Source organism: Salvelinus namaycush, chromosome 32 (assembly GCF_016432855.1).
Source record: "Salvelinus namaycush isolate Seneca chromosome 32, SaNama_1.0, whole genome shotgun sequence".
NCBI lineage: Eukaryota > Metazoa > Chordata > Actinopteri > Salmoniformes > Salmonidae > Salvelinus > Salvelinus namaycush.
Window position 1 is genome coordinate 36,693,295 of NC_052338.1, and position 72,089 is coordinate 36,765,383.

General features: G+C 44.3%; 1 protein-coding gene across 2 annotated transcripts; it reads right to left on the reverse strand.

Moving 5' to 3' along the window:
* Positions 1 to 11,852: 11,852 nt before the first annotated feature.
* Positions 11,853 to 26,256, reverse strand: psmg2 (proteasome (prosome, macropain) assembly chaperone 2). Of its 2 annotated transcripts, XM_038972029.1 has the most exons (7): positions 26,094 to 26,256; positions 25,783 to 25,954; positions 23,610 to 23,668; positions 21,484 to 21,602; positions 21,106 to 21,279; positions 17,993 to 18,113; positions 11,853 to 12,213 (listed from the first exon to the last, which is right to left on the reverse strand). In XM_038972029.1, the coding sequence occupies exons 1-7, from the start codon at positions 26,151 to 26,153 to the stop codon at positions 12,133 to 12,135; spliced, it is 786 nt and encodes a 261-aa protein (XP_038827957.1). In that variant the 5' UTR covers positions 26,154 to 26,256; the 3' UTR covers positions 11,853 to 12,132. The 2 variants fall into 2 exon arrangements, with proteins under 2 accessions (XP_038827957.1, XP_038827958.1); XM_038972030.1 differs by lacking the exons at positions 11,853 to 12,213; positions 17,993 to 18,113 and adding an exon at positions 19,412 to 20,489.
* Between the last annotated feature and the right edge of the window lie 45,833 nt (positions 26,257 to 72,089).

Sequence of the window (72,089 nt, forward strand, 5' to 3'; positions counted from 1 at the left end):
TGACTGGTAGTAGAGACGGGCTGACTGGTAGTAGAGACGGGCTGTCTGGTAGTAGAGACAGGCTGACTGGTAGTAGAGACGGGCTGACTGGTAGTAGGGGGATGTAGTAGAGACGGGCTGACTGGTAGTAGAGACGGGCTGACTGGTAGTAGAGACGGGCTGACTGGTAGTAGGGGGATGTAGTAGAGACGGGCTGACTGGTAGTAGAGACGGGCTGACTGGTAGTAGAGACGGGCTGACTGGTAGTAGAGACGGGCTGACTGGTAGTAGAGACGGGCTGACTGGTAGTAGAGACGGGCTGACTGGTAGTAGGGGGATGTAGTAGAGACGGGCTGACTGGTAGTAGGGGGATGTAGTAGAGACGGGCTGACTGGTAGTAGGGGATGTAGTAGAGACGGGCTGACTGGTAGTAGGGGGATGTAGTAGAGACGGGCTGTCTGGTAGTAGAGACGGGCTGACTGGTAGTAGAGACGGGCTGACTGGTAGTAGAGACGGGCTGACTGGTAGTAGAGACGGGCTGACTGGTAGTAGAGACGGGCTGACTGGTAGTAGGGGGATGTACGGGCTGACTGAGGGATTAAGAGACGACAGATACCTTTTCATTGTCAGTTCAAATGGCCCCATATTCCCTAATATACCAGGTCAAAAGGGCCCCATATTCCCTATAGACCAGGTCAAAAGGGCCCCATATTCCCTGATAGGACCAGGTTCAAAAGAACCCCATACCTCCTATTTCAGACCAGGTCAATGGCCCCATACTCCCTATAGACCAGGTCAAATGGCCCCATCATTCCCTATAGACCAGGTCAAATGGCCCCATATTCCCTCTAGACCCAGGTCAAATGGTCCCATACTTCCTATAGAGCCAGGTCAAAGGCCCCATAATTTCCCTATATGACCACGGGTCCAAATAAGGCCCCATATTCCCTATAGACCAGGTCAAAAGGTCCCATATATCCCATATAGTTCACAATGGCCCCATCATTCCCTATAGGACCAGGTCAAAAGGCCCCATATTCCCTATATGTACCCTGTGTCAAAAGGCCCCATATTCCCTATAGACCAGGGTCAACATGGTCCCACATATTCCCTATAGGTCAAAAGGCCCCATATTCCCTGTAGACCAGGTCAAATGGCCCCGTATTCCCTATAGACCAGGTCAAATGGCCCCGTATTCCCTATAGACCAGGTCAAAAGGTCCCATATTCCCTATAGGTCAAATGGCCCCATATTCCCTATAGGTCAAATGGCCCCATATTCCCTATAGACCAGGTCAAATGGCCCCATATTCCCTATAGACCAGGTCAAAAGTTCCCATATTCCCTATAGACCAGGTCAAAAGGCCCCATATTCCCTATAGACCAGGTCAAAAGGCCCCATATTCCCTATAGACCAGGTCAAATGGCCCCATATTCCCTATAGGTCAAAAGGCCCCATATTCCCTATAGACCAGGTCAAATGGCCCCATATTCCCTATAGACCAGGTCAAATGGCCCCATATTCCCTATAGACCAGGTCAAAAGGCCCCATATTCCCTATAGACCAGGTCAAAAGGCCCCATATTCCCTATAGACCAGGTCAAATGGCCCCATATTCCCTATAGACCAGGTCAAAAGGTCCCATATTCCCTATAGACCAGGTCAAAAGGCCCCATATTCCCTATAGGTCAAATGGCCCTTTATTCCCTATAGGTCAAATGGCCCCATATTCCCTATAGACCAGGTCAAATGGCCCCATATTCCCTATAGACCAGGTCAAATGGCCCCATATTAGCCTGGTTCCTCTCTAGGTTTCTTCCTAGGGTTTGGCCTTTCTAGGGAGTTTTTCCTAGCCACCGTGCTTCTACACCTGCATTGCTTGCTGTTTGGGGTTTTAGGCTGGGTTTCTGTACAGGACTTCGAGATATTAGCTGATGTACGAAGGGCTATATAAAATAAACTTGAAACTTGATTGATATTCCCTATAGACCAGGTCAAATGGCCCCATATTCCCTATAGGTCAAATGGCCCCATATTCCCTATAGAGCAGGTCAAAAGACCCCATATTCCCTATAGACCAGGTCAAATGGCCCCATACTCCCTATAGACCAGGTCAAATGGCCTCATATTCCCTATAGACCAGGTCAAATGGTCCCATATCCCCTATAGACCAGGTCAAAAGGCCCCATATTCTCTATAGACCAGGTCAAAAAGCCCCATATTCCCTATAGACCAGGTCAAATGGCCCCATATTCCCTATAGACCAGGTCAAAAGGTCCCATATTCCCTATAGGTCAAATGGCCCTTTATTCCCTATAGGTCAAATGGCCCTTTATTCCCTATAGACCAGGTCAAAAGCTCCCATATTCCCTATAGGTCAAATGGCCCCATATTACCTATAGGTCAAATGGCCCCATATTCCCTATAGACCAGGTCAAATGGCCCCATATTCCCTATAGACCAGGTCAAATGGCCCCATATTCCCTATAGACCAGGTCAAAAGGCCCCATATTCCCTATAGACCAGGTCAAAAGGCCCCATATTCCCTATAGACCAGGTCAAAAGGTCCCATATTCCCTATAGACCAGGTCAAAAGGCCCCATATTCCCTATAGACCAGGTCAAATGGCCCCATATTCCCTATAGACCAGGTCAAATGGCCCGATATTAGCCTGGTTCCTCTCTAGGTTTCTTCCTAGGGTTTGGCCTTTCTAGGGAGTTTTTCCTAGCCACCGTGCTTCTACACCTGCATTGCTTGCTGTTTGGGGTTTTAGGCTGGGTTTCTGTACAGCACTTCGAGATATTAGCTGATGTACGAAGGGCTATATTAAATAAACTTGAAACTTGATTGATATTCCCTATAGACCAGGTCAAATGGCCCCATATTCCCTATATACCAGGTCAAAAGGCCCCATATTCCCTATAGACCAGGTCAAAAGGCCCCATACTCCCTATAGACCAGGTCAAAAGGCCCCATACTCCCTATAGACCAGGTCAAATGGCCCCATATTCCCTATAGACCAGGTCAAATGGCCCCATATTCCCTATAGACCAGGTCAAATGGTCCCATATTTCCTATAGACCAGGTCAAAAGGCCCCATATTCCCTATAGACCAGGTCAAAAGGCCCCATATTCCCTATAGACCAGGTCAAATGGCCCCATATTCCCTATAGACCAGGTCAAAAGGTCCCATATTCCATATAGGTCAAATGGCCCCATATTCCCTATAGACCAGGTCAAAAGGCCCCATATTCCCTATAGACCAGGTCAAAAGGCCCCATATTCCCTATAGACCAGGTCAAAAGGCCCCATATTCCCTATAGACCAGGTCAAAAGGCCCCATATTCCCTATAGACCAGGTCAAAAGGCCCCATATTCCCTATAGACCAGGTCAAAAGGCACCATATTCCCTATAGACCAGGTCAAAAGGCCACATATTAGCCGGGTTCCTCTCTAGGTTTCTTCCTAGGGTTTGGCCTTTCTAGGGAGTTTTTCCTAGCCACCGTGCTTCTACACCTGCATTGCTTGCTGTTTGGGGTTATAGGCTGGGTTTCTGTACAGCACTTCGAGATATTAGCTGATGTACGAAGGGCTATATAAAATAAACTTGAAACTTGATTGATATTCCCTACAGACCAGGGCAAATGGCCCCATATTCCCTATATACCAGGTCAAAAGGCCCCATATTCCCTATAGACCAGGTCAAAAGGCCCCATATTCCCTATAGACCAGGTCAAAAGGCCCCATACTCCCTATAGACCAGGTCAAATGGCCCCATACTCCCTATAGACCAGGTCAAATGGCCCCATATTCCCTATAGACCAGGTCAAATGGTCCCATATTCCCTATAGACCAGGTCAAATGGTCCCATATTCCCTATAGACCAGGTCAAAAGGCCCCAAATTCCCTATAGACCAGGTCAAAAGGCCCCATATTCCCTATAGACCAGGTCAAAAGGCCCCATATTCCCTATAGACCAGGTCAAAAGGTCCCATATTCCATATAGGTCAAATGACCCCATATTCCCTATAGACCAGGTCAAAAGGCCCCATATTCCCTATAGACCAGGTCAAAAGGCCCCATATTCCCTATAGACCAGGTCAAATGGCCCCATATTCCCTATAGGTCAAAAGGCCCCATATTCCCTATAGACCAGGTCAAAAGTTCCCATATTCCCTATAGGTCAAATGGCCCCATATTCCCTATAGACCAGGTCAAATGGCCCCATATTCCCTATAGACCAGGTCAAATGGCCCCATATTCCCTATAGACCAGGTCAAAAGGCCCCACATTCCCTATAGACCAGGTCAAAAGGCCCCATATTCCCTATAGACCAGGTCAAAAGGCCCCACATTCCCTATAGACCAGGTCAAAAGGCCCCATATTCCCTATAGACCAGGTCAAAAGGCACCATATTCCCTATAGACCAGGTCAAAAGGCCACATATTAGCCGGGTTCCTCTCTAGGTTTCTTCCTAGGGTTTGGCCTTTCTAGGGAGTTTTTCCTAGCCACCGTGCTTCTACACCTGCATTACTTGCTGTTTGGGGTTATAGGCTGGGTTTCTGTACAGCACTTCGAGATATTAGCTGATGTACGAAGGGCTATATAAAATAAACTTGAAACTTGATTGATATTCCCTACAGACCAGGGCAAATGGCCCCATATTCCCTATAGGTCAAATGGCCCCATATTCCCTATAGACCAGGTCAAAAGGCCCCATATTCCCTATAGACCAGGTCAAAAGGCCCCATACTCCCTATAGACCAGGTCAAATGGCCCCATACTCCCTATAGACCAGGTCAAATGGCCCCATATTCCCTATAGACCAGGTCAAATGGTCCCATATTCCCTATAGACCAGGTCAAATGGTCCCATATTCCCTATAGACCAGGTCAAAAGGCCCCAAATTCCCTATAGACCAGGTCAAAAGGCCCCATATTCCCTATAGACCAGGTCAAAAGGCCCCATATTCCCTATAGACCAGGTCAAAAGGTCCCATATTCCATATAGGTCAAATGACCCCATATTCCCTATAGACCAGGTCAAAAGGCCCCATATTCCCTATAGACCAGGTCAAAAGGCCCCATATTCCCTATAGACCAGGTCAAATGGCCCCATATTCCCTATAGGTCAAAAGGCCCCATATTCCCTATAGACCAGGTCAAAAGTTCCCATATTCCCTATAGGTCAAATGGCCCCATATTCCCTATAGACCAGGTCAAATGGCCCCATATTCCCTATAGACCAGGTCAAATGGCCCCATATTCCCTATAGACCAGGTCAAAAGGCCCCACATTCCCTATAGACCAGGTCAAAAGGCCCCATATTCCCTATAGACCAGGTCAAAAGGCCCCACATTCCCTATAGACCAGGTCAAAAGGCCCCATATTCCCTATAGACCAGGTCAAAAGGCACCATATTCCCTATAGACCAGGTCAAAAGGCCACATATTAGCCGGGTTCCTCTCTAGGTTTCTTCCTAGGGTTTGGCCTTTCTAGGGAGTTTTTCCTAGCCACCGTGCTTCTACACCTGCATTACTTGCTGTTTGGGGTTATAGGCTGGGTTTCTGTACAGCACTTCGAGATATTAGCTGATGTACGAAGGGCTATATAAAATAAACTTGAAACTTGATTGATATTCCCTACAGACCAGGGCAAATGGCCCCATATTCCCTATAGGTCAAATGGCCCCATATTCCCTATAGACCAGGTCAAATGGCCCCATATTCCCTATAGACCAGGTCAAATGGCCCCATATTAGCCTGGTTCCTCTCTAGGTTTCTTCCTAGGGTTTGGCCTTTCTAGGGAGTTTTTCCTAGCCACCGTGCTTCTACACCTGCATTGCTTGCTGTTTGGGGTTTTAGGCTGGGTTTCTGTACAGGACTTCGAGATATTAGCTGATGTACGAAGGGCTATATAAAATAAACTTGAAACTTGATTGATATTCCCTATAGACCAGGTCAAATGGCCCCATATTCCCTATAGGTCAAATGGCCCCATATTCCCTATAGAGCAGGTCAAAAGACCCCATATTCCCTATAGACCAGGTCAAATGGCCCCATACTCCCTATAGACCAGGTCAAAAGGCCCCATATTCCCTATAGACCAGGTCAAATGGCCCCATATTCCCTATAGGTCAAAAGGCCCCATATTCCCTATAGACCAGGTCAAAAGTTCCCATATTCCCTATAGGTCAAATGGCCCCATATTCCCTATAGACCAGGTCAAATGGCCCCATATTCCCTATAGACCAGGTCAAATGGCCCCATATTCCCTATAGACCAGGTCAAAAGGCCCCACATTCCCTATAGACCAGGTCAAAAGGCCCCATATTCCCTATAGACCAGGTCAAAAGGCCCCACATTCCCTATAGACCAGGTCAAAAGGCCCCATATTCCCTATAGACCAGGTCAAAAGGCACCATATTCCCTATAGACCAGGTCAAAAGGCCACATATTAGCCGGGTTCCTCTCTAGGTTTCTTCCTAGGGTTTGGCCTTTCTAGGGAGTTTTTCCTAGCCACCGTGCTTCTACACCTGCATTACTTGCTGTTTGGGGTTATAGGCTGGGTTTCTGTACAGCACTTCGAGATATTAGCTGATGTACGAAGGGCTATATAAAATAAACTTGAAACTTGATTGATATTCCCTACAGACCAGGGCAAATGGCCCCATATTCCCTATAGGTCAAATGGCCCCATATTCCCTATAGACCAGGTCAAATGGCCCCATATTCCCTATAGACCAGGTCAAATGGCCCCATATTAGCCTGGTTCCTCTCTAGGTTTCTTCCTAGGGTTTGGCCTTTCTAGGGAGTTTTTCCTAGCCACCGTGCTTCTACACCTGCATTGCTTGCTGTTTGGGGTTTTAGGCTGGGTTTCTGTACAGGACTTCGAGATATTAGCTGATGTACGAAGGGCTATATAAAATAAACTTGAAACTTGATTGATATTCCCTATAGACCAGGTCAAATGGCCCCATATTCCCTATAGGTCAAATGGCCCCATATTCCCTATAGAGCAGGTCAAAAGACCCCATATTCCCTATAGACCAGGTCAAATGGCCCCATACTCCCTATAGACCAGGTCAAATGGCCTCATATTCCCTATAGACCAGGTCAAATGGTCCCATATCCCCTATAGACCAGGTCAAAAGGCCCCATATTCTCTATAGACCAGGTCAAAAAGCCCCATATTCCCTATAGACCAGGTCAAATGGCCCCATATTCCCTATAGACCAGGTCAACAGGTCCCATATTCCCTATAGGTCAAATGGCCCCATATTCCCTATAGGTCAAAAGGCCCCATATTCCCTATAGACCAGGTCAAATGGCCCCATATTCCCTATAGGTCAAATGGCCCCATATTCCCTATAGAGCAGGTCAAAAGACCCCATATTCCCTATAGACCAGGTCAAATTGCCCCATATTCCCTATAGACCAGGTCAAAAGGCCCCATACTCCCTATAGACCAGGTCAAATGGCCCCATACTCCCTATAGACCAGGTCAAATGGTCCCATATTCCCTATAGACCAGGTCAAATGGTCCCATATTTCCTATAGACCAGGTCAAAAGGCCCCATATTCCCTATAGACCAGGTCAAAAGGCCCCATATTCCCTATAGACCAGGTCAAATGGCCCCATATTCCCTATAGACCAGGTCAAAAGGTCCCATATTCCATATAGGTCAAATGGCCCCATATTCCCTATAGACCAGGTCAAAAGGCCCCATATTCCCTATAGACCAGGTCAAAAGGCCCCATATTCCCTATAGACCAGGTCAAAAGGCCCCATATTCCCTATAGACCAGGTCAAAAGGCCCCATATTCCCTATAGACCAGGTCAAAAGGCCCCATATTCCCTATAGACCAGGTCAAAGGGCACCATATTCCCTATAGACCAGGTCAAAAGGCCACATATTAGCCGGGTTCCTCTCTAGGTTTCTTCCTAGGGTTTGGCCTTTCTAGGGAGTTTTTCCTAGCCACCGTGCTTCTACACCTGCATTGCTTGCTGTTTGGGGTTATAGGCTGGGTTTCTGTACAGCACTTCGAGATATTAGCTGATGTACGAAGGGCTATATAAAATAAACTTGAAACTTGATTGATATTCCCTACAGACCAGGGCAAATGGCCCCATATTCCCTATATACCAGGTCAAAAGGCCCCATATTCCCTATAGACCAGGTCAAAAGGCCCCATATTCCCTATAGACCAGGTCAAAAGGCCCCATACTCCCTATAGACCAGGTCAAATGGCCCCATACTCCCTATAGACCAGGTCAAATGGCCCCATATTCCCTATAGACCAGGTCAAATGGTCCCATATTCCCTATAGACCAGGTCAAATGGTCCCATATTCCCTATAGACCAGGTCAAAAGGCCCCATATTCCCTATAGACCAGGTCAAAAGGCCCCATATTCCCTATAGACCAGGTCAAAAGGTCCCATATTCCATATAGGTCAAATGGCCCCATATTCCCTATAGACCAGGTCAAAAGGCCCCATATTCCCTATAGACCAGGTCAAAAGGCCCCATATTCCCTATAGACCAGGTCAAATGGCCCCATATTCCCTATAGGTCAAAAGGCCCCATATTCCCTATAGACCAGGTCAAAAGTTCCCATATTCCCTATAGGTCAAATGGCCCCATATTCCCTATAGACCAGGTCAAATGGCCCCATATTCCCTATAGACCAGGTCAAATGGCCCCATATTCCCTATAGACCAGGTCAAAAGGCCCCATATTCCCTATAGACCAGGTCAAAAGGCCCCATATTCCCTATAGACCAGGTCAAAAGGCACCATATTCCCTATAGACCAGGTCAAAAGGCCACATATTAGCCGGGTTCCTCTCTAGGTTTCTTCCTAGGGTTTGGCCTTTCTAGGGAGTTTTTCCTAGCCACCGTGCTTCTACACCTGCATTACTTGCTGTTTGGGGTTATAGGCTGGGTTTCTGTACAGCACTTCGAGATATTAGCTGATGTACGAAGGGCTATATAAAATAAACTTGAAACTTGATTGATATTCCCTACAGACCAGGGCAAATGGCCCCATATTCCCTATATACCAGGTCAAAAGGCCCCATATTCCCTATAGACCAGGTCAAAAAGCCCCATATTCCCTATAGACCAGGTCAAAAGGCCCCATATTCCCTATAGACCAGGTCAAATGGCCCCATACTCCCTATAGACCAGGTCAAATGGCCCCATACTCCCTATAGACCAGGTCAAATGGCCCCATATTCCCTATAGACCAGGTCAAATGGTCCCATATTCCCTATAGACCAGGTCAAATGGTCCCATATTCCCTATAGACCAGGTCAAAAGGCCCCAAATTCCCTATAGACCAGGTCAAAAGGCCCCATATTCCCTATAGACCAGGTCAAAAGGCCCCATATTCCCTATAGACCAGGTCAAAAGGTCCCATATTCCATATAGGTCAAATGACCCCATATTCCCTATAGACCAGGTCAAAAGGCCCCATATTCCCTATAGACCAGGTCAAAAGGCCCCATATTCCCTATAGACCAGGTCAAATGGCCCCATATTCCCTATAGGTCAAAAGGCCCCATATTCCCTATAGACCAGGTCAAAAGTTCCCATATTCCCTATAGGTCAAATGGCCCCATATTCCCTATAGACCAGGTCAAATGGCCCCATATTCCCTATAGACCAGGTCAAATGGCCCCATATTCCCTATAGACCAGGTCAAAAGGCCCCACATTCCCTATAGACCAGGTCAAAAGGCCCCATATTCCCTATAGACCAGGTCAAAAGGCCCCATATTCCCTATAGACCAGGTCAAAAGGCCCCATATTCCCTATAGACCAGGTCAAATGGCCCCATATTCCCTATAGACCAGGTCAAAAGGCCCCATATTCCCTATAGACCAGGTCAAAAGGCCCCATATTCCCTATAGACCAGGTCAAAAGGCCCCATACTCCCTATAGACCAGGTCAAATGGCCCCATACTCCCTATAGACCAGGTCAAATGGCCCCATATTCCCTATAGACCAGGTCAAATGGCCCCATATTCCCTATAGACCAGGTCAAATGGTCCCATATTCCCTATAGACCAGGTCAAATGGTCCCATATTCCCTATAGACCAGGTCAAATGGCCCCATATTCCCTATAGACCAGGTCAAAATGTCCCATATTCCCTATAGGTCAAATGGCCCCATATTCCCTATAGACCAGGTCAAAAGGCCCCATATTCCCTATAGACCAGGTCAAAAGGCCCCATATTCCCTATAGACCAGGTCAAATGGCCCCATATTCCCTATAGGTCAAAAGGCCCCATATTCCCTATAGACCAGGTCAAAAGTTCCCATATTCCCTATAGGTCAAATGGCCCCATATTACCTATAGGTCAAATGGCCCCATATTCCCTATAGACCAGGTCAAATGGCCCCATATTCCCTATAGACCAGGTCAAATGGCCCCATATTCCCTATAGACCAGGTCAAAAGGCCCCACATTCCCTATAGACCAGGTCAAAAGGCCCCATATTCCCTATAGACCAGGTCAAAAGGCCCCATATTCCCTATAGACCAGGTCAAAAGGCCCCATATTCCCTATAGACCAGGTCAAAAGGCCCCATATTCCCTATAGACCAGGTCAAAAGGCCCCATACTCCCTATAGACCAGGTCAAATGGCCCCATACTCCCTATAGACCAGGTCAAATGGCCCCATACTCCCTATAGACCAGGTCAAATGGCCCCATATTCCCTATAGACCAGGTCAAAAGGCCCCATATTCCCTATAGACCAGGTCAAATGGCCCCATATTCCCTATAGGTCAAAAGGCCCCATATTCCCTATAGACCAGGTCAAAAGGACCCATATTAGCCTGGTTCCTCTCTAGGTTTCTTCCTAGGGTTTGGCCTTTCTAGGGAGTTTTTCCTAGCCACCGTGCTTCTACACCTGCATTGCTTGCTGTTTGGGGTTATAGGCTGGGTTTCTGTACAGCACTTCGAGATATTAGCTGATGTACGAAGGGCTATATAAAATAAACTTGAAACTTGATTGATATTCCCTACAGACCAGGGCAAATGGCCCCATATTCCCTATATACCAGGTCAAAAGGCCCCATATTCCCTATAGACCAGGTCAAAAGGCCCCATATTCCCTATAGACCAGGTCAAAAGGCCCCATACTCCCTATAGACCAGGTCAAATGGCCCCATACTCCCTATAGACCAGGTCAAATGGCCCCATATTCCCTATAGACCAGGTCAAATGGCCCCATATTCCCTATAGACCAGGTCAAATGGTCCCATATTCCCTATAGACCAGGTCAAATGGTCCCATATTCCCTATAGACCAGGTCAAATGGTCCCATATTTCCTATAGACCAGGTCAAAAGGCCCCAAATTCCCTATAGACCAGGTCAAAAGGCCCCATATTCCCTATAGACCAGGTCAAAAGGCCCCATATTCCCTATAGACCAGGTCAAAAGGTCCCATATTCCATATAGGTCAAATGACCCCATATTCCCTATAGGTCAAATGGCCCCATATTCCCTATAGGTCAAATGGCCCCATATTCCCTATAGACCAGGTCAAAAGGCCCCATATTCCCTATAGACCAGGTCAAAAGGCCCCATATTCCCTATAGACCAGGTCAAAAGGCCCCATATTCCCTATAGACCAGGTCAAAAGGCCCCATATTCCCTATAGACCAGGTCAAAAGGCCCCATATTCCCTATAGACCAGGTCAAAAGGCCCCATATTCCCTATAGACCAGGTCAAAAGGCCCCATATTCCCTATAGACCAGGTCAAATGGCCCCATATTCCCTATAGACCAGGTCAAAAGTAGTGCCCTACATAGGGGCGCACACATTCTCTACAAAGACTGCATTAACTGACACTGGACACCAGAGATGATTTAATACTTTTAATAACCATACAGTAAATATTGATTCTCATCACCAGTGTAGGTAATGACAACCACTAGGCACACTTCAGGTCTATAAACCTGGACTCATAACACCAAAGATGGTGTTATCCATTTTCTAAGCATTCAGACCAATCTATATTCTGGGTCGAGTCACCAATCTCTGGAGAGAGGGGGGGGGCACAGATTTAGAAAAGAGATGGGGGGAATTGAAGAGAGGGGGGGGATTTAGGAGATAGTTGGGGGGGGGATACCACTGGGTGATTTAGAAGAGTGCAGGGGGGATGCCACTGCCAAAGAGCAGCCTCCATGATGCTGGTATCCTCCACTTTGGCTGCGTCTGGGCCTATGAAGGATGGAAAAGGCATGTATAAACGGAACATGAATAACTAATATCCTGTGTTTCAGAGTCGTTGCTGAACAACGACAAGGATAATATACAGTTAGCCGTTTTTTCTGTGCCTCGGCAAGACAGAACAACAGCCTGTGGTAAGATCAGGGTGTGTGTGTCTCTGTCAACAGCTGGTGCACAATCTCTAATATAAAAAGGAAGTCTCAAGGTTTTGCTCACCTGAGGTAGAGTACCTCATGATAAACTGTAGACAACACTATTTACCAACAGAGTTTATCTATATTCTTCGTAGCTGTCTATTTACCACCAACGAGCTGTATAAGGACATAAGCAAACAAGAAAATGCTCACCCAGATGTGGCGCTCCTAGAGGCCGGGGATTTTAATTCAGGGAAACTGAAATTTGTTATACGTAATTTCTACCAGCATGTCACGTGCAACTAGAGAAAAAAAATAATTAATAATCGGTCACCTTTACTCCACACACAGAGAAACGTACAAAGCTCTCCCTCACCCACCATTTGGCAAATCTGACCATAACTATCCTCCTGATTCCTGCTTACAAGCAAAAACTTAAAGTACCAGTGATGCGCTCAATGCGGAAGTGGTTCGAAGGCGGAGTTCACCACATCACCGGCTTCATTAATCAGTGCGTCGACGACCTCGTCCCCACAGTGACTGTACGTACATATTCCAACCAGAAGCCATGGATTACAGGCAACATCCGCACGGAGCTAAAAGCTGCCACTTTCAAGTAGCGGGACACTAATCCGGACGCTTAAAAGAAATCCCGCTATGCCATCCGACGAACCATCAAACAGGCAAAGCATCAATACAGGACTAAGATCAAATTGTACTACACCGACTGACGCTCGCCGGATGTGACAGGGCTTGCAAACTATCATGGATTACAAAGGGAAGAGCTGCCCAGTGAAGCAAGCCTAACAACAAAGAGCTGCCCAGTGAAGCAAGCCTAACAGACGCTAAATGCTTTCATGCTCGCGTCGAGGTAAGCAACACAGAACCATGCGTGAGAGCACCAGCTGTTCCGGACGACTGTTTGATCACACCCTCTGTAGCCAATGGGAGTAAGACCTTTAAAACAAGTTAACATTCAGAAGGTCGCAGGGCCAGATGATCAGATTACCAGGACGTGTACTCAGAGCATGCGCTGACCAGCTGGCAAGTGTCTTCACTAACATTTTCACCCTCCCCTGTCCGAGTCTGTAATACCTACATGTTTCAAGCAGACCAACATAGTGCCTGTGCCCAAGAACGCCAAGGTCACCTGTCTAAATGACTATTGCACGGTAGGACTCACATCTGTAGCCCTGAAATGCTTTGAAAGGATGTGAGCCATGACCAGCAACACCATCATCCCAGACACCCTGGACCCACTCCAATTCGCGTACCGCCCCAACAGAGCCATAGATGACACAATCTCTATTGCACATCATACTGCCCTTTCCCACCTCGAAAAAGGAACACCTACGAGGGAATGCTGTTCATTGACTACAGCTCAGCGTTCAACACCATAGTGCCCTCAAAGCTCATCACTAAGCTAAGGACCCTTGGACTGAACACCTCCCTCTGCAACTGGATCCTGGACTTCCTGATGGGCCAACCACAGGTGGTGAGGGTAGGCAACAACACATCCACCACACTGACCCTCAACACAAGGGCCTCAGGGATGCATGCTTAGTCCCCCCCTGTACCTCCCACCGCATGGCCACGCAAGACTCCAACACCATCATTAAGTTCGCTGACAACACGACGGTGGTAGGCCTGATAACTGACAACGATGAGACAGCCTATAGGGAGGAGGTCAGAGACCTGGCAATGTGATGCCAGGACAACAATCTCTCCCTCAACATGAGAAAGACAAAGGAGCTGATCGTGGATTACAGGAAAAGGAGGGCACGCCCCCATTCACGTCGACGGGGCTGTAGTGGAGTGGAGCGGGTCGAAAGCTTCAAGTTCCTTGGTGTCCACATCACCAACAAACTATCATGATCCAAACACACCAAGGCAGCCGTGAGGAAGGCACGACCACACCTATTCCCCCTCAGGAGGCTGAAAAGATTTGGCATGGGTCCTCAGATCTTCAAAAAGTTCTTAAGCGGCACCATCGAGAGCATCCTGACTGGTTGCTTCACCACCTGGTGTGGCAACTGCTCGGCATCACACCGCAAGGCGCTACAGAGGGTAGTGCTAACGGCCCAGTACATCACTGGGGCCAAGCTTCCTGCCATCCAGGACCTCTATACCAGGCAGTGTCAGAGGAAGGCCCTAAAAAAAAATTGTAAAAGACTCCAGCCACCCTAGTCATAGACTGTTCTCTCTGCTACCGCACGGCAAGCGGTACCTAAGCGCCAAGTCTGGGACCAAAAGGCTCCTAAACAGCTTCTACCCCCAAGCCATTAGGCTCCTGAACAGCTTCTACCCCCAAGCCATAAGACTCCTGAACAGCTTCTACCCCCAAGCCATAAGACTCCTAAACAGCTTCTACCCCCAAGCCATCAGACTCCTAAACAGCTTCTACCCCCAAGCCATCAGACTCCTGAACAGCTTCTACCCCCAAGCCATTAGACTCCTGAACAGCTTCTACCCCCAAGCCATAAGACTCCTGAACAGCTTCTACCCCCAAGTCATTAGACTGCTGAACAGCTTCTACCCCCAAGCCATCAGACTGCTGAACAGCTTCTACCCCCAAGCCATAAGACTCCTGAACAGCTTCTACCCCCAAGCCATAAGACTCCTCAACAGCTTCTACCCCCAAGCCATAAGACTCCTCAACAGCTTCTACCCCCAAGCCATAAGACTCCTCAACAGCTTCTACCCCCAAGCCATCAGACTGCTGAACAGCTTCTACCCCCAAGCCATAAGACTCCTGAACAGCTTCTACCCCCAAGCCATAAGACTCCTCAACAGCTTCTACCCCCAAGCCATAAGACTGCTTAACAGCTTTTACCCCCAAGCCATAAGACCCCTGAACAGTTGATCAAACGGCCACCAGACTATTTACATTGACCCCCTTATTTTATTCTGATTATTCACTGGACTAACCACTACACTGATACTCCAGCACACGGGCATACTGACGCCACACATACATACCATACATTGACATACACTGCTGCTAGTCTGTTTATTATCTATGCATAGTCACTTTACCGCTACCTACATGTACATATTACCTCGACTAACCTGTACATTGACTCGGTAACGGTATATAGCCTCGTTATTGTATTGTGTTATTATTTTTACTTTAGTTTATTTAGCAGATGTTTCTTACTTTTTTTTTTTACTCTGCATTGTTGGTTTAGGGCTTATAAGTAAGCATTTCACAGTAATGTCTACACCGGTTATATTCGGCATGTCACAGTAATGTCTACACCGGTTATATTCGGCATGTCACAGTAATGTCTACACCGGTTATATTCAGCATGTCACAGTAATGTCTACACCGGTTATATTCAGCATGTCACAGTAATGTCTACACCGGTTATATTCGGCATGTCACAGTAATGTCTACACCGGTTATATTCGGCATGTCACAGTAATGTCTACACCGGTTATATTCGGCATGTCACAGTAATGTCTACACCGGTTATATTCAGCATGTCACAGTAATGTCTACACCGGTTATATTCAGCATGTCACAGTAATGTCTACACCGGTTATATTCAGCATGTCACAGTAATGTCTACACCGGTTATATTCAGCATGTCACAGTAATGTCTACACCGGTTATATTCAGCATGTCACAGTAATGTCTACACCGGTTATATTCAGCATGTCACAGTAATGTCTACACCGGTTATATTCGGCATGTCACAGTAATGTCTACACCGGTTATATTCAGCATGTCACAGTAATGTCTACACCGGTTATATTCAGCATTTCACAGTAATGTCTACACCGGTTATATTCAGCATGTCACAGTAATGTCTACACCGGTTATATTCAGCATGTCACAGTAATGTCTACACCGGTTATATTCAGCATGTCACAGTAATGTCTACACCGGTTATATTCAGCATGTCACAGTAATGTCTACACCGGTTATATTCAGCATGTCACAGTAATGTCTACACCGGTTATATTCAGCATTTCACAGTAATGTCTACACCGGTTATAGTCGGCATTTCACATGTCGACAGCGGTTATATTCGGCATTTCACAGTAATCCCTACACCGGTTATATTCAGCATTTCACATGTCTACACCGGTTATATTCAGCATTTCACAGTCATGTCTACACCGGTTATATTCAGCATTTCACAGTCATGTCTACACCGGTTATATTCAGCATTTCACAGTCATGTCTACACCGGTTATATTCAGCATTTCACAGTAATGTCTACACCGGTTATATTCAGCATTTCACATGTCTACACCGGTTATATTCGGCATTTCACATGTCTACACCGGTTATATTCAGCATTTCACATGTCTACACCGGTTATATTCAGCATTTCACATGTCTACACCGGTTATATTCAGCATTTCACATGTCTACACCGGTTATATTCGGCACATGTGACAAATAAAATGATATTTTTGTTTGTTTTTTATTCTGCTGATGGTGACTATTTCAAAGGGTGTAGCAGCCCCCTATCCACATTGACGGGACAGTAGTGGAGAGTTTTAAGTTCCTCGGCGTACACATCCCGGACAAACTGAATTGGTCCACCCACACAGACAGCGTTGTGAAGAAGGCGCAGCAGCGCCTCTTCAACCTCAGGAGGCTGAAGAAATTCGGCTTGTCACCAAAAACACTCAAACTTTTACAGATGCACAATTGAGAGCCTCCTGTCGGGCTGTATCACCGCCTGGTACGGCAACTGCTCCGCCCACAACCGCAGGGTTCTCCAGAGGGTAGTGAGGTCTGCACAACGCATCACCGGGGGCAAACTACCTGCCCTCCAGGACACCTACACCACCCGATGTCACAGGAAGGCCATAAAGATCATCAAGGACAACAACCACCCGAGCCACTGCCTGTTCACCCTGCTACCATCCGGAAGGCGAGGTCAGTACAGGTGCATCAAAGCTGGGACCGAGAGACTGAAAAACAGCTTCTATCTCAAGGCCATCAGACTGTTAAACAGCCACCACAAACATTGAGTGGCTGCTGCCAACATACTGACTCAACTCTCTAGACACTTTAATAATGGAACAATGTATGTAATCAATGTATCACTAGCCACTTAATATAATGTTTACATACCCTACATTACTCATCTCATATGTATATACCGTCTCTATACCACCTACTGCATCTTGATGTAATGTATCACTAGTCACTTTAACTATGCCACTTTATGTTTATATACCCTACATTACTCATCTCATATGTATATACTGTACTCTATACCATCTACTGCATCTTGCCTATGCCGTTCTGTACCACCACTCATTCATATATCTTTATGTACATATTCTTTATCCCTTTACACTTGTGTGTATAAGGTAGTAGTTGGGGAATTGTTAGGTTAGATTACTTGTTGGTTATTACTGCATTGTCGGAACTAGAAGCACAAGCATTTCGCTACACTCGCATTAACATCTGCTAACCATGTGTATGTGACAAATATATTTAATTTCATTTGTACTTGCAATGAATGTGACATGTACTTGTTTTTCCCTACTTAACTTAGTTGAATGTACTGACTAAGTTGCTCTGGATATGAGTGTCTTCTAAATAACTCAAATGTAAAAACACAAGCGACCATAACATCATATGGCTGTACTCATTCGGTAGCACTTACAGGAGCGTCCACTAGGTGGAGCCAGGTGTTGAGGTGGTTCAGGAGAGTGAAGGCGTCTGGGATGTTGTCTCCTTCAGAGCAGAAGATCAGCACCACCACCAGAGGAATGTCCTCAGCACAGCTGGAACACAGAGACAACACCATGGAGAGGAATGTCCTCAGCACAGCTGGAACACAGAGACAACACCATGGAGAGGAATGTCCTCAGCACAGCTGGAACACAGAGACAACACCATGGAGAGGAATGTCCTCAGCACAGCTGGAACACAGAGACAACACCATGGAGAGGAATGTCCTCAGCACAGCTGGAACACAGAGACAACATGGAGAGGAATGTCCTCAGCACAGCTGGAACACAGAGACAACATGGAGAGGAATGTCCTCAGCACAGCTGGAACACAGAGACAACATGGAGAGGAATGTCCTCAGCACAGCTGGAACACAGAGACAACATGGAGAGGAATGTCCTCAGCACAGCTGGAACACAGAGACAACATGGAGAGGAATGTCCTCAGCACAGCTGGAACACAGAGACAACATGGAGAGGAATGTCCTCAGCACAGCTGGAACACAGAGACAACATGGAGAGGAATGTCCTCAGCACAGCTGGAACACAGAGACAACATGGAGAGGAATGTCCTCAGCACAGCTGGAACACAGAGACAACATGGAGAGGAATGTCCTCAGCACAGCTGGAACACAGAGACAACATGGAGAGGAATGTCCTCAGCACAGCTGGAACACAGAGACAACATGGAGAGGAATGTCCTCAGCACAGCTGGAACACAGAGACAACATGGAGAGGAATGTCCTCAGCACAGCTGGAACACAGAGACAACATGGAGAGGAATGTCCTCAGCACAGCTGGAACACAGAGACAACATGGAGAGGAATGTCCTCAGCACAGCTGGAACACAGAGACAACATGGAGAGGAATGTTCTCAGCACAGCTGGAACACAGAGACAACATGGAGAGGAATGTCCTCAGCACAGCTGGAACACAGAGACAACATGGAGAGGAATGTCCTCAGCACAGCTGGAACACAGAGACAACATGGAGAGGAATGTCCTCAGCACAGCTGGAACAGAGACAACATGGAGAGGAATGTCCTCAGCACAGCTGGAACAGAGACAACATGGAGAGGAATGTCCTCAGCACAGCTGGAACAGAGACAACATGGAGAGGAATGTCCTCAGCACAGCTGGAACAGAGAGACAACATGGAGAGGAATGTCCTCAGCACAGCTGGAACACAGAGACAACATGGAGAGGAATGTCCTCAGCACAGCTGGAACACAGAGACAACATGGAGAGGAATGTCCTCAGCACAGCTGGAACAGAGACAACATGGAGAGGAATGTCCTCAGCACAGCCGGAACACAGAGACAACATGGAGAGGAATGTCCTCAGCACAGCCGGAACACAGAGACAACACCATGGAGAGGAATGTCCTCAGCACAGCTGGAACAGAGAGACAACATGGAGAGGAATGTCCTCAGCACAGCTGGAACACAGAGACAACATGGAGAGGAATGTCCTCAGCACAGCTGGAACACAGAGACAACATGGAGAGGAATGTCCTCAGCACAGCTGGAACACAGAGACAACATGGAGAGGAATGTTCTCAGCACAGCTGGAACACAGAGACAACATGGAGAGGAATGTCCTCAGCACAGCTGGAACACAGAGACAACATGGAGAGGAATGTCCTCAGCACAGCTGGAACACAGAGACAACATGGAGAGGAATGTCCTCAGCACAGCTGGAACAGAGACAACATGGAGAGGAATGTCCTCAGCACAGCCGGAACACAGAGACAACATGGAGAGGAATGTCCTCAGCACAGCTGGAACAGAGACAACATGGAGAGGAATGTCCTCAGCACAGCTGGAACAGAGACAACATGGAGAGGAATGTCCTCAGCACAGCTGGAACAGAGACAACATGGAGAGGAATGTCCTCAGCACAGCTGGAACAGAGAGACAACATGGAGAGGAATGTCCTCAGCACAGCTGGAACACAGAGACAACATGGAGAGGAATGTCCTCAGCACAGCTGGAACACAGAGACAACATGGAGAGGAATGTCCTCAGCACAGCTGGAACACAGAGACAACATGGAGAGGAATGTCCTCAGCACAGCTGGAACACAGAGACAACATGGAGAGGAATGTCCTCAGCACAGCTGGAACACAGAGACAACATGGAGAGGAATGTCCTCAGCACAGCTGGAACACAGAGACAACATGGAGAGGAATGTCCTCAGCACAGCTGGAACACAGAGACAACACCATGGAGAGGAATGTCCTCAGCACAGCTGGAACACAGAGACAACACCATGGAGAGGAATGTCCTCAGCACAGCTGGAACACAGAGACAACATGGAGAGGAATGTCCTCAGCACAGCTGGAACACAGAGACAACACCATGGAGAGGAATGTCCTCAGCACAGCTGGAACACAGAGACAACACCATGGAGAGGAATGTCCTCAGCACAGCTGGAACACAGAGACAACATGGAGAAAACCTTAGTCTCAATATGTAACTTTATGGGCGACCAAATCCACATGTGAGTATTACATTTGTCATTCTCATTGAAAGCCAGTCTAAGACGCGGTAGATATTTCTTAAAATGTCGTTTTTGCATCTTTTACTTTCTGTTTGGTACACCAGCCTCAAACATCTGAAAATACAATATGGTTATGGAAAAGCAATTTCACGGCGGTTTAGATGGTACAATGATTCTCTAAAAACTATACTCTCTTGTTTTGACACAAACTGAAATTATGAGAACTATTAGAATTTTAGCAACCAGGAAATGGCGATTTCTGCATAGTGCACCTAAGTGAACTTTTTGTGCAAGGTAAGCATATTCCTCTTTATCAGATGTAGTGTTCAGCGTTCCACACTGCACGTGTGAGGATGATATAGCCAGTAATGTCTACGACCACCCACTAACCCATTCCCTGTGGTAGAAGAGAAGTCGTCCCCGTAACCAGACCTAGAATCACCCTTCGCCCCACTCCTAACCATCACATGGGTAAAAACAAATATGATCCTGTATCAGTGTTCAGAGGTGACTTCTACCTACATCCCCGTCAGTCTGTCCTGTACCTGTCAGTGAAGAGGCCTTTAGTGGCGCCCCCTCCAGGTATATAGAGGCGCTGCTCTGAGTCGGTAACTCCAGGGAAGGTAGATACTGTCTCCATCTCCTTCCACTCCATCTCCTTCAGCCGGTCACCAGTCACCTTCTGCATGGAGGGAGTCTGCAGGTAACGCAGGGGAGTGCTGCAAGGAAGGGGTTCATCCATCATCATGTTCATTGGTGGAATATTGGAACATGGACAATGATACCGAAATAAAATATATAAAAAGTATGTAGGATTTGTCAGTCAGAGCTCTCTGCCATGCACTCAATATATTCATGTGACAAATGGAAAGGAAAAAAAGTCTAGTTGAATATAGTAATTTTGGTAGCTAGCAGTTCTGTACCCCAGTAGCTGTTGGTCATCCCTCTGGTAAGCATGGCTGCTGGACAGCACTACAGTTCTGGAGAAACCACTGGCTTTGATCCAAGACACCATCAGCTTACAGAACTTCTTGGACTTTGTCTGCAACAGAAAGGACCTATATGATAGCTCTCCTCTCCCAAAAACCATACGTTGGACAGCATAACCCTACGTTGGACAGCATAACCCTACGATGGACAGCATAACCCTACGATGGACAGCATAACCCTACGATGGACAGCATAACCCTACGATGGACAGCATCACCATACGATGGACAGCATCACCATACGATGGACAGCATCACCATACGATGGACAGCATCACCATATCCATGTGAAACCAATGTCAGTGAGCAGCTTCTCGTCCTCCACTCTTCCCTTAAGGCTGCTACACACAGCATTGTTATTTACCTACTTTGGAACGGACTGTATACGACGCTCCGTTGCTCTGTTTGCATAGGACCCTTGACTGAGCTCCAACCAGTGGTTGTCTAATCACAAACACACATGACCACCCTCCTTGACAACTTACCAACCAGAACAAACATAGGATGTAGGATGGCCTGCTGCCATGCCTGACACAAAGCTCCAGAGGTCAGGGAAATAGTTTAAAATGTGTAGTGTATTTGTATCGGACCGGAACATTAATCCACTTCATTTTGGCCAACGTCACTCAGCTACTTGACTACTAACGTTATTCGCCTAGCCTTACTTCAGACTAATAACCGCTAGCCTTACTTTACTTCAGACTACTAACCGCTAGCCCAGCTAGCCTTACTTTACTAACCGCTAGCCTAGCTAGCCTTACTTTACTTCAGACTACTAACCGCTAGCCTTACTTTACTTCAGATTACTAACCGCTAGCCTAGCTAGCCTTACTTTACTTCAGACTACTAACCGCTAGCTTAGCTAGCCTTAATTTACTTCAGACTACTAACCGCTAGCCTTACTTTACTTCAGATTACTAACCGCTAGCCTAGCTAGCCTTACTTTACTTCAGACTAATAACCGCTATCCCAGCTAGCCTTACTTTACTTCAGACTACTAACCGCTAGCTTAGCTAGCCTTAATTTACTTCAGACTACTAACTGCTAGCTAGCCTTACTTTACTTCAGACTACTAACCGCTAGCCTTACTTTACTTCAGACTACTAACCGCTAGCCTTACTTTACTTCAGACTACTAACCGCTAGCCTTACTTTACTTCAGATTACTAACCGCTAGCCTAGCTAGCCTTACTTTACTTCAGACTAATAACCGCTAGCCTTACTTTACTTCAGACTACTAACCGCTAGCCTAGCTAGCCTTACTTTACTTCAGACTACTAACCGCTAGCCCAGCTAGCCTTACTTTACTTCAGACTACTAACCGCTAGCCTAGCTAGCCTTACTTCAGACTAATAACCTCTAGCCTAGCTAGCCTTACTTTACTTCAGACTACTAACAGCTAGCCTTACTTCAGACTAATAACCGCTAGCCTAACTTTACTTCAGACTACTAACCGCTAGCCTTACTTTACTTCAGACTACTAACCGCTAGCCCAGCTAGCCTTACTTTACTTCAGACTAATAACCGCTAGCCTAGCTAGCCTTACTTCAGACTAATAACAGCTAGCCTAGCATCTTTGTTAACTTCCTTTCGTTCTGATTTCCTTTCTTGAAGACCAATAGTAAGACGGTCCTTCGTCCCACCTCCTATAATTATCCATTTTAGAACCATGAAGAGTTTTTACCAGATTACAGATTTTTATGGAAGACTTTTGCGCACAAAATAGGACTGTTTAAAAAAAATATTTTTTACATTATAACACATTTATTTGGCAATTCAATGCTGAGACACCAATCGTTATTTATGTAACAATAAATACACCGTATTCAAAGCATTTTAGGTGATTTTAGAAATTCAGCATGTTGATATAAAAATACAGAAATCTAAATACTCAAAACAATGAACCTAAAAACAGTCTGGGGTACTGACAAACAGCCAGGCAAGTGTTATAAAGGGACCAGAAGTGTTTTTGGGTGAGCTTCCCCTTTAAAGGCTTATGGTACATTCTTAACTCTGTTACAAATAGAATGGGTTAAATGAAGCCAACCTCTGTTACATTACCTGGACAACTGGGGTTCTGATCTGAAGAACTGCCAACCTCAACTCTGGAGAAGAGTACACTGTTCAAGAGAGGAGAGAATCTCATTCCATGTCAATGTGACTGAAGCAATGACTATTGTATATTATGATCATTAACAGTACAGTGTTACATAGACAACTACCCTATTACACTACAAGACCAAAAGTATGTGGACACCTGCTTGTCGAACAAAATCATGGGCATTAACTTTTTATTTTAACTAGGCAAGTCAGTTAAGAACAAATTCTTATTTATAATGACGGCCTACCCCGGCCAAACCCGGCCAACGCTGGCCCAATTGTGCGCTGCCCTATGGGACTCCCGATCACAGCCAGTTGTGATACAGCCTGAAATCGAACCAGGATCTGTAGTGATGCCTCTAACACTGTGATGCAGTGCCTTAGACCGCTGCGCCACTCGGGATCCCCAATATAGAGTTGGTCCACCATTTGCGTCTAAAACAGTCTCCACTCTTCTGGGAAGGCTTTCTGCTAGACTTTGGAATATTGCTGCGGGGACTTACTCTCACTCAGCCACAAGAGCATTAGTGAGGTCGGGCACTGATGTTGGGCAATTAGGCCTGGCTCGCAGACAGCATTCCAAGTCATCCCAAAGATGTTTGATGGGGTTGAGGTCAGGGCTATCTGCAGGCCAGTCAAGTTCTTCCACACCGATCTTGACAAACAATTTCTGTATGGACCTCGCTTTGTGCAAGGGACATTGTCACGCTGAAACAGGAAAGGTCCTTCTCCAAATTGTTGCCACAAAGTTGGAAGAGCCGAATCACCTACAATGTAAATTGATGCTGTAGCGTTAAGATTTCCCTTCACTGGAACTAACGGGCCCTACCCATGAAAAACAGCCCCAGACCAGTATTTCCACCTTTACAGTTGGCACTATGCTTCGGGACAGGTAGCGTTCTCCTGGCATCCGCCAAACCCAGATTTGTCCGTCGGACTGCCAGATGGTGAAGTGTGATTCATCACTCCAGAGAACATGTTTCCACTGCTCCAGAGTCCAATGGCGGCGAGCTTTACACCCCTCCAGCCGACGCTTGGCATTCCGCATGGTGATCTTAGGCTTGTGTGCAGCTGCTTGGCCATGGAAACCCATTTCAATAACTTTTCCTGATGAAGAGTTATTGTGCTGCCGTTGCTTTCAGAGGCAGTTTGGAACTTGGTAGGGAGGTTTGCAACCGATGACAGACAATTTTTACACGCTTCACCCCACGGTGGAAGTTGTGGCCTACCACGTCGCCACTGAGCCGTTGTTGCTCCTAGACATTTCCACTTCACAATAACAGCACTTTTTATTCATTTAACCCTTATTTTACCAGGTAAATTGACTGAGAACACATTTTCATTTACAGCAACGACCTGGGGAATAGTTACAGGGGAGAGGAGAGGGGATGAATGAGTCAATTGTAAACTGGGGATGATTAGGTGGTCATGATGGTATGAGGGCCAGATTGGGAATTTAGCCAGGACACCGGGCTCTTACGATAAGTGCTAAGGGATCTTTAGTGACCACAGAGAGTCAGGATAGCCGTTTAACATACCATCCGAAAGACAGCACCCTACACAGGGCAATGTCCCCAATCACTGCCCTGGGGCATTGGGATATTTTTAGACCAGAGGAAAGAGTGCCTCCTACTGGCCCTCCAACACCAATTCCAGCAGCATCTGGTCTCCCATCCAGGGACTGACCAGGACCAACCCTGCTTAGCTTCAGAAGCAAGCCAGCAGTGGGATGCAGTTGACCAGGGCAGAAATGTGATGAACTGACTTGTTGGAAAGGTGGCATCCTATGACGGTGCCACATTGAAAGTCACTGAGCTCTTCAGTGAGGCCAGTTTACTGCCAATGTTTGTCTATGGAGATTGCATGGCTCTGTGCCCAATTTTATAGTGCCTGAAATAGCCAAATCTACAATTTGAAGGGGTATCCACATATTTTTGTATCAGCGGAGGCTGGTGGGAGGAGATATAGGAGGCAAAGCTCATTGTTATGGCTGGAATGGAATCAATGGAACAGAGTCAAACATGTGGCTTCCATGTTTGATATCTTTCCATTTATTCCATTCCAGCCATAACAATGAGCCTGTCCTCCTATATCTCCTCCCACCAGCCTCCACTGTTTTGTATATGTAGTGTACCTTCTGCATTGGTACTGAGGTCGTTGGCGTTCTCAGCGAATGTAGCATAAGGGTTGTTCCCTGCCATAGGGATGAGACAGTCAGTGTGAATGTATCCGACTCGACACATGTTGAGCGTAGAAACAATCAGGTCCACTGCCAGCTGCCCCACATTTCCAACAGAGATTGCTGGCTGTAGACAGACAATGTGACATCTGGTTAGATCCAATACAGTAGAATAGACACTGTAGTAGAAGCGTGTAGCACACGTTGAAACCAATTAGACACAATGATAGAGCATAAATAAAGAGGACGCATGTCAGTTAACTCACCATAATCAGGGTAAAGTCTTTAAAAGACGTTGGGGTGCATTCTGCCGCGACAAACATCATGTGTGTTGAGAATTAAACAACTTAATTAATGTTCCACTTTCAGAGTATTTTGGTTGTAATAATTTCCCATTTACTTTCGCTTCTTGCAAGCTGGAAATGGACCTTTAAGAACAAAGATGGCGTCGATGTTGATGCGTTATCAGATGCCTGAATAAAAATATTGTTGTACTGCAATAGAAGTCAACATTTTAAATATATTTATACGATTTGACAAAAAAACACTTCCATATTTAAATGTACCTTAATTAAAAGTTCCAATAGACGTCTTAAAATAAAAGAATGAGGGAGATATTTTTGTGTCTGAAAGGGGACTCTAGCGGTCGCCTATTTTTAGCCGCGACGCTAAGATGAACCTTTTTGCCAAAATAGATACACAACTCCCGCCAAGTACCGTCTTTAAAGTGTTATCAGTATCCTCCTCTCTTTGTAGTTTGCCATTATGCTTGGAAGAAAGTTTTGTAATGTTTTAAAATGTTGCCCATCAACACACAACATGTCTTTAGCTTTCAGACGTTACACTGCACGGGTACAGTAATATATACTTGAATAATGTGTATTTTATTTGATAAACGTGTATATGTCCTATGCTATACCATCAGACAGTCGTGAGAAAAGTACGCAATTGTCGTACTTGAGTAAAAGTATAGATACCTTAATTAATAGAAAGTTACTCAAATAAAAGTGAAAGTCAGCCAGTAAAATACTACTTGAGTAAAAGTCTAAAAGTATTTGGTTTTAAATATACTTAAGTATCAAAAGTAAATGTAATTGCTAAAAGATACTTTTAAGTATCAAAAGTAAAAGAATAAATAATTTAAAATATCTTATATTAAGCAAAGTAGATGGCACCATTTTCTTGTTTTAAAAATTTGAGTAGAGGGTTAGGTTTAAGGCTGATGAGTAGAAGGTTTAGTTTAAGGCTGATGAGTAGAGGGTTAGGTTTAAGGCTGATGAGTAGAGGGTTAGGTTTAAGGCTGATGAGTAGAAGGTTTAGTTTAAGGCTGATGAGTAGAGGGTTAGGTTTAAGGCTGATGAGTAGAGGGTTAGGTTTAAGGCTGAAGAGTAGATGGTTAGGTTTAAGGCTGATGAGTAGAGGGTTAGGTTTAAGGCTGATGAGTAGAGGGTTAGGTTTAAGGCTGATGAGTAGAGGGTTAGGTTTAAGGCTGATGAGTAGAGGGTTAGGTTTAAGGCTGATGAGTAGAGGGTTAGGTTTAAGGCTGAAGAGTAGATGGTTAGGTTTAAGGCTGATGAGTAGAGGGTTAGGTTTAAGGCTGATGAGTAGAGGGTTAGGTTTAAGGCTGATGAGTAGAGGGTTAGGTTTAAGGCTGAAGAGTAGAGGGTTAGGTTTAAGTGAGATGTAATCTTCAGTTGGGTTTCATTGGTACACTGAGCACACACACACACACACACACACACACACACACACACACACACACACACACACACACACACACACACACACACACACACACACACACACACACACACACACACACACACAGCAAAGGAGCTGGTCGTGGACTGCAGGAAAGGCAGGCCCCCATTAACATTGACTGGGCTGTAGTGGAGCGGGTCCAGAGTTTAAAGTTCCATTGGTGTCCACATCACCAACGAACTATCATGGTCCAAACATACCAAGACAGTCGTGAAGAGGGCACGACAAAACCTATTCCCCCTCAGGAGACTGAAAAGATTCGTCATGCGTCCCCAGATCCTCAAAAGGTTCTACAGCTGCACCATCGAGAGCATCCTGACCGGCTGCATCACCACCTGGTGTGGCAACTGCTCGGCATCTGACTGTAAGGCGCTACAGAGGGTAGTGCGAACGGCCCAGTACATCACTGGGGCCAAGCTTCCTGCCATCCAGGACCTATATAATAGGCGGTCAGAGGAAAGCCCATAAAGTTGTCAGAGACTCCGGTCACCCAAGTTATAGACTGTTTTCTCTGCTACCGCAGGGTAAGTGGTACCGGAGCGCCAAGTCTAGGACCAAAAGGCTCCTCAACAGCTTCTACCCCCAAGCCATTAGACTGCTGAACAATTAATAAAATCACCACCGGACAATTTACATTGACCCCCTCCTCCCCTCCCTTTTGTACACTGCTGCTACTGTCTGTTTATTATCTATGCATAGTCACTTCACCCCCACCTACATGTACAAATTACCTCAACAAAACTGTACCCCTGCACACTGACTTGGTACCGGTGCCCCCTGTATAAAGCCTCGTTATTCTTATTGTGTTACTTTTTATTATTACTTTTTACTTTAGTCTACTTGGTAAATATTTTCTTAACTCTTCTTGAACTGCGCTGTTGGTTAAGGGCTTGTCAGTCAGCATTTCACGGTAAAGTCTACACTTGTATTCGGCGCATGTAACAAATAAAGTTTGATTTGATTTGATATCATGACCGTCCCTTCAAAATGAAAAAAATGTAATAAAGACAAGAAAAATAAAAGTGGGAGGGGGGGGGTTACTGTAACAAAACAGCCATATATTAAAAATGTTTATTCAAAAAATATATAAAATAAAAGCTCCAATTAAACTTATCATGTGGGAAAGGGGACTGGATCTCCCTAGGGGTTAGGGTTAGGCATGAGAACCGAGGAGGTTAGGGTTAGGCATGAGAACCAAGGAGGTTAGGGTGAGGCATGAGAACCAATGAGGTTAGGACTCAGGCCTCAGGAATGAGTAGGGTTCGGTATAGTTGCCAGGAAGGTTAAGGTTAGGACTCAGGCCTCAGGAGTGGTTAGGGTTCGGTATAGTTGCCAGGAAGGTTAAGGTTAGGACTCAGGCCTCAGGAGTGGTTAGGGTTTGGTATAGTTGCCAGGAAGGTTAAGGTTAGGACTCAGGCCTCAGGAGTGGTTAGGGTTAGAATAGTATCAGACAACAGTCCATCAAAAGGAGAGTTCTATCTACTAGGCAGGTGATAGCTACAGACCTATATATATTTAGAAACACACCAGCATATATTAAATAAGAATGAAGAATCAGAAGTGCTTTCAATCCCTAAAAGAGGGAGGAACATTTCAATTCCTATAAATATTCACATTTAAACTAAAAAAGGTATATAAAGAATGGTTTCCATCACACCATTTATAACACATAATTATACAAGGATCCAGCTCATTAATAATGAAGATAATAATCATCTAGACTAGATCTGCAGCTTTATCCGAAACCAATTCAGAAATCCCAGACTCCACGTGTCTAAAACAACCACAAGATGGAGACAAATTACTGGATGGCTTATTATTTCCCATGAAGGCCTAGAGAGGATTAATGGTTCCTACTGTTCTAATCCTTTGTCTCTCAGGCATCTGTCTTTGAGTTTTCCACCACCCCATATTGGTCTCCAGGCCAAAAGTGATAAGGTTCTTCTCTGTATGAGGCCAAAAGTGGACATACAACATAGTGGATCTATCACCCTTCTGAATGTGGTATAAATGTTGTTTAAGTCTGCATTCTAGTGTGTTTAGTGTCTCTTCAATATTGAGTTCATGATCAACAAGGCACTCAATTACAAAAACCACATTTCCAGTATCCAGTTGGATTGTATGCCTGATTGGAGCCCCCAAGCCCAAATATATATTGGACAGAAACTTTGTTTGAGTAAAATATTTATTCTTTATCAGTTTCTTCTTTTTCAGGCTTGAATGGACTAGAATGTCCTTAAGGTTCTAATTTCTCCTGAAGGCTGAGATTACCCTGGCATTTTGCAAGGCCTCACAATCATTCTGAGCCTGTTGAAAAGGAGATTTTAGTTCAGAGTTGAACGGCACCAGAGCCTGAGAATAAGTCCCCACAAATGGAACCTTCCGCTCTACCTGATACAGTATGTTCCATGGGCCTGGAAGGTCTGATTGACCTCAACCTCTCTCAGGAACCTCCTGGAGTAGCCCCTGGGCCTTAAGGCTGAGAAGAGTGTTCTTGTGGCCTCCTCTATAACTACAGATTCTGTGGAAACGTAGAAGTTGTGATTTGATCAGGACCCTATATGTGTGTTTTGGATGGAAACTACATTTGTGAAGGAGGTTTCTGTTTACTTAAAGAAAACTTTAGTTGCACAATTTTTGGTTTCTCCCTCCTTGTGAATGAAAAAGACCTCTGTACCTAGAAATTCATTTTTTTGTGAAAATTATGTGTAATGTATATTGATAAGTGATGTGAGTTTAAAATGTTTAAGAATTCCCTGAATTCAGAGGTGGAACCTCCCCACAGTCCAAAAATATCATCAAGATACCTAAGGTACAGCAATGATAAGGCCTTACGTTTGATGAAAGCAGTTTCTTCTCAAAAACGTGTATACACATTTGCAAAACATTTTTTCCCATGGCTGTACCATGTATCTGGAGATAGTACTTCCCATTGAACTCAAAGTCGTTTCTGGTGAGGCTCAACTCCAACAAGTCCAGGATAACTCTCTCCGGTCGACTGGGGTCAGGATACCTCTGAAAAGCATTTGCAACTTCCTGTAGACCTAATTTGTTATCAATGTTTACGTACAGAGAATTAATATCAATGGAGAATAAAAAAGCATTTCCTGGCATCTTGAAACCCTTCAGCCTGTTGACAAATTCCTAAGTATCATTAACATAGCTGGGGTGTTTCTGAAATAGAGGATTGATATAAATCTATATATTCAGCAATACAATAAGATTCTGAGTCACAATCGCTTACTATGGGTCTCCCACAGGGACCTCGGGAGGGAGCGTCCGCGTCTCAGGAGATTTCTGGATTTTAGGAAGTAAGTCAAACTGCCTAGGTCTTGGAGAATCTGGCCCAAAAAGGTAGACCATCTGTTTATCCGTAATATCCTCATACAGTTTATTCACGATCTCCTGGATTAATCTTTGTGTTTTCCAGTTGTGTTGAGTGGAGCAATGGGACATAGTGTTTGACATGATCTAATTGTCTATTATCCATTATAACAATCTGTGCCCACATATCTGCTGGTTTAATCACAATATTCTGATTGCTGCTCAATGTTTTTAGATCATGATTCTGTTGCTTTGCAAGGTTACATTTATTTACAGGTCTGGGTTTGAGTTGTGAAAAGAAAGGGTCTGTATAGGTTCTGACACGGACTCCAACTGAGGTTCCCAATGTGAGGGGTTTGGAAATGGTGTATTGGGAAAATCTAGTTTAGAATCAAAATGGTCTAATCATTTCAATCTTCTATGATAAACGTGTAGATCCCTCCGGAGCGCCCCGCGGTCCACCAGTTTAGGAGTTGGCATACAAGTCAGTCCTCTTTCTAGAACCTCTCAGCTTGGTTAAGCCTGAAGGAGGACGAGAGGTTTTTCATGTTAGAATGTTGGGGACACTCCTCCCGCATTAATTTTTACCTTTATGAAACTAGGCAAGTCAGTTAAGAACAAATTATTATTTACAATGACGGTCTACCCCGGCCAAACCCTAACCCGGATAGAGGCAGTATCCCTACTCCAGTGAACCGGATCCCAGGGGTCTGTGCGAAACCTGAATTTGTTAAGGTCATTTAAAACATCTCATCTCTCCCCTATGGTCTTATTCAGCTTCTGTACCAGACACTGCTGATCGATAGCTAGTCTTTCTGAGTAATGTATGAATGGTACATGGACTATTGCATTGGGGAAGGCCTCTTTACTAATCCTCAACAGTTGCTGTAACTGCTTCCAAGATGTAGTCGGCGCTCGCCTCCCCAAACAATTGTTGAGGACAACAGACAACACTATCTCCTCTGTCATTGGGTTTGGTTGGAGCTTCTTGAAAACACCATTAATATGATAAAAGGTGGCCCCAGGGAAGCATGAGTACATGACAATACAAAGAATGTGGAATGCGTGCTAGATTAGAAACCCCAACATTGACTGTTGGTTTAACTATCTGTATTTCCCACTCCTGAATCTCCCTCTCTGACCTAGGGTGTCTTATAGGTTCCAGACCTGAATCTTCCTCTCTGACCTAGGGTGTATTATAGGTTCCAGACCTGAATCTCCCTCTCTGACCTAGGGTGTCTTATAGGTTCCAGACCTGAATCTCCCTCTCTGACCTAGGGTGTATTATAGGTTCCAGACCTGAATCTCCATCTCTGACCTAGGGTGTCTTATAGGTTCCAGACCTGAATCTTCCTCTCTGACCTAGGGTGTCTTATAGGTTCCAGACCTGAATCTCCATCTCTGACCTAGGGTGTCTTATAGGTTCCAGACCTGAATCTCCCTCTCTGACCTAGGGTGTCTTATAGGTTCCAGACCTGAATCTCCCTCTCTGACCTAGGGTGTATTATAGGTTCCAGACCTGAATCTCCATCTCTGACCTAGGGTGTCTTATAGGTTCCAGACCTGAATCTTCCTCTCTGACCTAGGGTGTCTTATAGGTTCCAGACCTGAATCTCCCTCTGACCTAGGGTGTCTTATAGGTTCCAGACCTGAATCTCCCTCTCTGACCTAGGGTGTCTTATAGGTTCCAGACCTGAATCTCCCTCTCTGACCTAGGGTGTCTTATAGGTTCCAGACTTGAATCTCCCTCTCTGACCTAGGGTGTCTTATAGGTTCCAGACCTGAATCTCCCTCTCTGACCTAGGGTGTCTTATAGGTTCCAGACCTGAATCTTTTTCTGACCTAGGGTGTCTTATAGGTTCCAGACCTGAATCTCCATCTCTGACCTAGGGTGTATTATAGGTTCCAGACCTGAATCTCCCTCTCTGACCTAGGGTGTCTTATAGGTTCCAGACCTGAATCTTCCTCTCTGACCTAGGGTGTCTTATAGGTTCCAGACCTGAATCTCCCTCTCTGACCTAGGGTGTCTTATAGGTTCCAGACCTGAATCTTCCTCTCTGACCTAGGGAGTATTATAGGTTCCAGACCTGAATCTCCCTCTCTGACCTAGGGTGTATTATAGGTTCCAGTCCTGAATCTTCCTCTCTGACCTAGGGTGTCTTATAGGTTCCAGACCTGAATCTCCATCTCTGACCTAGGGTGTCTTATAGGTTCCAGGCCTGAATCTTCCTCTCTGACCTAGGGTGTATTATAGGTTCCAGGCCTGAATCTTCCTCTCTGACCTAGGGTGTCTTATAGGTTCCAGACCTGAATCTTCCTCTCTGACCTAGGGTGTATTATAGGTTCCAGGCCTGAATCTTCCTCTCTGACCTAGGGTGTCTTATAGGTTCCAGGCCTGAATCTTCCTCTCTGACCTAGGGTGTCTTATAGGTTCCAGACCTGAATCTCCATCTCTGACCTAGGGTGTCTTATAGGTTCCAGACCTGAATCTCCATCTCTGACCTAGGGTGTCTTATAGGTTCCAGACCTGAATCTCCCTCTCTGACCTAGGGTGTCTTATAGGTTCCAGGCCTGAATCTTCCTCTCTGACCTAGGGTGTCTTATAGGTTCCAGACCTGAATCTCCCTCTCTGACCTAGGGTGTCTTATAGGTTCCAGACCTGAATCTCCCTCTCTGACCTAGGGTGTCTTATAGGTTCCAGACCTGAATCTTTTTCTGACCTAGGGTGTCTTATAGGTTCCAGACCTGAATCTCCATCTCTGACCTAGGGTGTATTATAGGTTCCAGACCTGAATCTTCCTCTCTGACCTAGGGTGTCTTATAGGTTCCAGACCTGAATCTCCCTCTCTGACCTAGGGTGTCTTATAGGTTCCAGACCTGAATCTTTTTCTGACCTAGGGTGTCTTATAGGTTCCAGACCTGAATCTCCATCTCTGACCTAGGGTGTATTATAGGTTCCAGACCTGAATATTCCTCTCTGACCTAGGGTGTATTATAGGTTCCAGACCTGAATCTTCCTCTCTGACCTAGGGTGTATTATAGGTTCCAGACCTGAATCTCCCTCTCTGACCTAGGGTGTCTTATAGGTTCCAGACCTGAAACTCCCTCTCTGACCTAGGGTGTCTTATAGGTTCCAGGCCTGAATCTCCATCTCTGACCTAGGGTGTCTTATAGGTTCCAGACCTGAATCTTCCTCTCTGACCTAGGGTGTCTTATAGGTTCCAGACCTGAATCTTCCTCTCTGACCTAGGGTGTATTATAGGTTCCAGACCTGAATCTTCCTCTCTGACCTAGGGTGTCATAGGTTCCAGACCTGAATCTTCCTCTCTGACCTAGGGTGTCTTATAGGTTCCAGACCTGAATCTCCCTCTCTGACCTAGGGTGTCTTATAGGTTCCAGACCTGAATCTCCCTCTCTGACCTAGGGTGTATTATAGGTTCCAGACCTGAATCTCCCTCTCTGACCTAGGGTGTATTATAGGTTCCAGACCTGAAACTTCCTCTCTGACCTAGGGTGTCTTATAGGTTCCAGACCTGAATCTCCCTCTCTGACCTAGGGTGTCATAGGTTCCAGACCTGAATCTCCATCTCTGACCTAGGGTGTCTTATAGGTTCCAGACCTGAATCTCCATCTCTGACCTAGGGTGTCTTATAGGTTCCAGACCTGAATCTTCCTCTCTGACCTAGGGTGTCTTATAGGTTCCAGACCTGAATCTCCCTCTGACCTAGGGTGTCTTATAGGTTCCAGACCTGAATCTCCCTCTCTGACCTAGGGTGTCTTATAGGTTCCAGACCTGAATCTCCCTCTGACCTAGGGTGTATTATAGGTTCCAGACCTGAATCTCCCTCTGACCTAGGGTGTCTTATAGGTTCCAGACCTGAATCTTCCTCTGACTTAGGGTGTCTTATAGGTTCCAGACCTGAATCTCCCTCTGACCTAGGGTGTATTATAGGTTCCAGACCTGAATCTCCCTCTCTGACCTAGGGTGTATTATAGGTTCCAGACCTGAATCTTCCTCTCTGACCTAGGGTGTCTTATAGGTTCCAGACCTGAATCTCCATCTCTGACCTAGGGTGTATTATAGGTTCCAGACCTGAATCTTCCTCTCTGACCTAGGGTGTCTTATAGGTTCCAGACCTGAATCTCCATCTCTGACCTAGGGTGTATTATAGGTTCCAGACCTGAATCTTCCTCTCTGACCTAGGGTGTCTTATAGGTTCCAGACCTGAATCTTCCTCTCTGACCTAGGGTGTATTATAGGTTCCAGACCTGAGTCTTCCTCTCTGACCTAGGGTGTATTATAGGTTCCAGACCTGAATCTTCCTCTCTGACCTAGGGTGTATTATAGGTTCCAGACCTGAATCTTCCTCTCTGACCTAGGGTGTCTTATAGGTTCCAGTCCTGAATCTTCCTCTCTGACCTAGGGTGTCTTATAGGTTCCAGTCCTGAATCTCCATCTCTGACCTAGGGTGTATTATAGGTTCCAGACCTGAATCTTCCTCTCTGACCTAGGGTGTATTATAGGTTCCAGACCTGAATCTTCCTCTCTGACCTAGGGTGTATTATAGGTTCCAGACCTGAATATTCCTCTCTGACCTAGGGTGTATTATAGGTTCCAGACCTGAATCTCCCTCTCTGACCTAGGGTGTCTTATAGGTTCCAGACCTGAATCTTCCTCTCTGACCTAGGGTGTCTTATAGGTTCCAGTCCTGAATCTCCATCTCTGACCTAGGGTGTATTATAGGTTCCAGACCTGAATCTCCCTCTCTGACCTAGGGTGTCTTATAGGTTCCAGACCTGAATATTCCTCTCTGACCTAGGGTGTATTATAGGTTCCAGACCTGAATCTCCCTCTCTGACCTAGGGTGTCTTATAGGTTCCAGACCTGAATCTTCCTCTCTGACCTAGGGTGTCTTATAGGTTCCAGACCTGAATATTCCTCTCTGACCTAGGGTGTCTTATAGGTTCCAGACCTGAATCTTCCTCTCTGACCTAGGGTGTCTTATAGGTTCCAGACCTGAATCTCCCTCTCTGACCTAGGGTGTCTTATAGGTTCCAGACCTGAATATTCCTCTCTGACCTAGGGTGTCTTATAGGTTCCAGTCCTGAATCTTCCTCTCTGACCTAGGGTGTCTTATAGGTTCCAGACCTGAATCTTCCTCTCTGACCTAGGGTGTCTTATAGGTTCCAGACCTGAATCTTCCTCTCTGACCTAGGGTGTATTATAGGTTCCAGACCTGAATCTTCCTCTCTGACCTAGGGTGTCTTATAGGTTCCAGTCCTGAATCTTCCTCTCTGACCTAGGGTGTCTTATAGGTTCCAGACCTGAATCTTCCTCTCTGACCTAGGGTGTCTTATAGGTTCCAGACCTGAATCTTCCTCTCTGACCTAGGGTGTATTATAGGTTCCAGACCTGAATCTCTCTCTCTGACCTAGGGTGTATTATAGGTTCCAGACCTGAATCTTCCTCTCTGACCTAGGGTGTATTATAGGTTCCAGGCGTGGGGTCGGAGTAGATCCATGCGGTAGACATGTCTTTAAAATGTTAGCAGGGGACTGGGAATCACTCAGAGAACATTGGCTTGTAGGAGGCCCAACCATCATCACTGTATGTCCACCTACTGGTTGTACCTTGGCAATAGCACACTGAGCCTGCTCCACTCCACCCTGGGACCCCTGCTGTTCTGTGTCTGGAGGACAAGCAGAAGATATGGAGTTACTACATGGCAGCCCTACATTACTGTATGACACCTTCTGCATCACTATACTGTTTCTGGGGAACTCGTCCTGAACTACAGCGATAGTACTCTCTTCCTGTTTAGTAGATGGACTAGATGGGGTTCACAGTAGAGGAGGCTGTTACTCAACAGTGTTTGACCCAGAATATCAACCGTTAGGAGGATCCGTCTTATTCCCAGTTTCCCCATTGGAGAGGAAATTCCATGGAAGTTCATTCATTCTGTACCTGTAGGATCAGGCAGACGACCCTATGGAGGGTAGATGGATGAGGCAGATGACCTTATGGAGGGGAGATGGCTGAGGCAGATAACCTTATGGAGGGGAGATGGATGAGGCAGATGACCCTATGGAGGGTAGATGGATGAGGCAGATGACCTTATGGAGGGGAGATGGCTGAGGCAGATGAGCTTATGGAGGGGAGATGGCTGAGGCAGATGACCTTATGGAGGGGAGATGGATGAGGCAGATGACCTTATGGAGGGGAGATGGATGAGGCAGATGACCCTATGGAGGGGAGATGGATGAGGCAGATGACCTTATGGAGGGGAGATGGCTGAGACTTACGACCCTTTGGAGGGTAGACAACTCAGGCAGATGACCGTTTGGAGTGTAAATGGCCCAGGCAGACAACCCTATAGAGGGGAGAAGGCACAGTCAGATGACCTTCTAGAGGGTAGATGGCTCAGACATATTACCCTGTGGAGGGTAGTCGGCTCAGGCAGCTGACCCTAAGGAGGGTAGATGGCTGAAGTAGATGACCTTATGGAGGGTAGATGGCTGAAGTAGATGACCCTATGGAGGGTAGATGGCTGAAGTAGATGACCCTATGGAGGGTAGATGGCTGAAGTAGATGACCCTAAGGAGGGTAGATGGCTGAAGTAGATGACCCTATGGAGGGTAGATGGCTGAAGTAGATGACCCTATGGAGGGTAGATGGCTGAAGTAGATGACCCTATGGAGGGTAGATGGCTGAAGTAGATGACCCTATGGAGGGTAGATGGCTGAAGTAGATGACCCTATGGAGGGTAGATGGCTGAAGTAGATGACCCTAAGGAGGGTAGATGGCTGAAGTAGATGACCCTATGGAGGGTAGATGGCTGAAGTAGATGACCCTATGGAGGGTAGATGGCTGAAGTAGATGACCCTATGGAGGTTAGATGGCTGAAGTAGATGACCCTAAGGAGGTTAGATGGCTGAAGTAGATGACCCTATGGAGGGTAGATGGCTGAAGTAGATGACCCTATGGAGGGTAGATGGCTGAGGCAGATGACCCTATGGAGGGTAGATGGCTGAAGTAGATGACCCTAAGGAGGGTAGATGGCTGAAGTAGATGACCCTATGGAGGGTAGATGGCTGAAGTAGATGACCCTATGGAGGGTAGATGGCTGAAGTAGATGACCCTAAGGAGGGTAGATGGCTGAAGTAGATGACCCTAAGGAGGGTAGATGGCTGAAGTAGATGACCCTATGGAGGGTAGATGGCTGAAGTAGATGACCCTATGGAGGGTAGATGGCTGAAGTAGATGACCTTATGGAGGGTAGATGGCTGAAGTAGATGACCCTATGGAGGGTAGATGGCTGAAGTAGATGACCCTATGGAGGGTAGATGGCTCAGGCAGCTGACCTTATGGAGGGTAGATGGCTGAAGTAGATGACCCTATGGAGGGTAGATGGCTGAAGTAGATGACCCTATGGAGGGTAGATGGCTGAAGTAGATGACCCTATGGAGGGTAGATGGCTGAAGTAGATGACCCTATGGAGGGTAGATGGCTGAAGTAGATGACCCTATGGAGGGTAGATGGCTGAAGTAGATGACCCTATGGAGGGTAGTCAGCTCAGTCAGACGACCCTATGGAAGGTAGACTGCTCATGTAGACGACACTATGGAGGGTAGACGACTCAGACAGACGACCCTGTGGAGTGTAAATGACTCAGGGAGACGACACTATGGAGGGTAAATTGCTCAGGCAGATGTACCTATGGAGGGTTGAAGGCTCAGACAGATGACCTTCTAGAGGGTAGATGGCTGAGGCAGATGACCCTGTGGAGGGTAGATGACTCAGGCAGATGGGTTGATGGCTGATGTAAATTATCCAATGGAGGGTAGATGGCTCAGGCAGACGTACCTATGGAGGGTAGACGGCTAAGTTAGACGACCCTATGTAGGGTAGATGGGTGAGGCAGATTACGCTATGGAGGGTAGATGGGTGAGGCAGATTTCCCAATGGAGGGTAGATGGCTCAGAAAGATTTCCCAATGGAGGGTAGATGGCTCAGAAAGATTTCCCAATGGAGGGTAGATGGCTCAGAAAGATTTCCCAATGGAGGGTAGATGGGTGAGGCAGATTTCCCAATGGAGGGTAGATGGCTCAGAAAGATTTCCCAATGGAGGGTAGATGGCTCAGAAAGATTTCCCAATGGAGGGTAGATGGCTCAGAAAGATTTCCCAATGGAGGGTAGATGGCTCAGAAAGATTTCCCAATGGAGGGTAGATGGCTCAGAAAGATTTCCCAATGGAGGGTAGATGGCTCAGAAAGATTTCCCAATGGAGGGTAGATGGCTCAAAAAGATTTCCCAATGGAGGGTAGATGGCTCAGAAAGATTTCCCAATGGAGGGTAGATGGCTCAAAAAGATTTCCCAATGGAGGGTAGATGGCTCAAAAAGATTTCCCAATGGAGGGTAGATGGCTCAGAAAGATTTCCCAATGGAGGGTAGATGGCTCAGAAAGATTTCCCAATGGAGGGTAGATGGCTCAGAAAGATTTCCCAATGGAGGGTAGATGGCTCAGAAAGATTTCCCAATGGAGGGTAGATGGCTCAGAAAGATTTCCCAATGGAGGGTAGATGGCTCAGACATATTACCTTATGGAGGATATATGAATGAGGTAAATGACCCTATGAAGGATAGATGGCTCAGGCAGACGACCCTACATACTGCTCTGTTGCCTTCATATTCTCTGTTATCTTCATACTGCTCTGTTATCTTCCTACTGCTCTGTTGTCTTCCTACTGCTCTGTTGTCTTCCTACTGCTCTGTTGTCATCATACTGCTCTGTTGTCTTCCTACTGCTCTGTTGTCATCATACTGCTCTGTTGTCTTCCTACTGCTCTGTTGTCTTCCTACTGCTCTGTTGTGTTCCTACTGCTCTGTTGTCATCATACTGCTCTGTTGCCATCATACTGCTCTGTTGTCTTCCTACTGCTCTGTTGTCTTCCTACTGCTCTGTTGTCATCATACTGCTCTGTTGTCATCATACTGCTCTGTTGTCTTCCTACTGCTCTGTTGTCATCATACTGCTCTGTTGTCTTCATACTGCTCTGTTGTCTTCCTACTGCTCTGTTGTCTTCCTACTGCTCTGTTGTCTTCCTACTGCTCTGTTGTCTTCCTACTGTTCTGTTGTCATCATACTGCTCTGTTGTCTTCATACTGCTCTGTTGTCTTCCTACTGCTCTGTTGTCTTCCTACTGCTCTGTTGTCTTCCTACTGCTCTGTTGTCTTCCTACTGCTCTGTTGTCTTCCTACTGCTCTGTTGTCTTCCTACTGCTCTGTTGTCTTCCTACTGCTCTGTTGTCATCATACTGCTCTGTTGTCATCATACTGCTCTGTTATCTTCCTACTGCTCTGTTATCTTCCTACTGCTCTGTTGTCTTCATACTGCTCTGTTGTCTTCCTACTGCTCTGTTGTCTTCCTACTGCTCTGTTGTCTTCCTACTGCTCTGTTATCTTCCTACTGCTCTGTTGTCATCCTACTGCTCTGTTGTCATCATACTGCTCTGTTGTCATCCTACTGCTCTGTTGTCATCCTACTGCTCTGTTATCTTCATACTGCTCTGTTGTCTTCCTACTGCTCTGTTGTCATCATACTGCTCTGTTGTCATCATACTGCTCTGTTGTCTTCCTACTGCTCTGTTGTCATCCTACTGCTCTGTTGTCTTCCTACTGCTCTGTTGTCTTCCTACTGCTCTGTTGTCTTCCTACTGCTCTGTTGTCTTCCTACTGCTCTGTTATCTTCCTACTGCTCTGTTATCTTCCTACTGCTCTGTTGTCTTCCTACTGCTCTGTTGTCATCATACTGCTCTGTTGTCATCATACTGCTCTGTTATCTTCCTACTGCTCTGTTATCTTCCTACTGCTCTGTTGTCTTCATACTGCTCTGTTGTCTTCCTACTGCTCTGTTGTCTTCCTACTGCTCTGTTGTCTTCCTACTGCTCTGTTATCTTCCTACTGCTCTGTTGTCATCCTACTGCTCTGTTGTCTTCATACTGCTCTGTTGTCTTCCTACTGCTCTGTTGTCTTCATACTGCTCTGTTGTGTCTTCCATCGTAAAATGCTACATCAGTAATAGTCTGTTCTACTGATAAAATAATATAATATATTGGCCTAAGACTCAACTAACTGTGTCTGTTCTACCTATTGAATGATATAATCTATCATCCTAACCCTATCCCTAACCCTAACCCTAACCCTAACCCCCATCCCTATCCCCTAACCCTAACCCTAACCCCTATCCCTATCCCTAACCCCTAACCCTAACCCCTAACCCTAACCCCTAACCCTAACCCCTATCCCTAACCCTAACCCTAACCCCTAACCCTAACCCCTAAACCCTAACCCTAACCCCTAACCCTAACCCCTAACCCTAACCCCTATCCCTAACCCTAACCCCTAACCCTAACCCCTAAACCCTAACCCTAACCCTAACCCTAACCCCTAACCCTAACCCCTAACCCCTAACCCTAACCCTAACCCCTAACCCTAACCCCTAACCCTAACCCCTAACCCCTAACCCCTAACCCCTAACCATAACACTCAACTGTTGTGCTTGTTTTACTCTTACTAGGTTTGCAGATAATTGCTATTTTTAATACGTTTTTATTTGCAATGATCCTGATATGTGGTTGTTTCACTTACTTCAGTTGAGTACACTGATACGAATGTTGGCAAAATGACTAACATGTAAAATATAAATGTGTAGACCACTGCTGTACATGTCACATTATGACTCATTACACATGAATAAAACATACCATTAGGAATAACCCCACTACCACACTTGCAATGTCTGCAGGCCTTTACATGACTCAGCAGGGCACAATGGCCTGCCTTTACATGACTCAGCAGGGCACAATGGCCTGCCTTTACATGACTCAGCAGGGCACAATGGCCTGCCTTTACATGACTCAGCAGGGCACAATGGCCTGCCTTTACATGACTCAGCAGGGCACAATGGCCTGCCTTTACATGACTCAGCAGGGCACAATGGCCTGCCTTTACATGACTCAGCAGGGCACAATGGCCTGCCTTTACATGACTCAGCAGGGCACAATGGCCTGCCTTTACATGACTCAGCAGGGCACAATGGCCTGCCTTTACATGACTCAGCAGGGCACAATGGCCTGCCTTTACATGACTCAGCAGGGCACAATGGCCTGCCTTTACATGACTCAGCAGGGCACAATGGCCTGCCTTTACATGACTCAGCAGGGCACAATGGCCTGCCTTTACATGACTCAGCAGGGCACAATGGCCTGCCTTTACATGACTCAGCAGGGCACAATGGCCTGCCTTTACATGACTCAGCAGGGCACAATGACCTGCCTTTACATGACTCAGCAGGGCACAATGGCCTGCCTTTACATGACTCAGCAGGGCACAATGACCTGCCTTTACATGACTCAGCAGGGCACAATGGCCTGCCTTTACATGACTCAGCAGGGCACAATGGCCTGGTTTCTAAAAGCTGTCCATTAAGAAACAGTCCCTCCATCCAACCTGACTCCCAGCTAATCAGCCTGTGGCTTTGACTGATCTGTTTAACTAAAGCATGTCCTCCAATGTGAACAGACATCTGCTCTCAGCTGTAGGACAGCCGATCTGCCTTGAGGACTCAGCAGCCGTATTGTTGCACGTTGGAACAATTTAAATAAAACATCTCAATGCATTGAAGATACTTTGTAGCAGGACACTTTTACAAAATAATTGTTCCCTGATTAGTTGATTTTGCAAAATGATCTGTAGGCTATAGTTTTACTAAAATAGAATCAGTAGTATAGTTTTAAAGGTAAGATAGCATGTACATTAGTTAAATTGGAACATTTCGAACAGAAAATGGGTAATTGTTATGTTTATTATTTGTTTACTGAGTCTTGTGTGAAGTTTGATTTTCTTGGTGTTTTTTCCTGACCACCAGTGACAGACAGAAGTGCTGGGTTCTAGTTGCCAAGGAAATGCAGGTTTCCATTGGCCTGTAGTGTATCATGTGACCCGGGGCTTTGACATCCTAGTGGGAGGGGCTAATGTTCAGCCCCCGGGCTTAGCAGAATGTTCAGGGCTATGAGGAATCTATTGGACAGTGAGTTGAAGCTGCCTGACTGAGCCACTCCTTCTCTCTTTTCCCTGCTACCTGTTGCTGCTTCAACTTTTAACCCCAAACCGTCCTCCACCAAAGTTCCTGAAGCTGCAGCAACTCTCAATTTGGGGCATACCATACATGGACTATTAGAGAGTCAAAGCACTTCAACAGGACAGCAAGTAACGTAAGTAAAGGGCTGATTTGTTATCTGCTGTTTCCTGTGTCTATGTCTCCTTTATCTGCTGTTTCCTGTGTCCATGTCTCTGTCTGTCTGGGTTGTCTGTCTGTCTGTCTGAGTTGGGAGTCTGTCTGTCTGAGTTGGGAGTCTGTCTGTGTTGGCTGTCTGAGTTACAGCCAGGTGCTTTCCCACTGGGTTACAGTTGCAGCTGTGCTTTTCTACTGGGTTACAGTTGCAGCATACCCTTTGATCATGACTCTCAGTTCATTACATTATGACTCTCAGTTCATTACATTATGACTCTCAATTCATTACATTATGACTGTCAATTCATTACATTATGACTCTCAGTTCATTACATTATGACTCTCAGTTCATTACATTATGACTCTCAATTCATTACATTATGACTGTCAATTCATTACATTATGACTGTCAATTCATTACATTATGACTCTCAATTCATTACATTATGACTCTCAGTTCATTACATTATGACTCTCAGTTCATTACATTATGACTCTCAGTTCATTACATTATGACTCTCAGTTCATTACATTATGACTCTCAATTCATTACATTATGACTCTCAGTTCGTTACATTATGACTCTCAATTCATTACATTATGACTCTCAGTTCATTACATTATGACTCTCAGTTCATTACATTATGACTCTCAGTTCATTACATTATGACTCTCAGTTCATTACATTATGACTCTCAGTTCATTACATTATGACTCTCAGTTCATTACATTATGACTCTCAGTTCATTACATTATGACTCTCAGTTCATTACATTAAGACTCTCAGTTCATTACATTATGACTCTCAGTTCATTACATTATGACTCTCAGTTCATTACATTATGGCTGTCAATTCATTACATTATGACTCTCAGTTCATTACATTATGACTCTCAGTTCATTACATTACACATAAGAGTCATTGGACGAAGGCGTCTTCTGTAGGGAGGTTTGTTAAGATCCCCGACGCTCAGTCTGAACATTAACACCCATCGCTCTACGGTGTTGGAAACATAAGGACCTTATCTTTCATATCAGCAAAAAATACTAACAATAAAAAACTAAATTGATACACACCTTGATAGGGTTAGTGTTCCAACACGGCCATATCGCCATGTTACAGCCATGTTACAGCGCTTGTTGATGGAAAACAGATGGAAGACAAGAGGGACCACCTGTGCTAATTAGCTACATTGACTTCAGGAAGTATTCACACCACTGGACTTTTCCCACATGTTGTTGTGTTGCAGCCTGAGTTTAAAATGGAGGACATTGAGATTTTGTGTCACTGGCCTACAAACAATATCCAATCATGTCAAAGTGGAATCATATTTTTTGAAATATCAAATTAATAAAAAATGTAAAGCTGAAATGTCTTGAGTCAATAAGTATTCAACCCCTTTGTTATGGCAAGACTAAATAAGTTGCATGGACTCACTCTATGTGTATTAATATTTTTTAAGATGATTTTTGAATGACTGGCTCATCTTTGTACCGCACACATAAAATGATCTGTAAGGTCCCTCAGTTGAGCAGTGAATTTCAAACACAGATTGAACCACAAAGACCAGGGAGGTTTTCCAATGCCTCGCAAAGAAGGGCACTCATTTGTAGATGGGTAAAAAAAAAGCAGACAATAAATATCCCTTTGAGCATGGTGAAGTTATTAATTAGGGTCAGTCACTACAAATATACAGGCGTCCTTTCTGGCGTCCTTTCTGACTCTGTTGATGGTGAAATCCCTTAGGGACACTTACAGAGATTAATGGCTGTGGAGAGAACTGAGGATAGATCAACAAAATTATAGTTACTCCACAATTTTACATTTCTTTATTTAACCTTTATTTAAGTAGGCAAGTCATTTAAGAACAAATTCTTATTTACAATGACGGCCTAAACCGGCCAAACCTGGACGACGCTGGGCCAATTGTGCTCCGCTGTCCTTAGTTATCTTTGTTCTCTTTATTATTTTGGTTAGGTCAGGGTGTGACGAGGGTGGTTTGTGTGTTTTTGTCTCGTTTAGGGTGTTTGTACTGTCTAGGTTTTTTTTGTAGAGTTATGGGGTTGTGTTCATTATAGGTGTTTATGTAAGTCTATGGTTGCCTAGATTGGTTCTCAATTAGAGGCAGGTGTTTATCGTTGTCTCTGATTGGGAACCATATTTAGGCAGCCATGTTCTTTGGGTATTTTGTGGGTGATTGTTTCCTGTGTCAGTGTTTGTGCCACACGGGACTGTTACGGTTTGTTCACATTTATTGTTTTTGTATTGGTGTTCATTGTTCAGTTTTCTATATTAAAACATGGACACCTACCACGCTGCGTATTGGTCCGATCCTTGTTACACCTCTTCAGAGGAAGAAGAGGAAGAGAGCCGTGACATCCGCCCTATGGGACTCCCAATCACGGCCGGGTGTGATACAGCCTAGATTCAAACCAGGGTGTCTGTAGTGACGACTCTAGCACTGAGATGCAGTGCCTTAGACCGCTGCGCCACTCGGGAGCCCAATACTAACCTAAATGACAGAGTGAAAAGAAGGAAGCCTGTACAGAATACAAAAATTACAAAACAAAGCAAAACAAAGCATCTGGTTTGCAATTCACTTCTTGTCCTGAATACAAAGCGTTATGTTTGGGGCAAATCCAACACATCAAGGAGACCGACTCTCCATATTTTCAAGCACGGTGGTGGCTGCATCATGTTATGGGTGTCATCATGGTGGTGGCTGCATCATGTTATGGGTGTCATCATGGTGGTGGCTGCATCATGTTATGGGTGTCATCGGGTGGTGGCTGCATCATGTTATGGGTGTCATCATGGTGGTGGCTGCATCATGTTATGGGTGTCATCATGGTGGTGGCTGCATCATGTTATGGGTGTCATCGGGTGGTGGCTGCATCATGTTATGGGTGTCATCGGGTGGTGGCTGCATCATGTTATGGGTGTCATCGGGTGGTGGCTGCATCATGTTATGGGTTTCATCATGGTGGTGGCTGCATCATGTTATGGGTGTCATCGGGTGGTGGCTGCATCATGTTATGGGTGTCATCATGGTGGTGGCTGCATCATGTTATGGGTGTCATCGGGTGGTGGCTGCATCATGTTATGGGTGTCATCATGGTGGTGGCTGCATCATGTTATGGGTGTCATCGGGTGGTGGCTGCATCATGTTATGGGTGTCATCATGGTGGTGGCTGCATCATGTTATGGGTGTCATCGGGTGGTGGCTGCATCATGTTATGGGTGTCATCGGGTGGTGGCTGCATCATGTTATGGGTGTCATCATGGTGGTGGCTGCATCATGTTATGGGTGTCATCGGGTGGTGGCTGCATCATGTTATGGGTGTCATCATGGTGGTGGCTGCATCATGTTATGGGTGTCATCATGGTGGTGGCTGCATCATGTTATGGGTGTCATCATGGTGGTGGCTGCATCATGTTATGGGTGTCATCATGGTGGTGGCTGCATCATGTTATGGGTGTCATCGGGTGGTGGCTGCATCATGTTATGGGTGTCATCGGGTGGTGGCTGCATCATGTTATGGGTGTGCTTGTCATCGGTAAGGATTAGGGAGTTGTTATGGGATAAAAAGAAACAGAATGGAGCTAAGCACAGGCAGAATCCTAGAGAAAAACCTGGTTCAGTCTGCTTTCCAACAGACACCGAGAGATGAAGCACAGGCTAAATCCTAGAGGAAAACCTGGTTCAGTCTGCTTTCCACCAGACACTGAGAGATGAAGCACAGGCTAAATCCTAGAGAAAAACCTGGTTCAGTCTGCTTTCCACCAGACACTGGGAGATGAAGCACAGGCTAAATCCTAGAGAAAAACCTGGTTCAGTCTGCTTTCCACCAGACACTGGGAGATGAAGCACAGGCAGAATCCTAGAGAAAAACCTGGTTCAGTCTGCTTTCCACCAGACACTGGGAGATGAAGCACAGGCAGAATCCTAGAGAAAAACCTGGTTCAGTCTGCTTTCCACCAGACACTGGGAGATGAAGCACAGGCAGAATCCTAGAGAAAAACCTGGTTCAGTCTGCTTTCCACCAGACACTGGGAGATGAAGCACAGGCAGAATCCTAGAGAAAAACCTGGTTCAGTCTGCTTTCCACCAGACACTGGGAGATGAAGCACAGGCAGAATCCTAGAGAAAAACCTGGTTCAGTCTGCTTTCCACCAGACACTGGGAGATGAAGCACAGGCAGAATCCTAGAGAAAAACCTGGTTCAGTCTGCTTTCCACCAGACACTGGGAGATGAAGCACAGGCAGAATCCTAGAGAAAAACCTGGTTCAGTCTGCTTTCCACCAGACACTGGGAGATGAAGCACAGGCTAAATCCTAGAGAAAAACCTGGTTCAGTCTGCTTTCCACCAGACACTGGGAGATGAAGCACAGGCAGAATCCTAGAGAAAAACCTGGTTCAGTCTGCTTTCCACCAGACACTGGGAGATGAAGCACAGGCAGAATCCTAGAGGAAAACCTGGTTCAGTCTGCTTTCCACCAGACACTGGGAGATGAAGCACAGGCAGAATCCTAGAGAAAAACCTGGTTCAGTCTGCTTTCCACCAGACACTGGGAGATGAAGCACAGGCTAAATCCTAGAGAAAAACCTGGTTCAGTCTGCTTTCCACCAGACACTGGGAGATGAAGCACAGGCAGAATCCTAGAGAAAAACCTGGTTCAGTCTGCTTTCCACCAGACACTGAGAGGTGAAGCACAGGCAGAATCCTAGAGAAAAACCTGGTTCAGTCTGCTTTCCACCAGACACTGAGAGATGAAGCACAGGCAGAATCCTAGAGAAAAACCTGGTTCAGTCTGCTTTCCACCAGACACTGGGAGATGAAGCACAGGCAGAATCCTAGAGAAAAACCTGGTTCAGTCTGCTTTCCACCAGACACTGGGAGATGAAGCACAGGCAGAATCCTAGAGAAAAACCTGGTTCAGTCTGCTTTCCACCAGACACTGTGAGATGAAGCACAGGCAGAATCCTAGAGGAAAACCTGGTTCAGTCTGCTTTCCACCAGACACTGGGAGATGAAGCACAGGCAGAATCCTAGAGAAAAACCTGGTTCAGTCTGCTTTCCACCAGACACTGGGAGATGAAGCACAGGCTAAATCCTAGAGAAAAACCTGGTTCAGTCTGCTTTCCACCAGACACTGGGAGATGAAGCACAGGCAGAATCCTAGAGAAAAACCTGGTTCAGTCTGCTTTCCACCAGACACTGGGAGATGAAGCACAGGCAGAATCCTAGAGAAAAACCTGGTTCAGTCTGCTTTCCACCAGACACTGGGAGATGAAGCACAGGCAGAATCCTAGAGAAAAACCTGGTTCAGTCTGCTTTCCACCAGACACTGGGAGATGAAGCACAGGCAGAATCCTAGAGAAAAACCTGGTTCAGTCTGCTTTCCACCAGACACTGGGAGATGAAGCACAGGCAGAATCCTAGAGAAAAACCTGGTTCAGTCTGCTTTCCACCAGACACTGAGAGGTGAAGCACAGGCAGAATCCTAGAGAAAAACCTGGTTCAGTCTGCTTTCCACCAGACACTGAGAGATGAAGCACAGGCAGAATCCTAGAGAAAAACCTGGTTCAGTCTGCTTTCCACCAGACACTGGGAGATGAAGCACAGGCAGAATCCTAGAGGAAAACCTGGTTCAGTCTGCTTTCCACCAGACACTGGGAGATGAAGCACAGGCTAAATCCTAGAGAAAAACCTGGTTCAGTCTGCTTTCCACCAGACACTGGGAGATGAAGCACAGGCAGAATCCTAGAGAAAAACCTGGTTCAGTCTGCTTTCCACCAGACACTGGGAGATGAAGCACAGGCTAAATCCTAGAGAAAAACCTGGTTCAGTCTGCTTTCCACCAGACACTGGGAGATGAAGCACAGGCAGAATCCTAGAGAAAAACCTGGTTCAGTCTGCTTTCCACCAGACACTGGGAGATGAAGCACAGGCAGAATCCTAGAGGAAAACCTGGTTCAGTCTGCTTTCCAACAGACACCGAGAGATGAAGCACAGGCTAAATCCTAGAGGAAAACCTGGTTCAGTCTGCTTTCCACCAGACACTGAGAGATGAAGCACAGGCTAAATCCTAGAGAAAAACCTGGTTCAGTCTGCTTTCCACCAGACACTGGGAGATGAAGCACAGGCTAAATCCTAGAGAAAAACCTGGTTCAGTCTGCTTTCCACCAGACACTGGGAGATGAAGCACAGGCAGAATCCTAGAGAAAAACCTGGTTCAGTCTGCTTTCCACCAGACACTGGGAGATGAAGCACAGGCAGAATCCTAGAGAAAAACCTGGTTCAGTCTGCTTTCCACCAGACACTGGGAGATGAAGCACAGGCAGAATCCTAGAGAAAAACCTGGTTCAGTCTGCTTTCCACCAGACACTGGGAGATGAAGCACAGGCAGAATCCTAGAGAAAAACCTGGTTCAGTCTGCTTTCCACCAGACACTGGGAGATGAAGCACAGGCAGAATCCTAGAGAAAAACCTGGTTCAGTCTGCTTTCCACCAGACACTGAGAGGTGAAGCACAGGCAGAATCCTAGAGAAAAACCTGGTTCAGTCTGCTTTCCACCAGACACTGAGAGATGAAGCACAGGCAGAATCCTAGAGAAAAACCTGGTTCAGTCTGCTTTCCACCAGACACTGGGAGATGAAGCACAGGCAGAATCCTAGAGAAAAACCTGGTTCAGTCTGCTTTCCACCAGACACTGGGAGATGAAGCACAGGCAGAATCCTAGAGAAAAACCTGGTTCAGTCTGCTTTCCACCAGACACTGGGAGATGAAGCACAGGCAGAATCCTAGAGAAAAACCTGGTTCAGTCTGCTTTCCACCAGACACTGGGAGATGAAGCACAGGCTAAATCCTAGAGAAAAACCTGGTTCAGTCTGCTTTCCACCAGACACTGGGAGATGAAGCACAGGCAGAATCCTAGAGAAAAACCTGGTTCAGTCTGCTTTCCACCAGACACTGGGAGATGAAGCACAGGCAGAATCCTAGAGAAAAACCTGGTTCAGTCTGCTTTCCACCAGACACTGGGAGATGAAGCACAGGCAGAATCCTAGAGAAAAACCTGGTTCAGTCTGCTTTCCACCAGACACTGGGAGATGAAGCACAGGCAGAATCCTAGAGAAAAACCTGGTTCAGTCTGCTTTCCACCAGACACTGGGAGATGAAGCACAGGCAGAATCCTAGAGAAAAACCTGGTTCAGTCTGCTTTCCACCAGACACTGGGAGATGAAGCACAGGCAGAATCCTAGAGAAAAACCTGGTTCAGTCTGCTTTCCACCAGACACTGAGAGATGAAGCACAGGCAAAATCCTAGAGAAAAACCTGGTTCAGTCTGCTTTCCACCAGACACTGGGAGATGAAGCACAGGCAGAATCCTAGAGAAAAACCTGGTTCAGTCTGCTTTCCACCAGACACTGGGAGATGAAGCACAGGCAGAATCCTAGAGAAAAACCTGGTTCAGTCTGCTTTCCACCAGACACTGGGAGATGAAGCACAGGCAGAATCCTAGAGTAAAACCTGGTTCAGTCTGCTTTCTACCAGACACTGGGAGATGAAGCACAGGCAAAATCCTAGAGGAAAACCTGGTTCAGTCTGCTTTCTACCAGACACTGGGAGATGAAGCACAGGCAAAATCCTAGAGGAAAACCTGGTTCAGTCTGCTTTCTACCAGACACTGGGAGATGAAGCACAGGCAAAATCCTAGAGAAAAACCTGGTTCAGTCTGCTTTCCACCAGACACTGGGAGATGAAGCACAGGCTAAATCCTAGAGAAAAACCTGGTTCAGTCTGCTTTCCACCAGACACTGGGAGGTGAAGCACAGGCTAAATCCTAGAGAAAAACCTGGTTCAGTCTGCTTTCCACCAGACACTGGGAGATGAAGCACAGGCTAAATCCTAGAGAAAAACCTGGTTCAGTCTGCTTTCCAACAGACACCGGGAGATATTCACCTTTCAGCAGGACAATAACCTGAAACACAGGCAAAATCCTACAAAACCTGGTTCAGTCTGCTTCCCACCAGACACTGGGAGATGAAGCACAGGCAAAATCCTAGAGAAAAACCTGGTTCAGTCTGCTTTCCAACAGACACCGGGAGATATTCACCTTTCAGCAGGACAATAACCTGAAACACAGGCAAAATCCTACAAAACCTGGTTCAGTCTGCTTTCCACCAGACACCGGGAGATGAAACACAGGCAAAATCCTACAAAACCTGGTCAGTCTGCTTTCCACCAGACACTGGGAGATGAAGCACAGGCAAAATCCTAGAGAAAAACCTGGTTCAGTCTGCTTTCCACCAGACACTGAGAGATGAAGCACAGGCAAAATCCTAGAGAAAAACCTGGTTCAGTCTGCTTTCCACCAGACACTGGGAGGTGAAGCACAGGCAAAATCCTAGAGAAAAACCTGGTTCAGTCTGCTTTCCACCAGACACTGAGAGATGAAGCACAGGCAAAATCCTAGAGAAAAACCTGGTTCAGTCTGCTTTCCACCAGACACTGGGAGATATTCACCTTTCAGCAGGACAATAACCTGAAACACAGGGCCAAATATACACTGGAGTTGATTATCAAGACGACAGTGAATGTTCCTGAGTGGCCTAGTTACAGTTTTGACTTAAATCGGCTTTAAAATCTATAGCAACACTTGAAAATGGCTGTAATAGTAATGATCAACAATCAACCTAACAGAGCTTGAAGAATTTTTTAAATGATAACGTGAAAATATTGTACAATCCACGTGTGCAAAGTTCTTACAGACTTACCCAGAAAGACTCACAGCTGTAATCGCTACCAAAGGTAATTCTAACATGTATTGACTCAGGGGTGTGACTACTTACAGTATCAGTCAAAAGTTTGGACACACCTACTCATTCAAGGGTTTTTCTTTATTTTTACTATTTTCTACATTGCAGAATATTAGTGAAGACATCAAAATTATGAAATAACACACATGGAATCAGGTAGTAACCAAAAATGTGTTCAACAAATCAAAATATAATTCATATTTGAGATTCCTCAAAGTAGCCACCCTTTGTCTTGATGACAGCTTTGCACACTCTTGGCATTCTCTCCTACATCTTCACCTGGAATGCTTTTCCAACAGTCTTGAAGGAGTTCCCACATATGCTGAGCACTTGTTGGCTGCTTTTCCTTCCCTCTGCAGTCCAACTTATCCCAAACCATCTCAACTGGGTTGAGGTCGGGTGATTGTGGAGGCCAGGTTATCTGATGCATTTGTCACTTGCGCCGAATACAACAGGTGTAGTAGACCTTACTGTTAAATGCTGAATACAACAGGTGTAGTAGACCTTACTGTTAAATGCTGAATACAACAGGTGTAGTAGACCTTACGGTGAAATGCTGAATACAACAGGTGTAGTAGACCTTACAGTGAAATGCTGAATACAACAGGTGTAGTAGACCTCACAGTGAAATGCTGAATACAACAGGTGTAGTAGACCTCACAGTGAAATGCTGAATACAACAGGTGTAGTAGACCTCACAGTGAAATGCTGAATACAACAGGTGTAGTAGACCTCACAGTGAAATGCTGAATACAACAGGTGTAGTAGACCTCACAGTGAAATGCTGAATACAACAGGTGTAGTAGACCTTACAGTGAAATGCTGAATACAACAGGTGTAGTAGACCTTACTGTTAAATGCTGAATACAACAGGTGTAGTAGACCTTACTATTAAATGCTGAATACAACAAGTGTAGTAGACCTTACAGTGAAATGCTGAATACAACAGGTGTAGTAGACCTTACAGTGAAATGTTGAATACAACAGGTGTAGTAGACCTCACAGTGAAATGCTGAATACAACAGGTATAGTAGACCTTAGTGAAATGCTGAATACAACAGGTGTAGTAGACCTCACAGTGAAATGCTGAATACAACAGGTGTAGTAGACCTCACAGTGAAATGCTGAATACAACAGGTGTAGTAGACCTCACAGTGAAATGCTGAATACAACAGGTGTAGTAGACCTTACTGTTAAATGCTGAATACAACAGGTGTAGTAGACCTTACAGTGAAATGCTGAATACAACAGGTGTAGTAGACCTTACTGTTAAATGCTGAATACAACAGGTGTAGTAGACCTCACAGTGAAATGCTGAATACAACAGGTGTAGTAGACCTTACAGTGAAATGCTGAATACAACAGGTGTAGTAGACCTTACAGTGAAATGCTGAATACAACAGGTGTAGTAGACCTTACTGTTAAATGCTGAATACAACAGGTGTAGTAGACCTTACTGTTAAATGCTGAATACAACAGGTGTAGTAGACCTTACAGTGAAATGCTGAATACAACAGGTGTAGTAGACCTCACAGTGAAATGCTGAATACAACAGGTGTAGTAGACCTTACAGTGAAATGCTGAATACAACAGGTGTAGTAGACCTTACAGTGAAATGCTGAATACAACAGGTGTAGTAGACCTTACTGTTAAATGCTGAATACAACAGGTGTAGTAGACCTTACTGTTAAATGCTGAATACAACAGGTGTAGTAGACCTTACTGTTAAATGCTGAATACAACAGGTGTAGTAGACCTCACAGTGAAATGCTGAATACAACAGGTGTAGTAGACCTTACTGTTAAATGCTGAATACAACAGGTGTAGTAGACCTTACTGTTAAATGCTGAATACAACAGGTGTAGTAGACCTCACAGTGAAATGCTGAATACAACAGGTGTAGTAGACCTTACAGTGAAATGCTGAATACAACAGGTGTAGTAGACCTTACTGTTAAATGCTGAATACAACAGGTGTAGTAGACCTTACAGTGAAATGCTGAATACAACAGGTGTAGTAGACCTTACAGTGAAATGCTGAATACAACAGGTGTAGTAGACCTCACAGTGAAATGCTGAATACAACAGGTGTAGTAGACCTTACGGTGAAATGCTGAATACAACAGGTGTAGTAGACCTTACGGTGAAATGCTGAATACAACAGGTGTAGTAGACCTCACAGTGAAATGCTGAATACAACAAGTGTAGTAGACCTTAGTGTTAAATGCTTACAAGCCCTTAACCAACAATGCAGTTCAAGGGAGAGGACGAGAGAGAGTGACGTATGACGTAAAGGTAACGTAAGGGTAATGGCGGACTGAAGGGATTTATGTAGAGCACCTCAAGATAAAACATAATATTCGAAATATCTGCTAAATTAGACTAAAATATTAGCACTACTTAATCTGGTGAGTGATAACCTTCAATCTGGACAATAACACAAAACAAATCCTAAAACTAGAGACATTTATCGACAAATATTACGAAAACAGGCAACAACCAAACATGACGGAGAGTAAGACAGGGGAACCGATTACAAAACGAAAACGTGACTCTTCTACAGACACTGATGATTTAATATTCTCACCACCCGGAATGGTAAAGGTCGAAACCGATCTGTTAAAATCAATAAATGACAAACTGGGTATACTTGAATTAGTTAGTAAGGATATAAAAGAGTTGAAGGCAAGCCTAGAGATGAGTGATGAAAAAGCTGCGACATTGGAGAAGGAAACACACGCGCTAAAAGGGACAGTCAATAAGATTGAAACCGAAATGAATGGAATTAAAAAGGAGAACACCGTTCTGAAGGAAACCTTACTAGACATACAAACTAGATCCATGAGAGAGAATTTGGTACTTACAGGTATCCAAGAAAAAGAAGGAGAAGTTCCTGAATCTATAGTTAGAGAGTTCCTCCTTACAGCGCTTCAGATTCCACGCGAAGTTATCGACAAAATCCAACTTGAACGCGTTCACCGCTTCGGACAGAGAGGGCAGAGGTACGAACGGCCAATCGTTGCCAAATTTGCTTCATTTAAAGATAAAATAATGGTTAAAAGCCTGGGTAAAAGACTTGCTGGGACCAAAATTGGCATGAATGATCAGTTTCCGAAGGAAATTGCAGAACGGCGCAAAGTTCTGTATCCAATTTTCAAAGAAAATAGATTAAAAGCGAAACGAGTAGCTCTCGTCGTTGATAAACTATATATTGATAACCAGTTGTTCAGAGACACAAAGACTACTCCATGGTTATTTTAAAAATTACAAAGTTCTCATAGACGAGGGAAATAAACACAATTCAAGCCCGGTTACTGATTGTAACAATACAATAAAAAATATAGCTTTTCTATAAATCTTCACATATAACTAATTGAACACACAAGCACTAATTCAACATAGTGAAGATAAAAACTAAGTAAACAGAAGGCACAGTATGTGTGGATGGTATGGTTTGTGTTTATTTTTTATTTTATTTGTTATGTTTGGAAAGTTGAGTGAGTGAGTAATGAAATGGTTGCATATCCCAGAGCCAATGTATTGCTGTGAGCCGGGTATGAGAGGGCTTTCAATGTTGTTCAGATGATGGATATACTTTTATAATGAATTATACGTCTTATTTATTTATTGTCCTATCATGGAGAACTACATTTTTTTTTTTTTTTTTTATAAATTATATCTAATTATTTATTATCCTATTTTAATGGTACGGTCCATGGCACTATACCCTAGACACCCACCTGAATGACCCAGATACTAAGGAGAAGTCCCTAACTGTTTTATGTGCCCGCTGTAAGCGGTCTGTATGCAGCTAAAATGAGGTCAGAGACCAAGAGCAGCACTGCCCCCTCAAGATTCTGAGCCTGCTTGGCAGGGTTGGTCCTGCAAAGACAAAGCCCCATAAAGGGAGAGCATAATAAACAAGGAAATTCTCAAAGCTGCTAATGAGAACCTTGACGACCTTGTACCTAGCCGGTGGGGATTCCGGTGGGGTGCCCCCACCCAGGCAGTGGCAGTGCTGGCAACACTAGCTGCAGTAACCCATGGGGAGGGGGTCACACTCGGACATTCAGAGAGGGGGTATATTATTGTGGCCCTGGCGGCACAAAATCAAAGTCGGACTGCATGGAGATGCGTGGGGACATGGTCATGACGGGTGGCCGTATTGTGGGTGTTTCAGGAATAAGGTGTACATTTGACCTCCATTATCTAGGATATGACAATGGTAAATAAATCTCTCAATTTTTGCTAATTTTTTGTGCGGTCTTGCAGGCCTTCTCATGCAGCTGCAACTGCAAGTGCATTTGTAAATCATGACCCATCTTGAGTTGGGCTCTGGGATGGTGCAATTGTTGAGAAAGTGAGCTTATGGTTGTGTGGGGGTAAGGGCTGAGTGTGTGTGGGTGTATGTGTGTATCCCACAACTGTTGCGAAGGAAGAAGTAAAAGATGTTAGGGACAATAGAGGATGATCCACAGATATACATAATACAAATCGAGGTGAGGGCAATGGAAATGCATATGGTAATTGATCTTCTTCAATTCGGTAAATGGCACTGTATGCTCTTTTCAAAGAATGGATCCCAGTCGGTTCAGGGCTATGGGATACAGGGGGTCGAGGGTGGTCTACCGGGCATTGGGATGACAAGCCATCTCGAGATGAGGCCTTTTAGCGGGTGGAATAGTAGGGACCAATTGGAGGTTTACTTAGTAGAAATGCAAATATCATGGTACAACTATATAGACACTCAATCATTATGTTACTTTTTAATAGTACGTTTACAAAAATATATTCTGATTAAAAGAATGAAAGGTGTGTCTCATTATGGTAAGTGGTGAAATAAGTATAGCCAGTTACAATTGTAATGGCTTAGCAGATAATAAGAAAAGACGATCAGTATTTACCTGGCTAAAAGAGAAGGATTATAATATCTATTGTTTACAGGAAACCCATTCAACAGTTTTAGATGAAGTTTTGTGGAAAAAGAACTGGGGGGGCAAAATATATTTCTCCCATGGGCAAAGAAATTCAAAAGGGGTGATGGTTTTAATTAACAATAATTTTGATCCAAATGTGCAAATTGTCCAAACAGATCCTCAAGGTAGATGGATTATTTTAAATATGTTATTGGACAATAAACAAATATGGCTTGTTAACCTATACGGTCCGAATAATGATGATCCAAGCTTCTTTGAAAATATATATAAGAATTTATCAACTCTACAAGCAACACTAGACTCTATTATTATAGTGGGAGATTTTAATACGGTCTTAAATACCTCTATAGACCGGAAAGGAAATCACACTACAAACTATCACCCTCAGGCACTTAAGGAAATCATGAATGTCATGGATATATTGGAATTAGTGGATATATGGAGACTTAAATACCCTGATTTAGTGAGATATACATGGCGGAGGCTGAATCAAGCTAGTCGTCTTGACTACTTTCTTATACCATTCTCTCTGGCACCAAAAGTTAAAAAAGTGTTGATAGGGGACAGAATGCGGTCGGATCATCACATAATTGGCATATATATTTCTCTTACAGAATTTCCACGTGGGCGAGGATATTGGAAATTTAATCAAAGTCTACTAGATGATAAATTGTTTAGAACTAGGACAGAAGATTTTATAACTGACTTTTTCAGACATAACATAGGTACAGCAGATCCCCTTATTGTATGGGACACTTTTAAGTGTGCCTTTAGAGGCCATGCAATTCAGTACTCATCTATAAAACAAAAGCAATTTAGATCAAAAGAGTCCATATTAACAAAGGAAATTGAAGGACTAACAGTACAGTTAGATAGCAATAAAAACAGTACCATAGAGGCACAGAATAAGTTAGAGGAAAAACAAAAAGAAATGGAGGAACTTATTCAAGAAAGATCCAGTGTAATACATTATAAAAATAAAGCGAACTGGATGGAATATGGGGAAAAATGCACCAAATTCTTTTTCAATCTTCAATATAGAAATGCTACCAAAAAAAATGTATTAAAACTTGTTACAAATGATGGAGTCACGCATGATTCACCAAATGATATTTTGAAAGAGGAAGTAAAGTACTTTAAGAATATGTTTTCGTTTCAGGCTCCTCCATCTCAACTAACTGAAACTAATTGTATGGATTTTTTTCCTATTAATAATGTAAAATTAACATCTGTACAGAAAGACTCATGTGAAGGCCAAATTACAGAGGAGGAACTGCTGGATGCAATTGGGGCCTTTAAGGATGGGAAAACTCCAGGGCTGGATGGCATACCAGTGGAAGTATACAAAACTTTTTTGATATACTCAAAGGACCATTATTAGCTTGTTTTAACCACTCCTATATAAATGGTAGATTATCAGACACGCAACAAGAAGGTCTGATATCGTTATTACTGAAACAGGACCCAAGTGGTATATATAAAGATCCAGTCCAATTAAAAAATTGGAGACCTCTTACACTTCAGTGTTGTGATGCAAAAATGCTAGCAAAATGCTTGGCGCATAGAATAAAAAAAGTTTTGTCAGATATTATTCATCCTAATCAGACAGGTTTTTTACATGGACGATACATTGGAGATAATATAAGGCAAGTACTGGAAACAATAGAACACTATGAAATATCGGGGACACCAGGTCTGGTTTTCATAGCTGATTTTGAAAAGGCTTTTGATAAAGTACGACTGGAGTTTATATATAAATGCCTAGAATATTTCAATTTTGGGGAATCTCTTATAAAATGGGTTAAAATTATGTATAGTAACCCTAGGTGTAAAATAGTAAATAATGGCTACATCTCAGAAAGTTTTAAACTATCTAGAGGAGTAAAACAAGGTTGTCCACTATCGGCATATCTATTTATTATTGCCATCGAAATGTTAGCTGTTAAAATTAGATCAAACATTAATATTAATGGATTAGAAATCCGTGGCTTAAAAACTAAAGTGTCATTGTACGCTGATGATTCATGTTTTCTTTTAAAACCACAACTAGAGTCTCTCCACGGCCTCATAGAGGATCTAGATACCTTTGCTATCCTCTCTGGATTAAAACCAAATTATGATAAATGTACCATATTACGTATTGGATCACTAAAAAATACACATTTTATATTGCCATGTAGTTTACCAATTAAATGGTCTGACGGAGATGTGGATATACTCGGTATAAAAATCCCAAAAGAAAGAAATGATCTCACTCCAATAAATTTTTATAGAAAGTTAGCAAAAATAGATAAGATCTTGCTACCATGGAAAGGAAAATACTTGTCTATTTGTGGAAAAATCACCCTGATTAACTCTTTAGTCATATCACAGTTTACCTATTTGCTTATGGTTTTGCCTACACCTAGTGACCTGCTTTTTAAATTATATGAACAAAAAATATTCCATTTTATTTGGAACGGCAAGCCAGATAAAATTAAAAGGGCCTATTTATATAACGAATATGAATTCGGAGGGCAGAAATTATTAAATATTAAAGCATTAGACCTCTCACTAAAGGCATCAGTCATACAAAAGTTATACTTAAATCCAAACTGGTTCTCTAGTAAATTGGTACGAATGTCTCATCCTATGTTCAAGAAGGGCCTTTTTCCCTTTATTCAGATTACACCTGCTCACTTTCGGTTGTTTGAAAAGGAAATAATCTCCAAAATATCCTTATTTTTTAAACAAGCCTTAGAAAGTTGGTTGCAATTTCAGTTTAATCCACCTGAAAGGACGGAACAAATAGTACAACAAATATTGTGGTTAAATTCAAATATAGTAATTGATAAAAAAACTGTATTTATCGAAGAAATGTTTAAAAAAGGTATAATTTTTGTGAATGATATCATAAATAGGACTGGTGGAGTTATGTCACACATGCAGCTCACACAGACATATGGAAATGTCTGCTCTACCCAAAATTACAACCAATTAATTGCAGCATTACCACAAAAATGGAAGAGGCAAGTAGAAGGGGAAAAAAGTAAGGAACTTGTATGTCGGCCCTGTATTAAAGAACATAAATGGTTAAAGAAAAGTGTGATAAATAAAAACATATACCAATTTCATTTAAGGACCAAAAAACTGACAGCTGTGCCATATAAATTGCAAAATAGTTGGGAAGAGATGTTCGATGTACCCATTCCATGGCACATGGTTTATGAATTGATACGCAAAACAACGCCGGATTCAAAACTTCGAATTTTTCAATTTAAATTATTGTACAAAATTCTTGCAACTAATAGAATGTTATATATATGGGGTATACAATCTTCCCAGCTCTGTAGATTCTGCTGTGAGGAGGCAGAGTCATTAGACCATTTATTTTGGTATTGTCCATATGTAGCTCGTTTTTGGTCACAGGTCCAGGAATGGCTGAAGAATTGCAACATTTGCCTAGAACTAACGCTACAGATAGCAATACTGGGGGATTTGAAAAGCCATAGTCAATCAATCAATAATATAATAATTATTTTAGCAAAAATGTTTATTTTTAATTTACAATCTGTAGAAGCTATGAGAATAGGAAGGTTCAAATCTTTTGTGAAGCATCACAGCACAGTTGAAAAATATATGGCAAATAAAAATCCGAAATGGATGATGTTGGAAGATAGATGGGAAGGGTTGAGTAGAACTGAAGGGTGGGACTAATAACAAGATAAACAATGTAGGGCATACGGGATCTGTGAAATGTGTATAGGTGCGGAGCTTTTGTGAAATAGCACAGTTACAAGTGGAAATAAAATTGGATGGACAACAGAAATAGAGGAAGGACTAAGAACAAACAAGAGAGAACTATTATAAAGTAGTCTGTGTCTGTAAAATAGGTATAAGATGTATAAATTGAAGGTAAAAGCAGAAGTGTTTATTAGTTTACTCCAATTGGGGGAGCGGTGGTAGGGTTGCGGGGAATAATAATAAAGGTATATTCTTTAAAAAAGTATGTATGTCTATATAGGTATGTGTATGTATATATGTATATATGTATGCATGCGTGTATGGATATATATATTTACCCAAAAAAATATGGGGGATTGGAAATGATGCAGACAATTACATTGGAAGCAACATTCTTTCCGCAATATTAAGCTGATCCACCCCAAAAAAAAAACAACAAAAAAAAAACAACAAAAAAACAATGCAGTTCAAGAAATAGAGTTAAGAAAATATTTACTAAATAAACTAAAGAAAAAAAAAGAAATGAGCACAAGAAAATGACATGACAATGTGGAGGCTATATACAGGGGTACCGAGTCAATGTGTGGCAGTACAAGTTAGTCAAGGTAATTTGTGAGGTGGCTATGTGTAGATAATAAACAGCAAGAATCAGCAGTGTAAAAAACAAATGGGGGGGGGGGGGCGTTAATGTAAATAGTCCGGGTGGCCATTTCATTAATTGTTCGGCAGTCTTATGGCTTGGGGGTAGAAGCTGTTAAGGAGCTTTTGGTCCTCGACTTGGCACTCCGGTACCGCTTGCCGTGCGATAGCAAAGAGAACAGTCTATGACTTGGGTGACTGGAATCTTTGAAAAGTTTTTGGGCCTTCCTCTGACACGCCTGGTAATCCGTCTGGCCCCGTTGCTTTCTGAATGTTGACCTGTTTAAATGTCTTGCTCATATCAGCTACAGAGAACGTGATCACACAGTCATCCGGGAACAACTGATGCTCTCATGCATGCTTCAGTGTTGCTTGCCTCGAAGCGAGCATAAAAGGCATTTTTCTCGTCTGGTAGGCTGGCGTTACTGGGCAGCTCATGGCTGGATTTCCCTTTGTAGTCTGTAATATTTTTCAAGCACTACCACATCCGAAGAGTGTCAGACCCGGCGTAGTAGGAAAATGTTTTAGTCCTGTATTGATGCTTTGCCTGTTTGATGGTTCATCTGAGGGCAGAGTGGGATTTCTTACGAACGTCCGGTTTAGTGTCCCGCTCCTTGAAAGCGGCAGCTCTAGCCTTTAGCTCAGTGCGGATATTGCCTGTAATCCATCGCTTCTAGTTGGGAAATGTACGTACGGTCACTGTTGGGACAACGTTGTCGATGCACTTATTGATGAAGCCGATGACGGATGTGGTATACTACACGTCAATGCCATTGGATGAATCACGGAAAATATTCCAGTCTGTGCTAGCAAAACAGTCCTGCAGCGTGACATCCGCGTCATCTGACCACTTCCGTATTGAGCGAGTCACTGGTACTTCCTGCTTTAGTTTTTGCTTGTAAGAAGGAATCAGGAGGATAGAATTATGGTCAGGTTTGCCAAATGGAGGGCGAGGGAGAGCTTTGTATGTGTCTCGGTGTGTCAAGTAAAGGTGGTTTAGAGATTTTTTTACTCTGCTTGCACATGTTGCACATGTGTCATGCTGGTAGAGATGAGGTAAAATGGATTTTAGTTTGCCTCCATTAATAAAGTTCCTGGGCCACTAGGAGCGCCGCTTCTGAATTAACATTTCCTTATTTCCTTATGGCCTTATACAGCTGGTTGAGTGGCATACAGCTGGTTGAGTGGCCTTATACAGCTGGTTGAGTGGCCTTATACAGCTGGTTGAGTGGCCTTATACAGCTGGTTGAGTGGCCTTATACAGCTGGCTGAGTGGCCTTATACAGCTGGTTGAGTGGCCTTATACAGCTGGTTGAGTGGCCTTAAACAGCTGGTTGAGTGGCCTTATACAGCTGGTTGAGTGGCCTTATACAGCTGGTTGAGTGGCCTTATACAGCTGGTTGAGTGGCCTTATACAGCTGGTTGAGTGGCCTTATACAGCTGGTTGAGTGGCCTTATACAGCTGGTTGAGTGGCCTTATACAGCTGGTTGAGTGGCCTTATACAGCTGGTTGAGTGGCCTTATACAGCTGGTTGAGTGGCCTTATACAGCTGGTTGAGTGGCCTTATACAGCTGGTTGAGTGGCCTTATACAGCTGGTTGAGTGGCCTTATACAGCTGGCTGAGTGGCCTTATACAGCTGGTTGAGTGGCCTTATACAGCTGGTTGAGTGGCCTTAAACAGCTGGTTGAGTGGCCTTATACAGCTGGTTGAGTGGCCTTATACAGCTGGTTGAGTGGCCTTATACAGCTGGTTGAGTGGCCTTATACAGCTGGTTGAGTGGCCTTATACAGCTGGCTGAGTGGCCTTATACAGCTGGTTGGGTGGCCTTATACAGCTGGTTGGGTGGCCTTATACAGCTGGTTGAGTGGCCTTATACAGCTGGTTGAGTGGCCTTATACAACTGGTTGAGTGGCCTTATACAGCTGGTTGAGTGGCCTTATACAGCTGGTTGAGTGGCCTTATACAGCTGGTTGAGTGGCCTTATACAGCTGGTTGAGTGGCCTTATACAGCTGGCTGAGTGGCCTTATACAGCTGGTTGAGTGCGGTCTTAGTGTCAGCATCGGTTTGTGGTGGTAAATAGACAGCTACGAAAAATATATATGAGAACTCTCTTGGTAGCTAGTCTGGTCTACACTTTATCATGAGGTACTCCACCTCAGGCGAGCATTACCTTGAGACTTCTTTAATATTAGACATCTCGCACCAGCAGTTATTGACAAAAAGACACACACACCCGCCCCTCATCTTACCAGACGTAGCTGCTCTGTCCTGCCGACGCATGGTAAAACCAGCCAGCTCTATATTATCCATGTCATCGTTCAGCCATGTCTTGGAGAAGATATTACAGTTTTTAATGTCCCGTTGGTAGGATAGTCTATCATAGATCGTCCAGTTTGTTTTCCAATGATTGCACGTTGGCCAATAACACGGAGAGAGTGTTGGTTAACCTACTCGTCTGCAAATTCTTACAAGACACCCCGCCCTCCTCCCCTTTTTCACCGTCTTTTCTTCACGCTGATGATGGGGATTTGGGCATTCTTGGTCAAATAGCCCTTACACAGCCTGGAGGTGTGTTGGGTCATTATCCTGTTGAAAAACAAATGATTGTCCCACTAAGTGCAAACCAGATGGGATGGCGTATCGCTGCAGAATGCTGTGGTAGCCATGCTGGTTAAGTGTGCCTTGAATTCTAAATAAATCACTGACAGTGTCACCAGCAAAGCGCCCCAACACCATCACACCTCCTCCTCCATGCTTCACGGTGGGAACCACACATGCAGAGATCATCCGTTCACCTACTCTGTGTCTCACATAGACACGGCGGTTGGAACCAAATATAAAAAATTGGGACTCATCAGACCAAAGGACAGATTTCCACCGGTCTAATGTTCATTGCTCGTGTTTCTTGGCCAAAGCAAGTCTCTTCTTCTTATTGGTGTCCTTTAGTAGTGGTTTCTTTGCAGCAATTCGACCATGAAGGCCTGATTCACACAGTTTCCTCTGAACAGTTGATGTTGTGATGTGTCTGTTACTTCAACTCTGTGAAGTATTTATCTGGGCTGCAGTTTCTGAGGCTGGTAATTCTAATGAACGTATCCTCTGCAGCAGCGTTACTCTGGGTCTTCCTTTGCTGTGGCGGTCCTCAGGATTGCCAGTTTCATCATAACACTTGATTGTTTTTGCGTTCTTGAAATGTTCCGGATTGACTGACCTTCATGTCTTAAATTAATGATGGCCTGTCATTTCTCTTTGCTAATTTGATATGGACTTGGTCTTTTACCAAAGAGGGCAATCTTCTGTGTACCTCCCCTACCTTGTCACAACACAACTGATTGGCTCAAACGTATTAAGAAGGAAAGAAACTCCATAAATTAACTTTTAACAAGGCACACCTGTTAATTGAAATTCGTTCCAGGGGACTACCTCATGAAGCTGGTTGAGAGAATGCCGAGAGTGTGCAAAGCTGTCATCAAGGCAAAGGGTGGCAAATTTGAAGAATCTCAAATATAAAATATATTTTTATTGGTTTGACACTTTTTTGGTTACTACATGATTCCATATGTGTTATTTCATAGTTTTGATGTATTCACTTTATTCTACAATGTAGAAAATAGTAAAATAAAGAAAAACCCTTGAATGAGTAGGTTGTCCAAACTCTTGACTGGTAGTGTATGTAAATGAGACATTCCTGTATTTCATGTTCAATACATTAGACATTTTTTCTAAAAACATGTCTTCACTTTGTCATTATGGGGTATTTTGTGTAAATGTATTTAATCCATTTTGACTTCAGGCTGTAACACAATTTTTTTTGGAAAAAGTCAAGGGGTATGACTACTTTCTGTAGCTCACGTGAGCCAGTCTTGGCAAAGCTAATGGCCGAGAACTGAAGGGAGAAGGCAGAATGCCTGAGAACTGTAGGAATTGAAGTTTCCCAGAGGTAGTTGCAGCAGTGCTGTCTTACTGAGGTCTAGTAACACCAGTGCTTTCCTACTGGGTTCTAGTTGCAGCAGTGCTTTCCTACTGGGTTCTAGTTCCAGCAGTGCTTTCCTACTGGGTTCTAGTAGCAGCAGTGCTTTCCTACTGAGTTCTAGTTGCAGCAGTGCTTTCATACTGAGTTCTAGTTGCAGCAGTGCTTTCCTACTGGGTTCTAGTTGCATTAGTGCTTTCCTACTGGGTTCTAGTGGCAGCAGTGCTTTCCTACTGAGTTCTAGTTGCAGCAGTGCTTTCCTACTGGGTTCTAGTTGCATTAGTGCTTTCCTACTGGGTTCTAGTGGCAGCAGTGCTTTCCTACTGAGTTCTAGTTGCAGCAGTGCTTTCCTACTGGGTTCTAGTAGCAGCAGTGCCTTCCTACTCGGTTCTAGTAGCAGCAGTGCTTTCCTGCAGCAGTGCTTTCCTACTGGGTTCTAGTTGCAGCAGTGCTTTCCTACTGAGTTCTAGTTGCAGCAGTGCTTTCCTACTGAGTTTTAGTTGCAGCAGTGCTTTCCTACTGAGTTCTAGTTGCAGCAGTGCTTTCCTACTGGGTTCTAGTAGCAGCAGTGCTTTCTTACTGAGTTCTAGTTGCAGCAGTGCTTTCCTACTGGGTTCTAGTAGCAGCAGTGCTTTCTTACTGAGTTCTAGTTGCAGCAGTGCTGTCCTACTGAGTTCTAGTTGCAGCAGTGCTTTCCTACTGGGTTCTAGTAGCAAAAGTGCTTTCCTACTGGGTTCTAGTAGCAGCAGTGCTTTCCTACTGGGTTCTAGTTACAGCAGTGCTTTCCTACTGGGTTCTAGTAGCAGCAGTGCCTTCCTACTGGGTTCTAGTTGCAGCAGTGCTTTCCTACTGGGTTCTAGTAGCAGCAGTGCCTTCCTACTGGGTTCTAGTTGCAGCAGTGCTTTCCTACTGGGTTCTAGTAGCAGCAGTGCCTTCCTACTGGGTTCTAGTTGCAGCAGTGCTTTCCTACTGAGTTCTAGTAGCAGCAGTGCCTTCCTACTGGGTTCTAGTTGCAGCAGTGCTTTCCTACTGGGTTCTAGTAGCAGCAGTGCTTTCCTACTGGGTTCTAGTAGCAGCAGTGCTTTCCTACTGGGTTCTAGTTACAGCAGTGCTTTCCTACTGGGTTCTAGTTGCAGCAGTGCTTTCCTACTGGGTTCTAGTAGCAGCAGTGCTTTCCTACTGAGTTCTAGTAGCAGCAGTGCTTTCCTACTGGGTTCTAGTAGCTGCAGTGCTTTCCTACAGAGTTCTAGAAGCACCAGTGCTTTCCTGCTGGGTTCTAGTTGCAGCAGTGCTTTTCTGCTGAGTTCTAGTAGCAGCTGTGCTTTCCTATTGGGTTCTAGTTGCAGCAGTGCTTTCCTACTGGGTTCTAGTTGCAGCAGTGCTTTCCTGCAGCAGAGCTTTCCTACTGGGTTCTAGTAGCAGCAGTGCTTTCCTACTGAGTTCTAGTAGCAGCAGTGCCTTCCTACTGGGTTCTAGTTGCAGCAGTGCTTTCCTACTGGGTTTAAGTTGCAGCAGTGCTTTCCTACTGGGTTCTAGGAGCAGCAGTGCTTTCCTACTGGGTTCTAGTAGTAGCAGTGCTTTCCTGCAGCAGTGCTTTCCTATTGGGTTCTAGTTGCAGCAGTGCTTTCCTACTGGGTTCAGTGGTAGCAGTGCTTTCCTACTGAGTTCTAGTTGCAGCTGTGCTTTCCTGCAGCAGTGCTTTCCTATTGGGTTCTAGTTGCAGCAGTGCTTTCCTACTGGGTTCAGTGGTAGCAGTGCTTTCCTACTTGGTTGTAGTAGCTGCAGTGCTTTCCTACTGGGTTCAGTGGTAGCAGTGCTTTCCTACTGAGTTCTAGTAGCAGCAGTGCTTTCCTGCTGAGTTCTAGTAGCAGCAGTGCTTTCATACTGGGTTTTAGTTGCAGCAGTGCTTTCCTACTGGGTTCTAGTAGCAGCAGTGCTTTCCTACTGGGTTCTAGTGGCAGCAGTGCTTTCCTACTGAGTTATAGTGGCAGCAGTGCTTTCCTACTGAGTTCTAGTTGCAGCAGTGCTGTCCTACTGGGTTCTAGTAGCATCAGTGCTTTCCTACTGGGTTCTAGTGGCAGCAGTGCTTTCTTACTGAGTTCTAGTGGCAGCAGTGCTTTCCTACTGGGTTCTAGTAGCATCAGTGCTTTCCTACTGGGTTCAATTAGCAGCAGTGCTTTCCTACTAGATTCTAGTTGCAGCAGTGCTTTCCTACTGAGTTCTAGTTGCAGCAGTGCTTTCCTACTGGGTTCTAGTTATAGCAGTGCTTTCTTACTGGGTTCTAGTTGCAGCAGTGCTTTCCTACTGAGTTCTAGTTGCAGCAGTGCTTTCCTACTGGGTTCTAGTTACAGCAGCGCTTTCCTACTGAGTTCTAGTAGTAGCAGAGCTTTCCTACTGAGTTCTAGTAGCAGCAGTGCTTTCCTACTGGGTTCTAGTAGCAGCAGTGCTTTCCTACTGGGTTCTAGTTGCAGCAGTGCTTTCATACTGAGTTCTAGTTGCAGCAGTGCTTTCCTACTGAGTTCTAGTTGCAGCAGTGCTTTCCTACCGGGTTCTAGTAGCAGCAGTGCTTTCCTGCAGCAGTGCTTTCCTACTGGGTTCTAGTTGCAGCAGTGCTTTCCTACTGAGTTCTAGTTGCAGCAGTGCTTTCCTACCGGGTTCTAGTAGCAGCAGTGCTTTCCTGCAGCAGTGCTTTCCTACTGAGTTCTAGTTGCAGCAGTGCTTTCCTACTAGATTCTAGTTGCACCAGTGCTTTCCTTCTGGGCTCTAGTTGCACCAGTGCTTTCCTTCTGGGCTCTAGTTGCAAAGTTGACTGATTAATCAGGCTGTAATACACAATGTATGTACAGACTGAGACATTTGTGTGAAAAATCGTAGAAATGTTCCTTACAAGCTAGAATGTAGAATAAAATTACATTAAAACTTTCTCTACAGGTTTTCTGTGCGGTTTGTCTATCAGCTGCTCAAACTTTGTCCATCAGCTGGTTTGTCTATCAGCTGCTCAAACTTTGTCCATCAGCTGGTTTGTCCATCAGCTGCTCATATCCACAGTAAATTATTGTTTACAAATGCAAAGTGTGGTAACAAAATGTAGGTAAAATCGGTCTCTGTTTTTTATGTCCACATTTTCCAAACTGTTAAATATCTGTTTTTTATTGAAGTACAGTAAATGATGTGGATTTACACCCGGAAACGGAATTGTATCATGGTTCCCTGATCTGCCCTACACAGAAAGGCTTAATTATGGATATGAATGTCATTCTCTTCATGGGGATGTATTCTGAATAGGTACACAAAGGTACACAAAGGTCGTCATTTACATATTTGGGTATTATTCTACACACTGGCTGTTATTTTAATGAGCTCTACCCCCAAAACAATACCAGATTTGGTTGGTCCGGAATGGACCTAATCTGAACCAATCATAGACGAGATTGGACATCAAAGTACAGTAAATTAGAGTAGAGTCGAGTACAGTAGAGTTTAGTATAGTGTAGTACAGTAGAGTAGTGTATAATTCAGTAGAGTATAGTTCCATACAGTATAGTAGATTATAGTACAGTTCAGAAGAGTATAGTTCCATGCAGTAAAGTAGAGTTCAGTAAAGTAGAGTACAGTACAGTAGAGTAAAGTATAGTTCTGTACAGTACAGTACAGTAGAGTTCAGTGCAGTAGAGTAGAGCAGAGTTTAGTAAAGTAGAGTACAGTGCATTGTAGTTCATTACAGTAGAGTATAGTTCAGTACAGTAGAGTTTAGTAGATTAGAGTATAGTTCAGTTCAGTAAAATAGACTTCAGTAGAGTTCACTAAAGTAGATTACAGTATAGTTCAGTATAGTTCTGTACAGTACAGTAAATAATAGTTCTGTAAAGTAGAGTAGAGTAGAGTACAGTATAGTACAGTAAAGTAGATTTGAGTAGAGTATAATTCAGGACAGTACAGTTTAGTAGAGTTCAATAGAATGCAGTACAGTACAGTAGAGTTCTGTAAAGTAGATTACAGTAGAGCAGAGTTCAGTAGAGTAGAGTAGAGTTCCGTAAAGGAGTAGATTAGTTTATAGTTCATTACTGTAAAGTAGAGTACAGTACAGTACAGTAGAGTTCTGTAAAGTAGATTACAGTAGAGCAGAGTTCAGTAGAGTAGATTTCCGTAAAGGAGTAGATTAGTTTATAGTTCATTACTGTAAAGTAGAGTACAGTTCAGTACAGTAGAGTTCCGTACAATAAAATAGAGTTAAGTAAAGTAGAGTACATACAGTAGAGTATAGTTCAGTACAGTAAAGTAGAGTTCGGTAAAGTAGACTAGAGAACAGTAGAATAGAGTTCAGTAAAGTAGAGTAGAGTATAGTACAGTACATTAAAGTAGAGTTCAGTACAGTACATTAAAGTAGAGTTCAGTACAGTACATTAAAGTAGAGTTCAGTAGAGTACATTAAAGTAGAGTTCAGTACAGTACATTAAAGTAGAGTTCAGTAGAGTACATTAAAGTAGAGTTCAGTACAGTACATTAAAGTAGAGTTCAGTACAGTACATTAAAGTAGAGTTCAGTAGAGTATAGTACTGTACTGTACGGTAGAGTTCAGTAAAGTAGACTATAGTATAGGGCCGTAGAGTACAGTAGAGTGGAGTATAGGTCAGTAGGGTAGAGTATAGTCCAGTAGAGCATAGTTCAGTACAGTAGAGTTCAGTAGAGTATAGCTCAGTAGAGTAAAGTAGAGTAGAGTTCAGTAGAGTACAGTTCAGTAGAGTATAGTTCAGTAGAGTATAGCTCAGTAGAGTTCAGTTCAGTAGAGTATAGTTCAGTAGAGCATAGTTCAGTCGAGTAGAGTTCAGTAGAGTATAGCTCAGTAGAGTAAAGTAGAGTTCAGTAGAGTATAGGTTAGTACAGTACTGTAGAATAGAGAATAATTCAGTAGAGTAAAGTAGAGTTCAGTAAAGTATAGTAGCGTACAGTAGAGTAGAGTATAGTTCAGTAGAGTAAAGTAGAGTAGAGTTCAGCAGAGTATAGTTTAGTACAGTACAGTAGAATAGAGTAGAGTATAGCTCAGTAGAGTAGAGTATAGTTCAGTAGAGTAAAGTAGAGTAGAGTTCAGCAGAGTATAGTTTAGTACAGTACTGTAGAATAGAGTAGAGTATAGCTCAGTAGAGTAGAGTATAGTTCAGTAGAGTAAAGTAGAGTAGAGTTCAGCAGAGTATAGTTTAGTACAGTACTGTAGAATAGAGTAGAGTATAGCTCAGTAGAGTAGAGTAGAGTTCAGTACAGTACTGTAGAGTAGAGTTCAGTAGAGTATTGTTCAGTAAAGTACATTAAAGTAGCGTTGAGTAGAGTATAGTACAGTACAGTACTGTAGAGTAGAGTTCAGTAGAGTATTGTTCAGTAAAGTACATTAAAGTAGCGTTGAGTAGAGTATAGTACAGTACAGTACTGTAGAGTAGAGTTCAGTAGAGTATAGTTCAGTAAAGTACATTAAAGTAGCGTTGAGTAGAGTATAGTACAGTACAGTACTGTAGAGTTTAGTAAAGTAGACTATAGTATAGTACAGTAGAGCAGAGTACAGTAGAGTAGAGCACATTAGACTGGAGTATAGTTCAGTACAGTACAGTATCGTTCAGTACAGTAGAGTTTAGTTCATTAAAGTAGAGTACAGTAGAGTTTAGTTTAGTACAGTATAGTAATGTACAGTACGGTAGAGTACAGTTCAGTACAGTAGAGTTCAGTAGAGTATAGTTCATTAAAGTAGTGTACAGTAGAGTAGAGTTTAGTTTAGTACAGTAAAGTAGAGTACAGTACAGTACAGTAGAGTACAGTACAGGTAGACTTCAGTACAATACAGTACTGTAGAGTTTATTACAGTAGAGTAAAGTAGAGTCCAGTAAGGTACAGTTAAGTAGAGTAGAGTTCAGTTCAGTAGAGTAGAGTTCGGTAAAGTAGAATATAGTACATTAGAGTTCAGTACGGAAGAGCAGAGTATAGTTCTGTAGAGTAGAGTTCAATAAAGTAGAGTACAGAGGAGTAGAGTTCAGTAGAGTTTAGTAGAGTAGAGTTCAGAAAAGTAGAGTCCAGTAATCTAGAGTAGAGTTCAGTAGAGTGGAGTAGAGTAACGTAGAGTCCAGTAGAGTATAGTTCATTAAAGTAGAGTAGAGTAGAGTTTAGTTTAGCACAGTAAAGTAGAGTACAGTATAATAAAGTAGAGTCCAGTAAGGTACAGTTAAGTAGAGTAAAGTATAGTTCAGTTCAGTAGAGTAGAGTTCAGTAAAGTAGAATATAGTACATTGGAGTTCAGTACGGTAGAGTAGAGCATAGTTCAGTATAGTAGAGTATAGTTCAGCAGAGTAGAGTATTGTTCAGTAGAGTGGAGTATAGTTAGTAGAGTAGAGTTTATCAGAGTAGAGTAGAGTATAGTTCAGTATAGTAGAGTATAGTTCAGCAGAGTAGAGTTCAGTAATGTATAGTAAAGTTCAATATAGTAAAGTAGAGTACAGTAAAGTAGATTAGAGAAAAGTACAGTTAAGTAAAGTAGAGTTCAGTTCTGTAGAGTATAATAAAGTTCAGTATAGTAAAGTGGAGTATAGTACAGTAAAGTAGAGGGGACTTCAATACAGTCGAGTACAGTAGAGTAAAATACAGTAAAGTAGAGTCAGTACAGTTACGTAGAGTTAAGTTCAGTAGAGTTAAGTTCAGTAGAGTTCAGTACAGTAGAGTTAAGTTCAGTACAGTAGAGTTAAGTACAGTAGAGTAATGTTCAGTAGAGTTCAGTACAGTAGAGTAATGTTCAGTAGAGTTCAGTACAGT

Coding starts and splice junctions, on each gene's coding strand:
- psmg2 (XM_038972029.1), bottom strand. CDS start 26,153: ATGATGTTTGTCGCGGCAGAATGCACCCCAACGTCTTTTAAAGACTTT. Junction 21,603..23,609: donor TCAGAACCCCAGTTGTCCAG/GTAATGTAACAG, acceptor TTTCTGTTGCAG/ACAAAGTCCAAGAAGTTCTG. Junction 21,280..21,483: donor GATGACCAACAGCTACTGGG/GTACAGAACTGC, acceptor CCTTCCTTGCAG/CACTCCCCTGCGTTACCTGC.